The sequence below is a fragment of the Prionailurus viverrinus genome, chromosome B3 (genome assembly GCF_022837055.1).
Source record: "Prionailurus viverrinus isolate Anna chromosome B3, UM_Priviv_1.0, whole genome shotgun sequence".
Taxonomy (NCBI): domain Eukaryota; kingdom Metazoa; phylum Chordata; class Mammalia; order Carnivora; family Felidae; genus Prionailurus; species Prionailurus viverrinus.
The window spans coordinates 101,643,695-101,715,783 of record NC_062566.1 but is presented as its reverse complement, the minus strand read 5'-3'; the positions used below and the strand labels follow the sequence as shown (position 1 = coordinate 101,715,783).

Sequence of the window (72,089 nt, the reverse complement as noted above, 5' to 3'; positions counted from 1 at the left end):
GAATAACTTAACCAAGAAGGTGAAAGACCTGTACTCTGAAAACTATAAAACACATGAAAGAAATTGAGGATAACACAAATGGAAAGATAATCCATGCTTATTGACTGGAAGAACAAATATTGTTAAAATCTCTACATTACCTAAAACAATTTACAGATTCAGTGCAATCCCTATCAAAATATTTTTAAAAATTTTTCACAGAGCTAGAAAAAATGATCCTAAAATCTGGTAGAACCAAAAAAATACCCCAAATAGCCAGAGTAATCTTGAAAAGGAAGAACAAACTGGAGGTGTCACAATCCCAGATTTCAAGATATACTATAAAGCTATAGTAATCAAAACGGTATGATACTAGCACAAAAAGAGACACATAGACCAATGGAAGAGAATCAAGAGCCCAGAAATACACCTACAATTATATGGTCAATTAATCTTTGTCAAAGGAGGCAAGAATATGCATGGGAAAAAGACAATCTTTTCAATAAATGGTGCTGGGAAAACTGGATAGCTACAAGCAAAAAATGAAACTGGACCACTTTCATACACCAAACACAGAAATAAAGTCAAAATGGATTAAGGACCAAAACGTGAGACCTGAAGCCATAAAAAGCCTAGAAGAGAGCACAGACAGTAATTTCTCTGACATTGGCTGTAACAACATTTTTCTAGATAGATCTCCTGAAGCAAGAGAAACAAAAGCAAAAATAAACTATCAGAACTACATCAAAATAAAAATCTTCTGCATGGCAAAGGAAATAATCAACAAAACAAAAAGACAACCTACTGAATGGGAGAGATATTTACAAATGACATATCTGATAAAGGGTTAGTATCCAAAATATATAAAGAACTTATAAAACTCAACACTAAATTAGTATCCAAAATATGTAAAACTTCTACAACTCAACACCTCCAAAACAAATAATCCAATAAAAATGGGCATAAGACATGAACAAACATTTCCCCAAATAAGACATTCTGAAGGCCAACAGACACATGAAAAGATGCTCAACAACACTCATCATCAGGGAAAAGCAAATCAAAACCACAATGAGATATCACCTTACACGTGTCAAAATGGCTAAAATCAAAAACATAAGAAACCACAAATGTGGTGAGGATTTGGAGAAAAAGAAACTCTCGTGCACTGTTGGTGGGACCGCAAACTGGTGCATCCACTATGGAAAACAGTATAGAGGTTTCTCAAAACATTAAAAATAGAATTACTATATGATCTAGTAATTCCACTACTGGGAATTTACCCAAAGTTTACAAAAACATGAAGTCAAAGAGATATATGGACCTCTATGTTTATTGCAGCATTGTTTACAGTAGCCAAATTATAGAAGCAGCCCACATGTCAATTGATAGATGAATGGATAAAGAAGAAATGGTGTACATATACAATGAAATATTATTGGGCTATTAAAAAGAATGAAATCTTGCCATTTGCAACAACATGAATAAATCTAGAGAGTATAATGCTGAGTGAAAGAAGAGAGTCAGAGAAAGATAAATACCATATGATCTCAATCATATGTGGAATTTAAGAAACAAAAGCAAAGAAACAGACAAGCTAAAAAACAGACTCTTAACCTGATGGTTACCAGAGGGAGGTGGGTGGGGGGATGGGTGAAATAGGTGAAGGGGATTAAGAGTGCCCTTAGCATGATAAGCACTGAGTAATGTATAGAATTGCAGAATTATTATATTGTCCATCTGAAACTAATATAACCCTGTATATTAACTATACTGGAATTAAAATAAAAAATGAAACAGTAAAAAAATTAATAAAATAAAAATTTAATAATCTTAACATTTATTGAGCATTTAATATGTACCACACTTTGTTCTAAGTTTTATATATATATATATATATATATATTTCCTTATCTGTGAAATTTGGGTCATAATTGGTCCTACTGGCTATTTAGAAGATTATGAGATTTAGAAGATTATAGCCACCAGGACCAATTATGACCCAAATTTCAAGATAAGGAAATTGAGGCACAGTGAAGTTAAATAAGCTGCCCAAGCTCACATAAACAGGATGTGGTTGGTAAGTCAGGGATCTATATGGAGGCACTCTGATCCAGAGGCTAGGTATGCCTTTAACTAGTGGCTACAGTGTAAGGAGATGATCTAATCCTTTCATTCAATGGGTGTGGAAGTTACAGGTGATTCAGATTAGGTGTTATCTTGTTAGTGAGGACCCAAGGTAAGATTAAAAAATTCAGAGCTCAACTTCCAAGATACTTCCTGACTCTAGGTTTAGTTTGGAGGAAGAGGGGACAAGAAGGGAGGGAGGGTGGATGGGAGGAAGAAAGGAAGGAAGGAAGGAAGATTCAGAGATAAGTTTGTTGAGTGGTTGATAAATCAAATGACTGGTCAATAGATGGATAGAAAGATTAATGATAAACAGAAAGAACTGACCAGTCTTGGGTATCTCCAGCACAAAGCAATTCTGGCCTATAGTAGTTAATCAATTATTGCTCTTTAAGCCACGAAAGCATATGAAGACATGCTATTAACACCACCCCTGGGTGTCCTCTAATTTAATGCAATTATAACATGATGCTGTTATGTGCCTGCCAGGAGGCCCACAGCTGAAGGAGAGGCAAGAGGCTTTGAGAGGGTGAACTGCCTTCCCAGCAAACCCCCAGAGATTCCTTTGATAAAGAAGAATTGACTCCATTTTCTCAGTCTAAATTAGCTCACCTATTTTTGTTTTTGTTCCATTCATTGATTAAAAAAAACTTTAAAATTTGAAAATTTGTAAATCCTCACTCTCTTTGGATGACTCATCCAGGAAATTAAATCTCTTTGCTTCAGTTCAGTTTGTATTTTCCTTAGTTTAATTATCTTAGTCATATGCAGTCCTACTCTCACACCAGCCACTGTTGTAGTACTTAATTAACAAGGTCACAGACAAGAAAGGTCCTGGTTGTGCTGTATCATTTTCTGTTAGATTCTAAGCGCCCTAGAGGACACAGATTAGGTTTGAACCCAGCATTTTGGGTTGCTTTCCAACTCTTTTTGACAAATTTTACATTTATTTAGTTATATCTAAAGTGCTTTAGGAAAGCAGAAAGAGGTCTATAGCCACTGGCAGAAATTGCAGAAGCATAATTTACTGAAATATTTACATATTTTTTTCTCCCTGCATTTTCTTCTCTCCCCAGTTTGCTAAGATTACCTGGACACACTGGAAGCCCACCTCAGGAATCTTTGTATTAAGGAAAGCACAAGCACCAGAAGCTTTTAGCTTTCACAAAAGCTCAACCCCATTGTTGATAAGATGATGCTGGCTTTCCAGAGAGAGGGAAGAGAGAGAGAAGTTTCTGGAGAGAGCAAGAGGGGATTACTGGGGATTGGAAAGGGATGGAGGGCTGGGGGTCCTGCACATTCCTCTCTGCTCACCTATGGGATGGAGTTGTGAGAGGATTGGTAACTGACTTCCAAGAAGTGGTACAAAAAAGTGGCCATAAATGAGGGTGGCTGCATTGGATGCTGAGGGATGCAGACCCCAGATGGTGAACCAAAGTTTAAACACCCTCCACAGTCACAACAGGCTTTGGAGAAGGTAAAGAGAAAGGGATCTCCCTGCAGATCTCCTTTTAATGCTAGTGCTGGCTCTTATGCCTGACCTCAGTCCCATCCTATGGAGAGCCTTCCACTTACTGGAATCTTGCTCTGCCTTCATGGCCAGTTCAAGCCCTACCATCTCTGCTAAGTTTGTTCCAACAACTCTGGTCCACTTATTCTGCTCATCCTCAGAACCCCTCCCATGCTTACAGATTGCTCCAGACAGAGAGGCTTTTGATAATTTATTGTCCTAAAGTTTTCTCTCATCCATTCATTCAACAGATACTTATTGAATTCCTGCTGAGTGGGCCAGTCTCTGTTCTTGGTTGGCACTGGGGAGGCTATTGTGTACATGGGGACAAGAATCCTGCCCTCAGGGCATTCATGTTCTAGTAGGGAAGAGACAGAATGATAGCTCCTGTCTTGTCCCAGTCTCATTATATGTCATGAGAAGGGAAATGTCATATAACACTTAGGCTCTTGGACCACTCTCTAAGAAGAAATGGTGTATTGCAAACTCCCCAGCATATACTGGAATATCTGAGCATACTAGCTAATTAAGGAAAGATGGTCCACAGAAGTCAGGTAGGATTCTATAAACCTTTAGTCTCAGGCACAGTGAGATCTCAGATTTTTTCCATCATAGAATTTGTACTTTGTCATTATTATAGTTAAAGACATAACATGGAAATATTGACTTTGGTGTATTTCCTTTGACCTTAGAGCTGAAGAATCCTAGGGTTATAGAATCCTCCTCTCGTTTAGTAAAAAAGCCATTGGTGATTTCTGAGATGTTTATGGAGCAGATAACCCTTCATGTACAAGGAATGTCTTTCCTGTCCCAGCTTGAATGTGTCCGGTTGGTTAAAGGAACTTTTTTATACTCAGGGGTCATGGGTTGGCAGATCCATTATGGCTAAATATCTTCCCAGGCCTAAATGAGGTGTTGGTTTAAAAATCTGGCTTCCCTGCCAATAGAAAGATAAAACATGGAAGGAAGGCAGATTAAGATTGGGTGGTCTTCTTCTAAATTACCGGCACTGTTAAGAAAAATTTTCCCCACAGCATTGGCGGCCAAAATATGTCTATGGAAAGAAGGATTTTGGATCCACAGGGAGTAGTGAAGATAGAACAATAGATTGATGGTTTCTAAGAAAAGCAATTATCTTACATTTGGTGTTAGAGTCACTTGGTTCAGACCACTACTTATGGAACCATTCTTCCTGTTGAAGATTATCATTTTGTGAGGCAGAGACCTCAGCCATGGAATTAGGAATTGTCTTATTTATTTTTCTTACAATGGTGTGTCAACAGTAAAGAAAAGTCTGGAAGAAGCCGGGTAGTGAGAAAGAGGTAGTTGTCATCATTAACATGGTAAAGAAATAATTATGGATCTCAAAGAAACCCTAGGGTGATACCAGATGTTTCTAGCAATTGGGAGGAAACCTGGCTGGCTATGTGTGTGAAAGAGGATCTATCCTTGCCAATGCCACCCTTCGCGGCTTCAAAGAGGAAAATTAGAGCTTTCAGAACTTCACTTGCAAGTTGGCATGCAGTATTTTGTTTAAAAAAAAAAGGGGGAGAGGGAAGTACTGTATAAAAAGACTTTCTTTTCCTTTGTGCCTGCATTTTACATTATAGGAAGTTTCCTACTCAGGAAATGAAGCTAGGATTGACTTCTCATGAAAAAAAAAGTCAATTGAGGATATGTGCAAAAAAAAAAAAAGAGATTTTTATCTTCTCTTGGAAAGCTGACCCAGGACAGACTACTTCCCTCAGTATGGTCACACACCAGATGAAAGGGGCCTAGAAGAATGACAAGGACAACTATCTTGTGTCAATTCCGTTTCCACTTTATTTAATATATGATGTTTTATGGCCACATTTGGGGGTCCTTGAGCTTCTTTTGGCCAAATGTAGATTAAGGGACACAAATGAAGGGAGGGTGTTTCGGGTTTCCCTTTCAAAGTTTATTTACTTATTTATTTTATTTATTTTGAAAGAGAGATAGAGAGCGAGCAGGGGAGGGGCAGAGAGGGAGACAGAATCCCAAGCAGGCTCCACGCTCTCAGCGCAGAGCCTGGTGCAGGGCTCGAACTCACAAACCATGAGATCATGACCTGAGCGGAAGTCGAGAGTTTGCCGCTTAATCGACTGAGCCCCCCAGGTACCCCCCAGTTGCCCTTTAAGTAGGATGAATGACAGGGCCAACCCTGGATGCAGCAGAGCTCAGCAAATGCTAGCCATCTGGAATGTGCCATTCCTGTCCTGGCATCATAATGCCAGATTTCCCTAGGAAATCTTGTCACTCTACCTGCTGGGTGCATGATGATTTCCTAGTCTTTATAAATTTCCCACAGATGCCGTTCTGTTTCAGCCACAAGCCATTATTTAAGTTTACTATGTTAGTGACTGAAAATTAATTTCTAAAAATTGAACTAGACAATAACAAAAATTAGAACAAGAACAGATGATATTAATTAAAAACAATATGAGTCACAGGAACAAATCCGGTTTTGTGAGTAGTATTTGGAGACCCAAAATGCAAAACAAACAGACTTCAATTGCTTCGGGAAAAAGAGGAGTAAAGAGGGAAATTTTTGCATCACTATAATTATCTGTTAATATGAAACAGATTTCAATCGTCTTGGGATTACTAACATCCCACAAATAAGGCAAGTTCCAAAAAGTCTGGTTAAGAACATAGCTTTCCGTCTCTAAAACACACTACACACTACTTATTTCTATATGCTGCCCAATGCATGTTTGCAGCAGCAAAGGACATAGCTAATAAAATAACCAAATGGGTGAACAATCAAATACTTATGTGTAACATAGTGTTCTAGAAGCCCATTTGTCATTTGAGGCTTGTCCCTACCTGGTACCACTCTCTAACAAGTCTTTCAACCTCTTATTGTACATTTGTGTACCAGGTTTGATTCTTACCTGGTTATTATGCTGGTTATATGCTGAGTCTTACCATAGTGCATCCTCAATTAAGGAATTATATTTCGTTTTCAATTTGTATTTCAAATTAGTATTTGTGACCAATCAGAGAAAATGTGTAATTTTTTTTTTTTTTTAATTTCAAACTGGGTCTTAAAGCAGCTGGTCAACCATCAACCATTTATAAACCATCAAATTCTTCTTCCTCCTTCTACCGTTTATATGCAGCCTCTTTTTTATGAAGTTTGCTTTTATGAACAGACTCCAAAACAAGCACAGAGTAGACTATGTAAACTTGGTTCTGTTCATTATGTAGCGCATTCAGGGCTAAAAGACTTGCTAAAATTAAATAAGTAAAATGATGATCACGCCAACCAGTTGGCCAAGATTAACTTAGGGAACATATCCTACGAGAAGTTTCAGTATCTTCAAAACAAGTCAGAGTGAGATCACTTGTCTGCTTCTTCACTTCCTGTTTACGTTTTTTAGCTTTTATCTTACAAGCCATTTTATTCTGTCTGTATGATCATCCTATAGGACCATATATTTCCAGTGGGCTGGAACTCTCGGCCTGGAGTTGTTTGGTATGTTACTTGCACCTGGGGAACAGGTGTAGTATTCAGAGCAGTTGGCAGCAGTAGGAGAGTATGGCAGGAGCAGAGGCAAGCAGAGAGGTGCAAAGTCATCTTTGAGAAATACAAGGGCAACTGCTCATGCCTGGTGGAATCTTTGCCCAGTGCTGGTGACAGTCTGTGGTAATCTGGGAAGCTGTACCTTTATTGGAGAGCATGCTGCATTGTCTCCTGCTTTGTGTAGCCACATCCATACATTTTTATGCACTGCCATTAAAAACACTTTTGTGCGCTTTAACTGGGTCCGTTGGAATTTTTCTGTTAATCCCCTCTTTATCCAGTTATGGTAACTCTATGGCTGAAGAGGGCATAGATTTGAACTGCATGGACTCAAGGGTTTCTACGTTTTTCAGTTCTTATATAGATGTTAAGGATTTCTAAGAATTAGGAGATGATGACTTCAAAATCCTCTGATGCAATAAAAAGAACATGCAAACTACAAAGTGTCTCTTCCTATGCTAGTACCCAAGGAAAATCCCAGAGCATTACAGATGGTGTGAGATAATCTATTTAGTTGTATATTAGGCTGTGCTGCTATATCTTGTGGTTTGCTCTCAGTTCTGAAGCATAACTGAGTTGGCTTATACCTGTATATTCCATGTTAATAATTACTAGCAACATGCTTTGTTAATAAATGTTAATAAAAAGAAGACCATAATGTACCACAATATGACACCTAAATGTCTGCATGATTAAGATAATATTAATGAATAGGAACTAACAATTCTAGGCCTAGAAGACCTTGCTACATCATCATTTCTTTCCAGAAGTATGGAAGAAGTCATGTGACCCCATAAATTACTGGGCCCTGGATAAACATTGTGTTGCCTTTCAGATTTATTGCTGTCTAAATCCTAGACTACCACAAGTATAAAACAAAGATGTTTACTTTAGTATTCCTTTGTGCTTCAAATAAAGCTACTATAGTCTGACTTGCTCATGCCAGTGGGACGGGACGGAATAATTATCTAACACTTACAACATGTAAGATTGGCTAATTAGCCCTTAGAATTGCTTAGCAAAATGAAGTCTGTGCTGAACTGGATGCAATCACCTGCAAAGTAAATATGCTGTTGGCTTCCTTTTTGACTTCAGTTGCATACATGGAACAAGGGAAGTTTTAAGATCTTTTTTTTAAAAGAAGTTCAATTGCTTGGCAGTGCTTCGGGTATGCATTTGGATACCTTGATGACTGTCCTTTCTTCCTTTTTCAGTGAACCAAATTTGTGTTTGGGATAAGCCCTTGGTTGGTTGGTTTTTTTGCCTCTCCTTTTTAAACTTACAGATTCTCTGAAACGATTTGGGGGGCACTTGCCTTGAGACTAGGGATGAGTAAAGTTTTAGGGGAGAAACCCTGCCTGGTTTCAATCAGAGCAGCTTTGGTTTTTCTCATATGCTGGAGTTTCATGCAAGGTTTTCTGGGGTATGGGGGATTTTTACTACTTAAAAAATATACCTGAAATCAGTTTGTAGAGAGCATTGTGCTAAAGAACCTATGTAGTTAAAGCATTATGAAATGTAGTCTCGAAAAGGGAGTTAATACTTCTTAAGGTACACAGAGATGAGCCAAAGTTAGCAATGTGCACAACCAAAGGACACAAGCTGGGTGGGCCTGAATGACAAAGTCAGCAGCGGTGGTTGGGAAAGCAGTTCCCAGGTGGGGAACCCTTCCCCTGCCATGCCCTGAAAATCAACATGGAAGTCATCATTAAACTCCCAGATCACATCCAAACTGTACATTGCCAGTGATGATCATGCTTGGATGTCATCTCTAAGGAGGTTACTGTAGTGTTCCGCTCAAAATCAGCTATTATGTGATACAGAATCTGAAGCAGTCTTTATGGCTAAGTTCACTGTTAGGTTTATGCCAGAATCTAATTTATTTGATCTGTAGATTACAATTCATTGATTATTGCTCTTTGAAAGAAGTAATCATATGTTATATGTACTATACACACATACACAATGGAATAATTATTATACAGCCAAAAATAAAATAAGATTGTTCCATTTGAGAAAACATGGATAGATCTTCAGAAAACATGGACAGATCCACTAATGCTAAGTGAAATTAAGTCAGACCGAAGAAAACAAATACCATATGATTTCACTCCTATGTGGAATCTAAAAATAAACAAACGAATAAACAAAGAAACAGCAGAATCAGATGTATCAATGCAGGGAACAAACTGGTGGTTGTCAGAGGGGAGAGAGGTGGGAGAATGAGCAAAATGGATGAAGGGCTGTGAGAAATACAGATTTCCAGTTATGGAATGAATAAGGCATGGGAATCAAAGGCACAGCATAGGGAATATAGTCAATGATATTGTATGGTGACAGATGGTAGCTATATTCATGATGAGCATAGCATAATATATAAAGTTGTTGAATCACTATGTTGTACCCCTGAAACTAATGTAACATTGTATGTCAACTATACTCAAAAAAATTTTAATAATAAAAAGGGAAGTATCAATTTGTATGCTTTGTTCTCATCTTTGAAGGGAATAAGCCTGGGGTGGAAAAGGACACTTTAAAAACTAGAGTCCTATCTGCTCATGGATTATTCCAGGGCAAACTTCTAGATCACAAATTAAAAGTAAGAAGTCAAAGGAAAAGCAGCATTATTGCTCATTGATGATAAAATTTTATTCCCCTTTGATCTGTCCTACAAAGGAGAATGTTAAATGTTTTACAGATAGACTTGTCCAGTAAAGTCCTTTACAGGAATACATTCTAAAAAATATTTAGAGATGAAAAAAGATTTATGTACAAGAATGTTTTAGCTTTATTTGTAATAAAGAATAGAAAACCATAATAGAAATCTAGCAAAGGGAATTGAGTTAAATAAATTATGGTACATTCATGTATTGGAATGTTCTGCAGCCCTTTAAAATTACACTTTTGAAGACAAGTAATTTTAGAAAATTCAGATATAAATGTTAAGTGAGTATATAGTAAATATTATTATAAAACTAATTTAGTGCAAATGTTAAGATACTTAGAGTTTTATCACTATATATTAAACACTTAGAATTTATTACTATATATAGAATTTTATCATTATATATATAGTGATATATATAGTATATTATTACATATATAGTATACCCTTATATATACTATATATATAATATTTATATAGGATATCTGTATATATAGTATTTCCTTATTATCTAGAAGACAATAAAGAAATTCATCTAGAATGGATAAAGAAGATGTGGTGTAGATGTATATATGTATACACACACACACACACACACACGTACACACACACACAATGGAATATTACTCAGTGATCAAAAAGAATGAAATCTTGCCATATGCAATAACATGGATGGAATTAGAGTGTATTATGCTAAGCAAAATAAGTCAGTCAGAGAAAGATAAATATCATATGATTTCACTCATGTGGAATTTAAGAAACAAAACAGATGAACACAAGGGAAGGGAAGGAAAAATAAGATAAAAACAGAGAGGAGACTCTTAAATACAGAGAACAGACAGAGGGTTGTTGGAGGGGAGATAGGTGGAGGGGATGGGCTGAATGGGTGATGGGCATTAAGGAGGGCACTTGTTGGGATGAGCACTAGGTGTTATATGTAAGTGATAAATCGCTAAATTCTACTCCCGAAGCCATTATTATAACATATATTAACTAACTTGCATTTAAATAAAAATTTTTAAAAATAAAAAAATAAGGAAATTCATCTAAATATTAATAATGTTTTCTCCATGTGTTGGAAATAATGTAAGTGCTTTTTACTTCTGCATATTCCTTTATTACACACATTCTTTATTAAGAGAAAGCATGATTTTTAGACTCAGAAAAAACTAATTATGTAACAAGGCACTGTCCAGGCAGAAGCTGACATGCTTTTCTCTATGAAGAAATATATGGGTGAAATGAACTTGCGGTCTCTAGGGAGGAGATAAGTAATTTACCTGAGAATTCCCAGAGCACTGGGGAAAGGAGGAGACCCAGATCTCATTCCCTTTTTCCTGATATTCAAAGTAATTGAAACTTTTGGGTGGGCTGGATAGCTCATAGGTCATGTCACCATGACCCAGTGACAAAAAAGGGGGGAATAAAACTCCACACACAATCATCTCAAGGACATAGAGAGGATCCCGCAATGGTTGTCAAAGAGGACTGATGTGTTGGTCATGGTAGGATGAAGACAGAAACCTGCCTTGACCCAGGATATCTTCTAGCTCTGGCCTAATGCTATAAACTAAAAAGAGTATTCCATGGACATATGGTATTGTCATTGAAGCTGTCTCCCTGCTAAGAAGAGACAATTTTTCTAAGGGAAGATGTAGAATCAAACCATTGCGTTGGAACCTTAAAAGGAGATGTGGACTTATTTTGGAACTTCGAGCTGATAAAATGGGACCTAAAAGTTGTTCTTTTTTTTCAAATAAAGGGATAAAATTCGCTATAAAATTTGCTATAAAATGAGATGAGATGGTATAATAAAAGCCAAAATGATTAAGATTAGAAAAAATCTTTGCTAATTGTAAAATAAAACGAGATTAAAAATACAATGATTATATGAATAGCAATAAAAATAATTACCTTAAGGAATATCCTAGACAAATATTGTTAGTATTTTGTCATATGTCCTTTGAAAGTCTCCATAAAAATGTTATAATACCATACATAGTTGTTTGCAGTTTAACTTAAACATTTGCCAGATGTGTTTGTTGTACATCAACAAATATGGATCTACACCATCTCTTTCAGTGTCTGAGAAGGATTCTATTTTATGGTGTGGTGACAATTTTTAATATTCTGATTGTGATGATCTAATTTAAGGTTTGGGATTATGATGGTGAAGAGGATTCTGTCTGCAAGTGGGAACTTTCTTCTACAGATGTTTTTCCTCTTGTATAAATACCGCAACCAGGGCCATACTCGTATTCAGAGCTAAGAGAGAATAGAAATTCTCATGAATTAAAAGATAATTTGGTGAAGGTCAACTGGACCCAGGCAGAAGAATATTCTAATTTATTAGACTTATCTCCTTATGTCAGATAAAACAGTTGATCCAATGTTAGTTTGGTCTTGTCTTTGATCCAATGTTAGTCTGCTCTTGTCTTTCTGAGTCTTAAAGTGAAATATAGACCAAAGAGAAATTACCTCTGCCTCTCCCAACCTAACAGCCCTCAGCTGTGATAACAAGCTATTCTGGTGGACAGAAATCTGGAGAGACACTATACATGCTCTACGCTCTGGACACACTGAAGCTGTTGCAGTCAGTATTACCTTTATTTTGCCTGAATGAAATCCTGCCCAACGTTTTCTTTCTAGATCATTCTATGTTGGAAATCTTGTGGACTTATGTAGATGGTCCATGAGCAGGAGGAGTAAAACACATCTATTCTGAAGTAAGTATATCTGGACCAATGAAAGTCTTTTACTAGGACAAGGGTGAGAGAGTTTGGGGGTGGAGTGAACATGTCACTTATTTTGCTCTTATATCCAAGAATTAGAATTATTTTTATTTTTAAATATCTGGTGGTAAAATAGCTTAAAATAGTTGAACCATTCAGGGGGACTAAAGAAAATTAAAACAGGCTGGATGCATCATGATTCATTTAGCCAGTTCTTTATAGATAGATATTTGGGGGGGGGGGGGTTGGGGATCTTTTTTGTTTGTTTGTTTCTTGGCCTGCAAGCATTCCTGTACATAAATCTTGTCACATTTATTTGATTATACTCTTAAGATAATTGCCTTAAAATGCGACTGCTGAGTAAGAATTTGAAAAACTTTAAAGTTTTTGATCTATATTGTTAAGTTGCCCTCCAAAATATAATAATTTATATCCCACAGAAAGTGTATGAGAATAGTTGCTTTCCGAAAACTGTCACCAACATCATGTGTTACCATTATATTAAATACAATTTTTTCAAAACTGTCTAATCCAAAACATGAGAAATGGTACACCATCACTTTGTTCAGTGTCAATGGTATACCTCAGAATAATCATCATGATAATCATTATCACAACATTTATTTAGGATTTAGTATGTGGCCAACTGCTATGATAATCATACATCTTATCTTCTCAAAATAGTGCAGTGACAGGGGTGCCTGGGTGGCTCAGTTTGCTAAGTGTCTGACTTCGGCTCAGGTCATGATATCACAGTTCATGAGTTCGAGCCCCACTGCTGTCAGCACAGAGCTCACTTCGGATCCTCTCTCTCTCTCTCTCTCTCTCTCTCTCTGTACCTCCTCTGCTACTGCTCTTTCTCTCTCTCTCTCTCAAAAATAAACAAACATTAAAAAAAGGATAGTGCAGTGACATAGGTTCCATTAGTTCATTGGCCATTTATAATGTTTTGGGCAAATTTCTGTTCATGTCTTTTGCCTATTTCTCTTTGTGTACAAGTACACTTCAAACATTAAGGCAGTCAACATTTTCCATTTAATGTCCTTTTCTGGGGCTATGTCTTTATTGATATTTCTATTAGTCAAAAGTAGTAGATAAATCACAAAGTAGGAGAAACAGACTCTGACTGAGATAAAGACGGTACAAAACTAAAATGGGGCAAGGATATGAAGAGATAATTGGGATTGGAAGTATTAATATGAACTTATAATTTCATATATATTAGTCTCTCTAAGCAACCTCTGGATTTGTAGACATGCCCCAGCATTAGCAGATTGCACAAACAAGTTCTGCAGTCCCCAGGAAACGTTTACTCTTCAATGCCTTCAAATGTGGCCACAGGGCTGATGGGCAAGGAATCGCCTTCCACAGCCAAGAGTCACAGACAGTAGGGAGTGCCTCTCAGAGCTAAATCAGGAACTTGCTCCCTCACCAGGACAGGGGGTCTTCACTATCTCTGACTAGAAGGATTTGGAAACAGTGACTGTGGTATATTTCCTCTTTTTCCCTTTTTTGTTCTGAATCTATCACTGCTGGTGGGAAAAGATCCTTCCCTTCAACTGTAGGTAATTAGACCAAAAAAGCCACATAATGGAGAGCAGTGCCATTCACCAACAGATCACAGACTTGGAACTTGAGGATATAACCGGACGGGACTTTGGGAACATCTCTTATAGGAAGAGGGATGGTGAGTCATGTGCAGTTGGATGGCAAAAGTTGGGTGGCAAAAGAGGTCTGTGAAAGAAACTGCTTGTTAGCTATCCCCAGTCCCCATTCTCTTCTTCCTCTATAGTAGACATCTTCAATTTTCACCAAGTCCCTACCTCCTTTGCACCTACATGAGACCCTGGGTCCCTGGGTCCCTGAGGGACTTCATGGAGCAGATCTCTTAAACCAGCATGGCACCATTTACTTCCAGTCTGGTGAGTTACAGAAAAATAAACTTCTAACGAACTTAGTCAATACACTACTATTTTGGACCCCTGGAATATACAGCTGAACCTATATTCCAATTTATGTATGTAAAGATTACGTCTTAGTGTATTTTGCCATGCTACAGTTCTCAAATGCATAGGAATTAATTTTTTTGCATAAGTTTTTGTTGAGAAACCAAAGCATAAGTTAAAATACAATTTAATTTATAATAACATCCTAGATGTACTGATTAGGGATTTATCTTGAAACTGAGAAATGTCATATATATTTTTTCATTTTTCATGAAAAAACAGCTGCACGTATTTTTTCAAATACAAGTTTGAAAAACAAACTGTTTTTAATCCTTTTATAAATGGAAGCTTTATATTTCAAATATTTTAACTGGTTGCTTGGAAGGTATCTTTTCCAAACAGAAACTTTTTTTAAGCATAGAGACTTTTGAAGAGCATTTGAAAACCCAAATGGTTTACATTAAACCTACACGTTCAGAGCTCTAAGTTTAGAGTTCTATTAGAAAGCTCAAGAACTTATTTTTAAAAGCAAACAAACAATAATAACATGCACATGTTAAATATAAATCATTTTTAAAAATAGTGTACTAGAACTAATGAAGGCATGTAACTTTTCTCCTTTCATTTTGAAACGTAAAAATCAACCTTGTCTGTCGTATCTTGCACAAACTGACATTCTTTTAATTGTACATTTAAAGCAGCTGTTTGGCATCAGGTTGGGTCAGCTTCACTTCTTTTTTGCCTAAGAACTTTGGCCAATCTCTTAGATTCAACTGAGATTCCCTACAACTACCCAGTTAAGATTTTTTCCCCAAGGGCTTCATTCTTTTTCTCATACAGTAACAGTAAGAAATTCATTGAATTCCAATTAATTTGCTCCCTTGAATCTCAGTTCACCCCTAAAAATGAATAACTGAAATTATCATTGACACCCCACTTTTTATTTTTGAGGATTCAAACTATGCAGGCACAACAGGTAAGCTCAAGTATGGATGGGTACCTGTGATTCTCAAGAGAGTAGAAAAATAGATGATTTAAATGAAACTTGAGGCTTTCTTGGCCGGGGGGGGGGGGGTGCAAGGAAGGTGTGTGTGTCACCAGTTCAAACACAGAAGACAATCAAAATGAGACCTGCCATGTATAGACCAAGTCCTTACCTAAGGTACTATTTCCGGTCTCTTGGTCCACTTGAGAAGGTGAGCCAGGGCTGGCAGACAGGTGCACTGGTCTCAAGAATTCAGAAATTCTTGCATTACTTAATTGTGCAAATGTGATCCGAATTCCTAGCCCTATTTCACAGAGCAGAACCGGCTATATCTCATTTCACATGGTAAGAAACACTCAACATTTTGCATTTACATTTAATTTTAAGCATCATATTTATCTTTTCTAAGACTGTGTCTAGCAGATATGATTATGTTAACATGGGTAGTATGATCCTCACCAGAGTTAGACAGATGACAGGTGGCTTGTTACAGAAAGCTTGCACTAAAGGTTTTTAAAGGACTCTTACTTTAAAGATTGGCACCAGGGGACATAGCCATGAGAATTCTGTCTTGCTGTCACTTTGTTAGAAAGAGTTGCTTTGAGCCAACACCCAAACATACTGATACATTTAAATACAGAAGTCAATATAAAACCAGCAAAAATTTTATACCCTTTCTTTTCTATTTTACATGTCTCTGACTCTTCCTGTGTCTTAAATAGATTGACTATAGTCTTAAAAGTCTGCAGAAGATTCCATTTACTAACTAACACTTTACTGATTAGGCTGCTTCAATTTCTCATTATTATTAACAGTGCTCCTGGTGAGACCACCCCTTCCCAAGCCTTAATTCTTATCAGGATTTGAGAGATGGCTATAGAAAGGGACTCTATACGGATGTAGATGTGGCACAAAGCAATTCCAGGGTTGCTGTTCATGCTGGATTCATGCACAACTTTCCAGGCTGTAGGTGATGGCCCCGTCTACAGAATTTGAAACAATCCCAGGAAGATACGCTGCCTGTCAGCTCCTTAGAGAAGATCTCTACCCCTGCTTCTTCAACATTATTCATGTGATTCTTCCAAGGTTCCTAACAGACTAGTTGCAAAAAGGACACTACAATTAAATTGATTGCCCACCTCCCCTAAAATTAAGAAATACTACGAAGATTATAAAACTAAGAAACCATTAGGATGAATTCCATCATTCTTTGACTTCCTAAATCTTCACACTCCTCCAACTCTGACTCTACAAGATGCTCAACAAGATTCTCCATCACTCTGACCCTTACTTGGTAAAATGCCTTATTAAGACCTGATTATAACACCAGCTAAGGGCAATACCTGGGGGGTTATAGTTGCTGCCCAAATGTTGGGGGCAATGCTGTGAAGTTGAGAGCAAGTAATTTATTCAGAAGATGAACTCAGGAAATGCTGGTAAGGGGTGAGGAAAAGAGATTGAAAAATGAAAGAAAACCATAAAGGATGCGTTTTCGAGCATATTAATATTGTAGGCAATTGAAGCTCAATCCCACTGAGGATATTGAGAGACAGTATTGGACATGTGTCAGAGTCATCCTCTCTGAGGGGCAAGGAAGCTGGAGAAGTTTTTCACCAGCTCGCCAGGTATCTTTGTTTTGTGGCTGCTTTCAGGGCAGGGATTAACCCTTTGGCACTTTTGCCTTGCCCTTTGCAAGGGCTGGGATTGCTCCCAGAGTCAGATACAAACCCTCAGACTTTGACTACAGAGAGGTAGGTCCTCAGGCAAGTACCAATCATGCCTGCTCCAGGGGTCATCCATGACGTCATTTTTCAGATGTGCGAACTGATAAATTGCTTATTTTCGTTTAGGAAAATTTGAGTTGGGTTTATGTTACTTTTAACCAAGTGAATCCTGACTAATCCATATAGGAGACATACATTGCATACCTACATATACTGTAAAATTGTGAGAAATACTAAGAAGAATGTGATACAGGACCCATATCAAACATGATAATTACTATGATGAATAAACTTGGCACTTCTTAATAGTTATAGTTTGAATTTAGTGGCCATCGGCTACACATTGGTCCTTATGCTAGCCGTTTACATGGTACTAAAAATAGTTATATTTTTTTTAGTCCTTGACTTGAGCCAAGATTTTTAATTGTATTATTTTGTTTAATACATATGTTGTTTTATTTGGCAAGGGAGGAATTAAGGTTGCCAATAACCTGACCTTGAGATGGGGGGATTGCTCTGGATTATCGGGGTGAGCATGATATAGTCACAAGGGTTCTTTTAAGTAAAAGACGGAGGCAGAAGTGTCAGAGTCAGGGAACCTTGAAGATGCTGATGTTGAAGATGAAGGAAGAGGTGCAAGCCAAGGAACGCAGACAGCCTCTATAAATTGGAGAAGACAAGGAAATGGATATCTCCCTTTTGCCTCCAGAAAGAATATAGCCCCTTGACACGTTGACTGTAGCTCAGTGAGACCCCTTTTGAATTTATGATCTCTAGAACTATAATCATAAATTTGTGTTCTAAGCCCCTAAGGTTGTGGTAATTTGTTACAGCAGCCATGGGAAACTAATCCACTGCAACTAATCCACTGAAGGGGGTGGGGGTGGGGACCATCTGTAGAACTAGCTATTCCCAAGGTTCCAGAAATAATTGTAGTGTTGATGTGAGATCACTTAGAAGGGTTACATTACCACTCAGATCCTGAAGAAGTATTGCCTCAGGACACCATGAAAAATTATAAGGAAAAACTTACATTTATAGGTAGGACTGCTTAAAGATATTCTATTTGAGTGGAAGCTTAGCCTAGTGAGTTAGGGACTGATCCTGGGCGAAGACTTCCCTGGGGGTTGTTTTCTCCTAATAGTCTAATAAATGTTTCTTGACAAATCACTGGATGCATTTTCCTTTTTCATACTCTTACAGTGAATCTTAGAATGTTTTTCTTTTTTCCTTATTCATAGAGTATAATAAAAATAAAATAGGATCTGATAAATCCTACTTTACTTGGGTCTCTTTTCTTTTTGAAGTCTAATTCCATTTTTTAAACACACACTAGCAAACAATCTATTCATGCCACAAATCTGGAAAAAAAGTTACAATTTTTATTGTTTCAACGTAAGTTGAAATATCTGTATATAGAGAGATTAGATTTATAGCCCTTTGAAGAATATCTATCATTTCTATATTGATGCATTTGTTATTTCAAAGTATCTACTCCAATTGGTATATTGACTTTAATAGGTACCTATTGGAGGAAGTGTTTCTAATTGTCCTGTGACACTTCCAAAATATATTTTTAGTTTGTAAATCAGATAATAACAAAAGTTATTCCACAGTGCCAAGGGCTTGTGATTCACAAGATCTGGTTCACTGGTGGAAGAGAATGGTAGGTTGTGAGGTAGGTTTGATATGATAGGAACAGCTATATAAACACCAAGGCTATCTCCAAAGAATTTCTCTGAGAAATAGGACCATCATTTGGCTGCATTGTCAGGTCTCATATTAGAGTCAGGTTTCATCAACATAATGGTTATTTTCCTCCCCAATAAGTAGTATTTATTCCCTCATGCTGAGCAGCAAGGAAAAGAATAGGAAATGAGGACTAGAAAAAGACCTCAGGGTAGATAATCTATCCAAATTCATCTTGATTGGGCAAACTAACAGTACATATTTTTGAGCCTACAGAAACATTTCCCAAGAATAAACCATATTGGATTCATCTGCCTTTAAATGCCAGCATATAAGTGATTAAACGGTGATATTTGAACAAAGTCCCCTCTCTATTCTTAAGTTGACTAACATTCCTCAGAAACAGATTTTTCCCCCCTAAATTTTCACAGACCAGAATAGTTTATGTCAGGATACAACTGGAGTTCAAATTTCATTTCGCCTTGTGTGAATATTTTGGGATTGTTTACTTCCATATATTGTTTAAATATGAGATCACATTTTTCTGGGAAAGAGATGGGAAAGAGATCTTTCTTGTTGCGTGTTTTGTGTTTTGGGGGAGGAGCCATCTTATGTTAAGGCAATCTGGCCTCCTGTGCCTCTCATTCTACTGGTCTGTACTATGTAATAAAGATGATTGCTTCCCAGTCTATAGGTACATACTGTTGATTGCTTTTGTGGGCTACTACTTGATGGGGGCGAAGATATTTCAAGCTTTGGAGACAGCCATTCAGGAGGAATTGAAAAATTCCTTTTTGGAGGCCAGAGAAGCTTTAATGAGTAACTATGCCAACATCACTCCAGAAGAGCTTGAAATCTTTTTGCAGGTAAGAGATAAAGGGGTTTTGTTTTGAAAGTTATAAATTTGCTAATTATGTGTCTAGCTGTAGATAGGTTTTATAGAATGCCTTCTTGTCTGTTTTACCTAAACTTGCATAAGTAATAGCACTAGTTTTCTGTCATCTGGAGAGGGAAAAAAGGTATAAGCCCTTCTAGGAGACATAAGGAAAACAGTAAGAGAATACAAAGGAGTAAGATAGATACAGGTAAGAGGAAAAATGACAGAGCAGATACAGCAAGGGCACAGGAACTCTAAAAGATATCCTGAGGGTCAGGAAAGAATAACTAGTATTGGACTAACTCTTCCATTGACACTAATTGTAAAGCAAAACAAAACAAATATTACAAAAAGAACTGTCTGAAAACACAGGAGTATAAGCAAAGCAGGTGGGTCCCAAAAAGGCAATGACCATTTAAAGCAAGCACGTGAGCTGAAGTCCACATTTACTTGTCTTTTCCTCTGTGAGTTACTTCCCAGTTACCTTGGTGGTAGGTAATAAGTCCTAGCAGAAAGCAGTAGCCTTACTAGGCCGAACTGACAAGAAGTCAGAATGTGGGGTTCTAACAGTGGCTGAGATTTGAGAAGAAAATCCCAGAAAGCAGGATTCCTCAAAGTGAGAAAGCCCACAAGTTCCAAGTCTGCTATGAATTCCTCTCAAGCTGTTGGCCAACTCCTTAGTTATGCATTTGCAGAGTAAGACCTTAGAGAAACAAATGAAAGCAGCATCTGTGATTCTAAAGAGCTGCGTAGAGACTTTAGCAGCCATCTATTGCTGGGGAGACAGAGATTGGAGTTCAAGGCTCACCAAGTTAGAGGGACTTGGTAACCACCCTGAGTTGTCTGTCTGTTGAGATCCCAGAAACACCACACCCTAGAAGTAAAACTGAAAATACAGCAAGCTCTAACAAATTATATCATTTACTCTCAACAGGAGTAAGGAAATCTGCTGGTATTCCATCTGCCTGCCAAATAAAACTCCAAACCCTCTTTTTTAAGGAAGATAACATCATCCTGAGTCTCTACATATTTTCATATACAATGGCCAGCATCCAATGAAAAATTAGGAGGTATGATTAAAAATGGAAACAACTGACGGGAAACTAACGGAACCACAGGCATTAGAAAGAGACCAATAATTTGATAAAGAGTCATCATCTAAAGACATTAAAATAAGTATGGTTAATAGTTTAAGAAAATCTAGGAAAGGACAGAACATTTTTCTACTGTAAGTACCTGGAATGCTTAAAAAACTGTCTAACCAGTAGAGATGGAAAACAGATTAGTGGTTAACAGAGGCTAGGGATAGGGGTTGTTTTGGTAGATGTGACTATAAAGGGGTAGCATGAGGGATATTTTTGTGTTTTGTTGATACAATAGTTCTAAATCTTGATTTTAGTGGTAATTACAGAAGTCATTACACGCTCTTTAAAAAAAAAGCTTTATAGGGGCACCTGGGTGACTCAGTCGTTTAGGTGTCCGACTTCTGCTCAGGTGATGATCTCACGGCTTGTGGGTTCAAGCCCTGCATCAGGCTCTATGCTGACAGCTCAGGGCCTGGAGCCTACTTCAGATTCTGTGTCTCCCTCTCTCTGCACCTCCCCCACTTGCACTCTGTCTCTCTCTCACTCTAAAATAAATAAACATTAAAAAAATAAAAGATTGAGACACTGTTCACATACAGTACAATTTACTTATTTAAAGTTCACAATTCAATGGTTTTTAGGATATTCAGAGTTGTGCAATCATTTTATGTTGCTGTTGTCTAGTTTTGCCATCAGTCATGCAAGTCTTACAGAGAGCATTGGGAACAAAACCTCCTTACCTTCCTCCCTTCCTACCTTCCTTCCTTTAATAACTATTGTGTATATCTGCCTGCCCCATGTCTCATGAATAATGCTGAACTTGAAGTACCTCTGGGAAATTTATGTCAAAAGCAGTGTTCATACTCATGGCAGATTGTGTCTATTTTTCTTTTGAATTTGGGCTTTTTGTCTCTGTTTCTTTAGTAATCAATTTCATTTCTTTAATGGCTTTTAGCAGTACTTCACAATTCAGATTTAACTATAATTCTTGCTTTTCCATGCCACGTTTTACTATTTTGTTTTGTGTGTTTTGGGAATTATTTTAAGGGAATTTTAGGTAAGTAGGCAAGAAAAAAGAGCCCATCTCACTACTTAAAATTACAGGTAGCCCTAATGTCACCTTTATGCCATTCTTTGTATACTATTTACAAATGATTTTGGTATCCACCATTTCAACCAGCAATCCACACACAGCCCTCCTAGAGAGTCACTCAGAGACATGGCCATAATTAAAATTTGTTTACAGTCTGTCCTTATCTTACATAGCCTATCGGCATCATTTGCCACCAGTGACTCTCTCCTTCTTGACAGACTTTCTTCACGTGGCTTCTGGGAAACCACACTCCTAATTCTGATTTTCCTCCTGTTTTACAGGTGGTTTTTTCTTGGTTGCCTTTGCTGGTTCTATTCTTCTCAATAACGTTGAAGAGCTCTTGGGTGCAGTCCTCAGACCTTTTCTCTTTTCTCTTTATACTTGTTTCCTTTGTGGTTCGTCTCTCTCATGGCTTGTAAATATCACGTATGTGCCAAGAACGCCCCAATTCTTATCTCCAGCTGAAGCCTTTCCCACAAATTCCAGACTGTAAATCCACTTGCCTATTTGAAATTTCCACTTGGATGTCCAACAAAGCACTCAGGCTCATCATTTCCAACAATGAGCACCTACTCTTTTCCTTTCAAAAGGGAAATCTGCCACCCACCCCAACCACCACCTTCCTCATTTCAGTTGGTGGCAACTCCATTCTTTTGGTTGCTCAGGTGAAGAGTCACATCATCCTTGACTGTGCTTAGTTTTAATCACTCAGGAAAACCTACTGGCTGGGCCTTGGAAACATATTAGATTCCCACTGCTTTTCCTCCCTCCCCTCCCCCAACATTGCTGCCACCTGGTCTCACTGGGCCACCATTTGGTCTCTTCTGGAACTTCTGGAGTTCTGCAGTATTCTCCCAACAGGTCTCCTGGTTCTGACTTTGCTCTCTATATTCTCTTCTAAATACAGCGGCCAAAGTGATCTTTCTGGTATCCCTTTGGTAGGTAAGTCACCTGTGCTCAAAACTTTCAGTGACTCCCCCCATTTCCTTCAGGTAAAATTCTTGAGTCTTACATGAACTGGTCTTCCTCCTCTATCTCCTTTTCCATTACTCTGCCCTCAACTTTGCTCTGGTCACTGTGCTTGATGTCTCTAGAATAGTCCAGGCTCTTCCCTTTGATCTCGTTGTTTCCTCTGCTTGGAATGTTCTTTTCTCAAGTATTTGGCTAACTTTTTCACTGCCTCTAAGTCCAGCCCAAGTCTTACCTTCTCAGTGAGGCTTTCTCTGACTATCTCCCTTGTCCCACCTTATTGTGCTCTACTTATCTCTTATCACCTCCTAACATATTATACAATATTTATATTTATTTCCCTAAGCTAGAATCTAAATTCCACAGTGGCATATTTCTTTCCATATTGCTTTAAGGGAAAGTTCATACATTTCACCAAGTTAATGCTTACTTGTTTTGGTTTTACCTTGTGGACACTGCCCTTTTCTGTAAAAAAAATGGAGTAATCCCCTTAAGAAATGAAATTCTTTATTTTAGTTGGAATTTTAAGAATTCTTTTTCATTTGTAGCATCTATATTAAGTACAATAGGTGAGTAAGATGCTTTGTTTTTAGTTTTAGGTTTTTTTTTAATTTAGAATGCCAATGCATGGAACTTTGTCTGCATAAGTCATAACCCCTTCAAACCTACAAATTCAGAACCTGCTTTTATTGTTAAGATGACATGTCATCAATACATGCAATCTCCTCTTTATTTGTATTTTTAGATCATTCGTCACTTCCATAACAAATTTGATGTGTCTTTTCTCTTTAGTGGGTGGTCCTGGCAATGGCATTTCCATCTTGTCTTCCAACATACTAGTGAGATAAGTAGCAAAGCAAGAACCAGTCAGATTTTCCAGGACTGCTGATAGATCTAAGATGTCTAAAAGTTTCTCTGGAATTCAGCTCAAACTTGGCTAGACAATTTTGTAATTTTTAAAACAAAAAGTTACCATAGGTTTCTACTAAACTTTAGACAATTATAGGGTATTTTAATTTCAACTAAGAGTTATTAGGGTTTACAAAAAGAATAAGCATAACTTAAGATAGCCATTGCCAAAGACCGTAAGGAGACTCCTAGGAAATACCAGTTTAGACTGCCAGAGACCTCTGGCACTGCTGTGGAATTTTCCTTCTCATGGGACTAGGACTAGAGAAGGTTAATAATGACTGTTATTTTCAGTATGGCATGCTCAGATATATTTCCTTTACTAAAAATAGGGTGCACATTTACAGTTATGGAGAATGTGATGCCTGCAAATTCCCAGCAAAATAATCACATTTGTTAGAAACTGTTCTTACTTGCTTATTATATTTCAATAAAAGAACTGGGAGAATCTCAGACTTTTAGGGGTCCACATAAGATCAGACTGTTGGGAATGGATGTCACCATGACCCATGGTTTCTGCCCCGAGGATAATAACAACAAGGTCTGAATGACCGCTTCCTTTGGTGTATGGCCTGGTGGTGCGCACAGAAGTCCAACTGATTGGTGGATATAGAGAGCAAGATGGAGTCACTCATGTCAAGCAGGGACATAGGCAGCCAAGGGCATTGGTGCTAAGATGAGATGTTGCTGAAACCAGCACAGGCTGATGACACAGCAGAACCAGAAGAGGCCCATAAAGGCCTAAGACTGGTTAAGCATCTTCAAAAAGAGAGGACTTTTGCAGCAAATGGTCAGACCTCCAGAAGCTGACCCTTCCATATCTGACTGCATCAGAAAGGCAGTTGCTGATGAAAGGTCTGCCTGACTGATCTCTGAACATAACAGAGATTTTCCACTGCTTGAATATAATAAGCAGCGTGTTCGGAGAGCTGACCCAGGCTGAAACGAGTCCTCATCTCACTTGTGCACTCATGCACAGACTCCACATTTGCTTCACTAAGTTCTTACCCCTTGTTGTATCTTCCTTGTGATTTTGTTTTATGCTCTGCTTTGTGTGATACATAAGAAGCTAAGTTAAATGTGTAGTGAAATGTCATCGGGTTTGGAATACTGAACCTGCTTTACAATTATGTTAGCCTTGTGGGGCGACTGGGTGGCTCAGTCGGTTGAGCGTCCGACTTCGGCTCAGGTTATGGTCTCACGGTTTGTGAGTTTGAGCCCCGCGTCGGGCTCTGTGCTGGCAGCTCGGAGCCTGGAGCCCGCTTCAGTTCTGTGTCTCCCTCTCTCTCTGCCCCTTCCCCACTCATGATCTGTCTCTCTCTGTCTCTCAAAAATGAATAAATGTTAAAAAAAATTTAAAAAAACAATTATGTTAGCCTTGCTTTATGATTAAATAAAGCTGACACTGTGGAGAGACACAACTCATCTATGTACTTTTATAGCCTGCTTGCAACAGTGGGCAAATTTTGTCATCTGATCCCTAAGCCATTCCAGTCTGGCCACAGTAGATGAATAATTCTAACTTCAGGCAGTTCAACCGTATTCAATGGTTCTGTTTAACAGGGGGTTAAGAGGGGTGAAACCATTTGACCATTCTCTATCATATGATGTTCTCATATTTTCTTCTTGATGAGACAGAATCAAAGTACCAGCTTGCCTGAAGAATGGACGTAGTCCTTATTTTGTAGTCCTGGAACCAGTCAATAAGCCTACTTTGCCTTTATTCTTGAGACACATTCTTTTAAACAAATGTGAGTTAAGGCGAACTATGAATTTGTAGGAGTTCAGGCATGACTTTAAATGGGCATGAACTCCTCATGTTGTAATGACTTTAACATTGCCAGGCTGTTTAAAATATCACCACAGGCAATGAAGGGAGCTTTTGTGTGAAGTCCATGAAAAATTGTGAAACTTTGGTATGGCATTCTTCTCCAACCTGTGTGTGTGTGTGTTTGTGTGTGTGTGTTGATAGTGTATTCCTATTCTTTTGTAGCATTGAAAATAAAAATTGAGGGTGCCTGGGTGGCTCAGTCGGTTGTGTCTGACTTTGGCTCATGTCATGATCTCATGGTTCTTGGGTTCGAGCCTCGTGTTGGGCTCTGTGCTGACAGCTAATAGCCTGGAGCCCGCTTCAGATTCTGGTTCTCCCTTTCTCTCTGCCCCTCCCTGCTCATGCTCTGTCTCTGTCAAAAATGAATAAACGTTATAAATAAAATAAAATAAAATAAAATAAAATAAAATAAAATAAAATAAAATAAAATAAAATAAAATAAAATAAAATAAAAAAATAAAAATTGAACTTAAGAGCCATGGGCATAGAAGGAATAAAATTGTTTAGTTCATCAACTGCTTTCACAAAAGCAACCAAAATCCACAACTTACAGAAATGAAATTATGTTAAATTTTGTGTTATCTCTAGGCACCAAATACCAACATGTATAGATTAAAATTAGATTCAGCAGCAAGACTGACATATTCAAGTTTAACTATATGCAAAGTAGCAAAATTCTCCATTTTTGTTATCCCATAAATAGGTTTTATAAGTGGTTATAGCAGAATCCACAAAAAAGTCTTTTTTGTGTGCAGCAATACATGATTAATTTCACATATCATTGAATATACTTCCACAATGTAATTCCTAAAGACTGGAAAGTATTTTATTGGGCCATTTTACTCAGCATATGCCTTCTAATGTTAGATACTTATGTTAGTTTCCATTATTTAGTCAAATAATGCTTTAGTGATATTCTTATACACTTTTCTGATCATTTCTCTAGGAGAAATTCCCAGATATAAAATGGCTGGATAATACTTTTAAAAGTTATAAGTCACAACAAAGCATTGACAACAAAACATCAAAAGTGCATGTTCCAAGGAGTAGTAGTATTGAGCAGATAGTAAATGGGAGTTTTTTATCATCCATCAGGTTATGGGTCAATTGCTCCCAGAACTCCTAGGGGTCAGACATTCTGTGTCTTCTATGCTTTATTGGGGATTCCTCTAACTATTACATTACTGAAATTTGTGAGTAATCACAACCATTTTCTGGACTTAGTAAACACCTTCAGACTATGGGAATGAGAGAAGTAATGTTTACTAAATGATTTTTTTTTCTCTTATATATGCTTGGATTCATAGCCTTACATAGAATAAGTACACACACTAAATAAATTCTTGTTAAATGCATGCTAAAATATCTGTGTGTGTGTGCGTGCGTGCGTGTGTGTGTGTGTGTGTGTGTGTATGTGTGTGTATGCAGGTATATATGTGTTTGTATGTGTATTTGTTATGCTTGCCCTGGCTGTATTTTTTATGGAACTCCTAGATCAAGAAAAGGGTATTCAGACCAAAATAACAGCAGCGCTTTATTTTTCTTCTTCAGAAAACATAAGTATTATTTGAAAGAACACTTGTAGAATGTTATATAATGCATCTACATAGATTTACATACATATATTTATAACCATGATTTTATTTGATTCCCTGGACCACCTTATGAGCTAAGTATGGTAAAACCTAACATGTAGATTTTCTACAGGAGTTTATCCTCTTAAATTCAGTTCTTCTGATTCTAGGTTCTGAGCTCCCTTGCCTCCTAATCCATTTCTTGATACTGTTAAGGGCAAGAAATTCTTTAAGGTTATAGGTTACAAAAGTATATCATTGGAAGAGCTATTGGGAAAAGTGCTAGGCAATTTGTCTTAAGTTGGGGCAAAGTGAGAAAGAGAGAGATGATGTGAGAGGATGGCCAATTCCTGATGCTGAAGATATCCCAGAAAGAGGTATGCAGAGAAGATAAAGACAAGCAAATATTTGTTCTTATTGCCAGCAGGATTTGGATCAGGTGTTCCTGCGACCCAGACTGCACCTTAGCAATGACCCCTTAAGCCTAACTAATCCATTTAAAATACACAACTGAGGCAGGATGCTCCCTTCCCTTCCTCTCTGGACTCATATGCATTGGCTTAAGAGTGATACTTGAAAGGCCAGCTTGATGTCTAAACAGGCCTGCTCTAAGCCAGTTGTCCCAGACCTTCTTAGGACAGAGCAGTGCTGAGTAAGAGTACTAGCTGGTGGTGGTTACTTTTCCAGTCTCAAGGAAGTGGAGTCCAGAGAAAGAAACTCCTTGGAGATTATTTGGCCACTTACTGTGCAGTAGCAGTCAATGAATGCTCTTGTACTTTACCCATTCCTACCAGCAATTCTTTCTTGGGGGTGAATAGAGAGGCAAGAGCTTTGAGCATATCTTAGGGACCAAAAATTCTCTGTGAAATAGTTCAACCAGAGAAGTTTCTTGCCCCTTCAAGGAAGGAGATCATATAGCATCTGAAAAGATTCTACCTGTTCCACCCCAACTCCCACCTGGGACCATGTTATCAACAATTGTAATTATGTCTGATATCAAAGACTTGGCCATTTCAGAAACTCAGCATCTCTTGGATGTTGCCTTCCAAAGCCTATCGGAGGCCAAGGCTGTACCTTATTTACATGGTTATAGATATATCTACAGAAACTCATCAGAGAGAGTCACTGAGGTGCACCAGATAACAGAATGACCCAAATACAATTATATCAGTGACCTAGCATACCCTGAGTTTGCCACCATCATACATAGTTAAACAAAAGGAGCTATTAACAGAAGTAACCTTAGAAAATGAAATCCCAAATATTAATCTCTTGTTCCTAAAGTTCCTTAACAGTCCCAAAATATATACTAAAAGTTAGCTGTCTAGTTCTTCTACTTTCCTCTAATTCTGCCCTAATCTTCTATGGGTGGGTTATATAGGCTTGAGCATCTTTAAAGTTGAAAATGAATCTCTGTTTTCAGATTTCTAGGAAAAAAACGACATATAAGAATTTTATTACATCAGCTCCATAGTCCCACAAATGTAAAAAATACTGCAAATCTCACAATGCAATATAATTATTGCAATCAACATATTATATAAACACTAAAATTTAAGGAAATATTGACAAGATGTCCCTTTACAATAATAAATCAAAAGGCATGTAAAGCTGTCAGTAACATCTGTCCTGTATGAGGTATTTATAAGTGAAAGTTTAAAACATGTTATTTCTAATATCAGTTTACTTATCTGTCTCTTCTCTCCTTCCACAAAACTGTAATTTCTGTGTGGAAAAACTGTCTTAGTTCTACTCTGTATCTTGAGTATTTCTCATGGTACTAATAGAAAAAAACCCTCAATAAATGATTATTGAATGAATTTGAATTATATTATAAAAACATTTTATTTTATTTATTTATTTTTTTAATGTTTATTCATTTTTGAGAGACAGAGAGAGACAGAGTGTGGGCGGGGGAGGGGCAGAGAGAGGGAGACACAGAGTCTGAAACAGGCTCCAGGCTCTGAGCTGTCAGCACAGAGCCCAATGTGGGGCTGGAACTCACGAACTGTGAGATCCTGACCTGAGCTGAAGACAGATGCTCAACCAACTGAGCCACCCACGTGCCCCATATTATAAAAACATTTTAATTAATATGACATAGGCTGTAAAGGGAATATCCAATTTTAAGATGGGAAAATTCATTTATTTTTTCTTATAATTTATGCATAAATTATAATCATCTTTCTCTTGTTTTCCTCCTTCACGCTCCCTCCCTCTTTATCCCTCCCCTCATTCCTTCCCTTTGTCCCCTTTTTTCCTTACTGCTGTCTTTTTTTATTTTTAGAGAAAAATTAAAATTCACGCACTCCTCTTTTTTTTGGTGACTGGACTTGTCATTTTCATCTACCACCATTACTTTTCATGCATACAGAGGGCTGGACTTACAAAGAAGGACTATGTTTTGCATTTATCTCCTTAAGTACCATTGGGTTTGGTGACTATGTACTAGGTAAGTCGATTGAATCTTGGAATTGTATTAGCATTCATAGCCACAGAATTAACAAGATTTGAAGTAAAAGTATCGCCAGAAACATAGCATTTAACTATAGGGGTTAGGATAGAGGCCAAAACTATTTTACAAACTCCAATCATCTGACAATCCATGAAAGAATCTAAAACGATTCCTTTCCATCCAACTTCCTTCTTTGTTGAGGCCACAGAGTACACTAATTATTGGAAAATGGAACAGAGGAATTCCTTTTAAAGCATGTCACCATTTGCTCATACAGGTATCCAAAATTCATGTGTAATGAAAATACCAGTACAAAAGAAATCCCATGCAACATGCACTTAGTGTCTTTCCCAATAGATAAATCCACTTTCACCCTTAGATTAAATATACTGCATAAGAAGGAAATAAAGGCCCCCAGACACTAAGTATTTACATACACACCTAAAATTCAACAGTAATATCAAAAAAAGTATTTTGTAAGATTATTTTTATAAAGGCTTTTTGTGTTTATAAATCCTTTAAAGGAACAAAGTAAGTCTCTAGGCTATGTATTTTGGGAAACTACCATTGTTCTTGGCTCATCTCTGCCTCAAAATAAGAGTCATATCAAACATTATTCTTTTTTAAAATTTTTTTTTTTTTTCAACGTTTATTTATTTATTTGGGACAGAGAGAGACAGAGCATGAACGGGGGAGGGGCAGAGAGAGAGGGAGACACAGAATCGGAAACAGGCTCCAGGCTCTGAGCCATCAGCCCAGAGCCTGACGCGGGGCTCGAACTCACGGACCGCGAGATCGTGACCTGGCTGAAGTCGGACGCTTAACCGACTGCGCCACCCAGGCGCCCCATATCAAACATTATTCTTACTATGAACATATTTTTTAAAAGTTAGCCCAAAGAACATAGGTATACCACCCCATTTTGCATGCATGCATATGCCTCACACTTATATAGAAGAATTAGTACTCTACATAATAAGGACAAAGGCAAGAAGCAGAACACTGATGTATGCTCTACCACAATCTCTCTGGGTCAATTTCGACAAGCTACTTGGCCAACAGGATTCAATTTGATCTAATATAAAATAGCTGGGGTGAGAAAAACTTTGAACTAGTTGATTTTTTTCCATGTGAAAATATTAATTATTGTATGCTGAGGAATTAGCCATGACTAAAACTTGGCTCCTGTCTACAAGGAGCACACACTGGAGTAGGGAAGATTTAGATATGTAAATAGACAGTTACAATTCAAGTTCCAATACGCCATAATTGAGTTCAATGTATAGTGCAATGATGTCATCAAGGAAGAAGAAAAGGCTTACCACATGCTTCAGCTATGGCTACAGGTGAGTCTTCAAGGAGAAGCATAATCTAAGCAGTCTGAGAGTGAGAAATAACTGACAGTCCAGGAAGAATACTTATAAAACCCCTTTAGTTCTAATGTTAACCAATTTCTTTCTTTTCTTAATGTTTATTTATTTTTGAGAGAGAGAGAGAGAGACAGAGCATGAGTGGGGCAGGGACAGACAGAAGGGAAGACACAAAATCTGAAGGAGGCTCCAGGCTCTAATTTCCCAGAAGGAACATGTATTGATATCTGGAATTTTGTTTATTGATTACTAGGTCACAGAAGTGGGACGATCTGTTAGTCCCTTATTTAGAAAAGTAACACTGAAAAGACAAACATGGTGTAAATAGTCATATGGAATATAATATTCATTTCAGAAGTATTCTTATTTCCAGTTGATCTTTAATAATCAGCAATTAGATTCTAAATGTGGACAGTTTTATGGGTTTAGACTAATGTAGTATAGCTTATGAGGGAGAAGAAAAGATCAGAAGTAAAAGTCATGTTCCAATGACTTACTTTTTGTGATTTACTTTTTGCCTTTAGGTATAAATCCTTCCCAGAATTACTCAAAAATTTACCCAGCAATAATAATACTTTGGTGTACTTTTGGTCTTGCTTGGATTACTCTTCTGTTTGATTTATTTTCAAAAATATTGGACAAATCTTAAGAAAAAAAGCTTGCTTGCGATATGCTATGTCAAACAGAAGAATGTCATCTATGAAGAAAGTTCATATTTCTGGCCTTCTCTGGATTCACAATCAAAGAGAACATCTCAACTTTCTTTTTGAAATAGTGGGACAAGATGATCCAAAAGAGGATACATGTGGTTTAAAAATTTACCTGCCATATGGGTCACACCCACAGTGAAGTTTTGTAATTCATATTTTATTTTGAGTTATAATAAATAATTAAAAATACGAAATCTCAACCATCCTCACCAAATCTTCCATTTTCAAAATCTCTCATTATGTAATATTTAATATATTTAAAACAATTTATGTAATCACATGTTAAAAAAATATAAATATCCATGAACCCATCATACAACTTGTGATGTAAAACTAATGACAATATAATTGAAGCTACCTGTGTGTACCTTCCCAATCCTAGCCTCCTTGTTACCCAGAGGAAAGAGCTATACCCATCCATGTTGTTATTGCATAGGTAGAAAGTTATCTTTTTAAAGTAGCTACTCAATTTCTGCTTATACTAGAAGTGCATTTGAATTTCCATTATTCCATATTTTCACTTTGGTATTGGCAGATTAAAAATTTTTTTTGCCCATATAATGGGTATAAAATACTATTTAATTATAGTTTTGCTTTGTTTATTTCTGATTACCATAGAGTTGAGCACCTTGTGTTTCTGGTCATTCTTGTTTTTTTTTTTTTTGTTTGTTTGTTTCTTTTTTTGTGAATTGCCACTTCATGAATTTTGCCCATTTTTTTCTACTGGGTTTCTTGTCTTCTACTTAGTAATTTGTAGGAGTATTTTCTTTATGGTACATTCTGAATGCTAACCCATTTTCAGTTATATTTACTGAGGATATCATCTCCAGTTTGTGGCTTATCTTTTCAGTCTATAGAATACCTTTTGATAAACACAAGCTCTTAATGTAGTTCATCTTTTTCTCTTAAAATCACCACTTTTCCAATCTTGTTTTAGAACTTCTTCCATACCTCAAAGTGACAAAGGTATTTTCTGATTAATGTATTTAAACCAAATTAATTAAAGACCTAACTTATGTAAGTGACTACCCTAAGCATTGTGAGGAATATGAAAATATAGTCACTGTCTTAAATGGTAATTAAACATTGACTAATATTGGAAGCAGATGAATGAATGCCAATTGTGTGCCAGTCACTCTGGTAAATGTTTTGAATAACGAAGATGTATTGAGCACTCATATGCTAAATATTTTGCATTCATCATTTTATCTAATATTCATAATAACCTCAGAAGTAGGTAAATAATGCCTTTTTACAGATGAAGCAATAGATCTATGATAATTTGCCCAAGTCACTCAGTAGGTTAGGTGCTGAACATAGTTCACTCAGACACAGTAATGTTTCCAAGTCATCTTTTATATACTGTAAGAAAAACATCAAATAATCCAAATAAATTAGCATTTACATTTAAAGAACTGCTAGGTAAAGAGCACTGATTTATGTCTTTTGGTGTCTACATACCATTTTATAGAAGTAACTGAGTACCATAATTAGGATCAAAGTACTTTGGGATCAAAGAGGGAGATGCCTAGGATATAGTGGAAGAAAATCAGAGTTAGCATCAATAAGAAGGTGGAAATGACCTCTGTTTGGATGGCTGAAAATGACTCTAGTAGGTCTAGCAGGTTGGGAGGTTGAGGGGCAAAGGCACAAGGTTAACAGTGCCTAGAAAATGGAGACTTGAAAAGAGACCAGTAGGGCAGGAGGTGAGGTTGAGAATACAAGATTTGATGACTACAGAAGAGAGCTGCATCATGGATGGAAGTAGGACCCATCTGTGACTAAAGAGTGATGATGGGATAAGATTTAACTGAAAGAGTTTAGGAGAGAATAGAAACTCTGAAGGTTTATGACGCTCAGAGTCTGTTAATCACAAAGACAAAGTTTCTTGGTGTTGGCCACTGTATAGACATGGTAATAATTGGGAGCAGGAACTAGCCAAGGCTTCAGATGGAACTATGAAGTGGAGGGATAAATCATTTAGGCAGGTTCAAAGTGTCCACTCAGATGTAAAAGTCTTAAAAGATGAATGAATCATTGCCCAGTATTGTGCTGGAGAAGAAGCCAAGGACTTCATCTTTTGGTATAAATGCTTGAGTGAGGGATCTAGCCAAACAAGATCTACCATTGTTTTAGGCTTTTTACCCTTGGGTAGGAAGCAGAAGCAGCCTTGGCATGGTGTCACGAATACTTTAGAATATCTTCCTACAGTCTCTGAAGACTGGGAGCAGTGGCTGTTTTGTCTAATGCACAGAAACCAACACAAAAAAATCAAGGAAAATAAAGAAATAAGGAAATATATCCCAAACAAAGTGACCAGATAATCTCCCAAAACGGATTCTAATGAAATGGAGATATAAGATTTACCTGATAGAAAATTTTAAATAACTATTATAAGGATCATCTACAAGATCAGGACAATGCATGGATAAAGTGACAACTTCAACAGACAGGTAATTTTTAAAATTACCAAACAGGAATTATGAAGCTGAAGAATACAATAAGTAAAATGAAGAATTCCCTCGTGAAGCTCAACAACAGATTAAAACAGAAGAAAGTGTCAGAAAACTTGAAGACCAGTCACTGGAAATTATCCTGTCAGAGGAACAAATGGGAAAAATAATGAAAAATACTGAAGAAAGCTTAAGGAACACATGGGACACCATAAAACGTATCAATATATGCATTATAGGAGTTCCAGAAGGTAAAGAGAGAGAAAAAAGGGGCAGAAATCTTGTTCAATGAAATAATGGCTGAAAACTTCCTACATCTGGGGAAGGAAATGGCCATCCAGATCCAGGAAACTTAACAAAATCTTAATATGATGAATTCAAAGTAATCCAAACCTAGACATATTATAATCAAATTGTCAAAAATCAAATAGAGTGTTTTAAAATTTTTGTAAGGCAATTACTTAATAAAGACATTACACTGACATACACCTTAGAAATGTGGGAAAGAAGTTAATGAATGCTATTTGGAAGGATGGGTAAGAGAGAGTGAAGAGCAGGGCTCTACATAAAGAAAAGTGCATTCTAATTTATCTTGTCCCTTTGAATTCAAAAAAGTCATGCTGATTAGGTACATAATTTGTGTGTGTGTGTGTGTGTGTGTGTGTGTGTGTGTGTGTGTGTGATGAGAACACCTAAAATCTACCCTCATGGAGAATTTTGGAAGAAGCAAGAGAAAGCCAACTTGTCACATACCAGGGAACCCCCATGAAACGATCAGCAGATTTCTCAGCAGAAACTTGGCAGGCCAGAAGGGAATGGGATGGTATATCCAAAGTGTTGAAAGAATGCTATACCTGTCAAAACTGTCCCTCAGAAATGAATGAGAGATGAAAATAGTTCCCAAACAAAAGCAAAGGGAGTTCATCACCACCAGAACTGCCTTATAATAAATGCTAAAGGGAGTTCTTCAAGTTGAAATGAAACAATGCTAAACAGTAATAGGAAAGCATATGAACATTCAAAACTTTCTGGTAAAGGTAAGGTAAAGGCTAAAGGTAATATAAGACAAATATAGGATAATGTAAATTATAATGATGGGTAAATCCATTTTAATTCCATCATAAAGTTAAAAGACAAAAGCATTAAGAACTATAAAAATGTGTTAATGGATACACAATATAAAAGGATGTAAATTGTGACATCAATAACAAATGTGTTTGGGGGAAGTAAAAGCGTAGAGTTTTGGTGTCTGATTGAAGTTATCAGCTTAAAATAGACTGTCATAACAACAATAAGTTGTTTTTTTGTAAGCTCCATGGTAATTACAAAGAATATACCTAGAGAAGATGCACAAAAGAAAAAAATCAAGCATATTCATACAATATATCAACAAAAATGCAAAGGAAGACAATGAGGGGAACAGAGAGATGAAGGAACTTCAAGATAGATAGAAAACAGCTAACAAAATGGCAATAGCAAGTTCTTCCCTATCAGTCATTACTTTTTTTTTTTTTCAACGTTTATTTATTTTTGGGACAGAGAGAGACAGAGCATGAATGGGGGAGGGGCAGAGAGAGAGAGGGAGACACAGAATCGGAAACAGGCTCCAGGCTCTGGGCCATCAGCCCAGAGCCCGACGCGGGGCTTGAACTCACGGACCGCGAGATCGTGACCTGGCTGAAGTCAGACGCTCAACTGACTGCGCCACCCAGGCGCCCCAAAAGGCAAATGAATTATACCCCTGAATCAAAAGACACAGAGAGCTGAATGGATTTAAAAACAAAACAAAACAAAACAAAAACAACATTATAAAAAGATTTCACTATATACTATCTATAAGAGACTCATTTTGGATTTAAGGACATAAATGAGCAAAGTGAAAGGATGGGAAAAGATATTATATGTAAATGATAACTAAAAGAGAATAAGGGTGGTTATACTTAGACAAAGTAGATGTTAAAACTGTTACAAGAGATAAAGAAGGTCATTATATGAAGATAAAAGGGCCAATTCATTCAGGAAAACATAACAATTATAGAGCACCTATATATAAAGCAAACATTGACAGAACTGAAGGGAGAAATACATAGCAATACAACAGCAGGAGACTTGATATACCACTTTCAATAATGGATACAACATCCAGACCGAAAATCAATAAGCATACAGTGGGCTTGAACAACACTAACGACCAAATGGACCTAACAGACATAAACAGAACATTCCACTCAATAGCAGCAGACTGTACATTCTTCTCAGGTGGACACGGAACATTCTCCAGGATAGATCACATGTTGGATCGCAAAACAAGTCTTAACAAATTCAGAAAGACTGAAATCATACCATGTATCTTTTCTACAAGGGAATGAAATTAAAAATCAATAGCAGAGAGAAATCTGGGAAATTCATAAATATATGGAAATTAAAGAACACACTCCTGAACAACCAATGCATCTAAGAAGAAATCAAAAAGAACTTAGAAAATAGCCTAAGACAAACGAAAATGAAAACACAACATACCAAAACTTAGGAGATGCTGCACCGCAGTACTAAGAGGGAAGTTTATAGCAATAAATGCCTACATTAAAAAAAATGATTTCAAATAAATAACCCAACTTTACACTTCAAGGAACTAGAAAATATTGAACTAAGCCCACGGTTAGCATAAGGAAATAAATAATAAAAATTAGAGCAAAAATAAATGAAATAGAGAATACAAAAACAAATTAAGGGTTGATTAAAAAAATAAAATTGACAAAACTTTAGCTAAACACACTTGGATAAAAGAGAGGGATCAAATAATTACAGGGATGCTTGGGTGCCTCAGTTGGTTGAGTGTCCAACTCTTGATTTTAGCTCAGGTCATGATCCCATTTTATTTGGCTCATTTCATTCCTCTTACATTGAGCTCTGTGTCAGGATCCACACTGTGTGTGGAGCCTGCTTAAGATTCTCTCTCTCTCCCCCCCCTCCTCTGTCCCTCTCCCCTGCTCTCTCTCTCTCTCAAAATACATACATGCATACATACATAGTCAGTCAGAAATGAAAGCAGAGACGTTACAACGGATGCCACAGAAATAAGTCATAGGTAACTACTATGAACAAATGTATACCAACAAATAGGATAACTTAGAAGAAAAAATTTCCTACAAATATAAAATGTACCAACTCTGAATCATGAATAAATAGAAAATATGAACAAATCTATAGGAGTAAGGAGATTGACTCAGTAATCAAAAGGAGAATGAATGAAAGCCAGAAAAGTTGCAGGAGATAAGAGGAATATATAAAAACCAGTTCTATTTCTATGCACTAGCAAATAAAAATCTCAAAATAAAATTAAGAAATTCCCATTCACAATAGCACCAACAAGAATGAAATACTTAGAAATAAATTTAATGAAGAAAGTTCAAGACTTGTACCCTAAAAACTACAAAATATTCTTGAAATTTTTAAAGAAAACCTAAATAAGTGGAAAGACTTATGTTTATATATTGGAAGACAATATTGTAAGAAGAAGATACTCTTTTTTTTTAAGTTTATTTATTTTGAGACAGAGAGTGTGCACACAAGTGGGGAGGGGCAGAGAGAGAGACAGAGAATATCAAGCAGGCTCAGCACTGTCAGTATAGAGCCCGATGCGGGGCTCAAACTCATGAACTGTGAGATCATGACCTAAGTCGAAATCAAGAGTCAGATGCTAACTAACTGAGTGACTCAGGCGCCCCATGAATATATTCTTTAAAAAAATCTTTTTTAATGTTTTTATTATTTATTTTTTCAGAGAGAGACAGACAGACAAAGTGTGAGCAGGGGAGGGGCAGAGAGAGGGGGAGACAAAGAATCTGAAGAAGGCTCCAGGCTCTGAACAGGGCTCCGAACCCAGGAACCCTGAGATCATGACCTGAGCCACAGTCAGACCTTCAACCGACTGAGCCACCCAGGTGCTACACCCCTTCTTGAAGATACTCTTAAAGTTGATGTACATATTCAATGTATGAGTTTTTCTGTGAAAATTCCAACGGCTTTTTTCTTTTTGCAGAAATTAACAAGCTAATCCTAAAATGCATACGGAAATTCAAAAGAGCAAAAACATCCTTGATAAAGGACAGGTTGAGGACTCTTACTTCCTGGATTAAAAAAATTACAACATTACAGCAATAAAAAAAATGTGTTACTCACATAAGGATAGATACACAGATCAAAGGAATAGGAGTGGAGAAATAAACACATACATCTATGGTCAATTGATTTTTAATTTTTTTTAACGTTTTATTTATTTTTGAGACAGAGAGAGACAGCATGAATGGGGGAGGGGCAGAGAGAGAGGGAGACAGAATCGGAAGCAGGCTCCAGGCTCCGAGCCATCAGCCCAGAGCCCAACGCGGGGCTCGAACTCACGGACCGCGAGATTGTGACCTGAGCCGAAGTCGGACGCTCAACCGACTGAGCCACCCAGGCGCCCTGGTCAATGATTTTTAAATAATTAATAAACCTAATTTTTTAAGAGCAGTTTTAGGTTTACAGGAAAATTGAAGGGAGTAGAGTTTCCAGATACCCCTTACTTCACTTCATAGTTTTCCTTATTATCAATGTCTTGCATTAGTGTGGTACAATTGTTACAACTGATGAATCAATATTGATATTTATTATTCAGTAAAAGTCCATGTTTTACATTAGGTTTTACTCTTTGTGTTGTATATCCTGTCATGGTCAACTGATGTCTGACAAGGATGCTAAGATGATTCAATGGAAAAAGGATAGACTTTTCAACAAATAGTATTGGGTAAAAGAATGAATTTGGACCCCTATCTAAGCTAACATCCCATAGAAAAATTAACTCAAACTGGATCAAAGATCTAAGTATAAGAGCTAAAATTTTAAAACTCTTAGAAGAAAAATTTGAGTGAGTCTTTGTGACCTTTGATCAGACAATAGTTTCTTAGACATGATACCTAAAGCACAAGCAACCAAAGAAAGGTAAATTGAACTTCATTAAAAATTGAAACCTTTTATGAGTCAAAATATACTATCAAGAAAGTGAAAAGATAATCTGCAGAATAGGAGAAAGTATTAAATAATATATCTGATAAAGATCTAGTATCCAAAATATGTAAAAAATTCTTACAACAATAAAAAGACAAATAACCTAATTTAAAAATGTGCAAAAGAGTTGAATAGACATTTCTCCAAAAAGGATACATAAGTGAATAATAAGCATATAAAAAAGATGCTCAACATCATTAATAACTAGACAAATACAAATCAAAACCACAATAAAATACCACATTACACATACTAGGACAGCTATAGTAATAATAATACGATAAGGGTTAGCAAGGACGTGGAGAAATTGGAACCCTCTTATCTTGCTGGTGGGACAAGTAAAGTGGTACAGCCACTATGAAAACCAGTTTGGTAATTCTTCAAAATGCTAAAAAGAGTTACCATATGACCCAGAAGTTGTACTCCTAGGTATATACCCAAAATAAATAAAAAAATTTGCTTTCACAGAAAACTGTATATGAATGTTCATAGCAGGGTTACTCATAATAGCCAAAAAGTGGAAACAACTCAAATACCCGTTAACTAATGAATGAGTAAACTCTATGCAGTATATCCATAAAATGGACATTAATTCCTTATCAAATAGATAAATGCTGTATTTTTATCGTATAATATTTCTGTGCAAGCTATACTAAATATATACCTGTATAAATTATGGTTCATGGTAAAATAGTTCATATGTGTTACTAGCTGCAGGATATTAATCTCACTAAATTAAAGTTATAGAAAACTTCTCACCTCCTGCAATGTTCTTGAATTTTTTCTGATTAATCACAGTTATATAGAACTTTAAATTCCATTATGAATACAAATATATACCTAACACATTCATTTTTATTGATTCACTGGAGAAGTCCTAAATCAGATGTGTGTGTGTGTGTACATACATACATATAGTGGAATATTATTTGGCAATCAAAAAGAATGAAATCTTGCCATTTGCAACTATGGGGATAGACTAGAGGGTATTATGCTAAGCAAAATTAGTCAGAGAAAGACAAAAATCATATGACTTCACTCATATGTGGAATTTAAGAGACAAAACAGATGAACATAAGGGAAGGGAAGCAAAAGTAATATAAAAACAAGGAGGCGGACAAAACATAAGAGACTCTTAAAAACAGAAAAAAACCTGAGGGTTGCTGAAGGGGTTGTGAATGGGTGATGGACAAAATGGGTAAGGGGCATTATGGAAGACACTTGGGATGAGCCCTGGGTGCTATACATAGGGGATGAATCACTGGAATCTACTCCTGAAATAATTATTGCACTATATGCTAACTAATGTGGATGTAAATTTAAAAAATAATAATAAAATAACTTAATTAATTAAGTTAAATAAATCTAGCTTTATGTCATCATTCGGACCCATAGCTATGAAATTTCACCAGCAATTTAAATGTAAAGATATTCATTCATTGAAACTGAAATAACAATGAAGTCCATTAAAAAAAAAGTTTGAAGCACTTGCAAAAAAATTCTCAACAATAAGCAAGTATGAAAGCTAACAGAATAGATATTTGCTAACCAGAACATACTGAAATGGCACAATATTTAGGAAGTTTTAAATGGCATCCTGAAAGAAATGGTATACTGAATTATTTTCAAGAGGCTTACTTAATTTCAGTAATATTCACAGATAAGCAGAGACTTTGAGGGAATGAAAATGCAAACCAGCAGTGTCACTGCCTCAATATATACCATCAACAGAAATAACACTGACAGAGCAAGGTGTCCTGATACGAACTCTTCCAAAACACAGCCAGAAGTGCAATGTTTAATCCTGTTGTTTATAAGTGAATATAATAACATTCCTGGGAGAATATCTCAAGCCAGCTATCTAAATGAACGATGCTTTTGGTAAATGAAACAATATATTTTGAAAACAAAGCTTAGTAATAAAAAAAAATAGATGTATTTTACATAGAAGTGGATTTCTAAGAGATCTAGTACACCAGAGTTGTTGAATAGTATTGGAAATTTCAATAAGGTTATCTCAGCACATGGTGTTCAATTTTAAGGGATTTGACTTATACATTCCAGACATTTTACTTTGTTCTTTTTGTAGTCTAACACCAAAGACCATTTTCAAGTACTTATGATTCAGGACATCAAAATAAAAAATTCCAAAGTGGTGACTTTGAAAAATTATGACTACCAAATTGAGTAAATTTGCAAACAAAAGTGTTTGGCACTTTCCAGTGAATATCACCCTAATACCCTGGCAGCTTCCTTAATTAGTATACAAAAAACAGACCCTTTCAATTGGTTTCATAATTTCTTTGCCTCTTTTAATAAATAGGCAAAAACTAACATTCTACATGTTTTTGGATAAGATCTAATAAATTACAATGCTTAGAAACATTAATTCATTCGGAATTGCTCACTAACTTAGTAACATTTCAGATATGTTACACAAATTAGTGTAGAATCTAGCTTGGTTTCTATGTCAGGATTCTCCAGAAAAAGAAAACAGGCCATATCATTCATATATATATATATATATATATATATATAGAGAGAGAGAGAGAGAGAGAGAGAGAGAGAGAGAGAGAGAGAGAGACTATATCTAGAACCTGTATATATAAAGAGATTTATTATAAGGAATTGGCTCACTTGATAATGGAGGCTGAGAAGTCCCATGGTCTGCTGTTGCAAGCCAGACATCCAGGAGAGCCACTGGTAGAGTTGCAATCTGAGTCCAAAGGTCTGAGAATCTGGAAAGCCAATATTCTGGTTCAAAAACAGTCAGGGAGAGCAAATGCATCTTACCCTGCCTTTTCTTCTTTTCAGGTCTCCAGCAGATTGGATGAGATCCATCCACACTGGGGAGAGCAATCTGCTTTACTCAGTCTACCGATTCAAATGTTAATCTCATGCAGAAACATCCTCATAGACCTTCCCTAGAATATTTAACTAGATAAATGGGTACCCTGTATTCTAATAAAGTTGATACATACAATTAATCATCAGAGTTTCTATCACAAAATTGCCTTTTAAAAAGTCAATTTATGAATATAACCCTTAACATTTCAATGAACTTCTACAGAAGCCTCTGTTAGTCATATGAGAGTGTACTCATATACTTTATGAACTAAATATAATTACTATCCTCATTTTATTGAAGTGGAAATTGAGGGTAAGAAGCCTGCCCAAGGTTACCTAACTAGTAAATGACAGGGTTGTGGTTCAAACTCATCTATTTAACCACCCTTCACCAGATAACTCTAGCATGGAAGGAACATTTGAAGGGTTGTATGCTGGAGGCAGGAAGACTATTACAACCTTGTGACAGCATGGATGGAGATCTTGGAACGATTTTAGTGTTTTTATGAAGAAGAATCAAAAACACTATATATCAGAGATTGAGTGGGTATGTATGAAGGAATGCAAGGAGCCAAGGGTGACTGAAGTTCCATCTTGAATATCTTCTATTCCAACTACTCAAATTATTACATTTGATTCTCATGTAAGTAATAATAATAGGAGATTGCATTTTTTCAGAATAGGAAACATGAATAGTTTTGAAATGAGTCTTTAATTGGTTTACAGAAACCATATATAGTACAATAATTAGAAACAGTCTTAATCCTAACAGATCTTCCTTTCTCTCTGAAACTGGTAGACAGACACTGGCTCTTGCCAGACTGCTATCGTCAACATATTGAGTTGATGAGTTTGTAACAGAGGGAAACATGGAGGGATGAAATGTAAGAAGTAATCCCCTCATTTATGATCTCTGGGCATATGGCTAGGAATAGGAAGAGAGAAAACATTGTGACTACTGACATTTGCCAGTCCTATCATGAATTTTGATAGAAAACTTCATTAGATTTCTTTCTTTTGAGATGTTTATTACTTGTTACCACCTTAATATAACAGAAAACTTTCCTTTTTCTTAAAAAAACCACACACACACACACACACACACACACACACACACACACTCATTATTGGGAGTATGAAATCAGTAAGAGACATCGAAATCAACTAAGTCCCTTTAGCCAAGTACAAGAATCACACTGGCCAAAATGGTCTGAGTAAATTTCATTAATCAGCCATCTTCCCAAAGCACAGTATTTCTTCTAATTTCTTAGACATTATCTTTGACCATGTCTTAGCTTTTGAGGTGTTTTGACTTATCAGTCAAGTCCTGCCAATACCTTAGAGACAGTACTAGAAAAGAAGGCTGAGTTTTAGAAGAGGGGCCTTAAAGCAAAGATTAGCACTTTCCTAGCTAACGGCTCCAAGTGCAGTTGTGGGATTATGGAGCTGCTCAGCAAGGGCATTTAAAAGCTCAGGAGTGATGTGGCCCCCTTCCATCTTTGGAGGCTCTTAGTTTATTAAAAACGTTCTTTAAATGCTAAAGAGTTCTAACACTTGAAGTGTAACATGTCTACACTTAATACTTTTAATGCAGAAATACAGTACAACAGAATTATGCCATTTTAGAAGATAATTACAACATTGGCAAAAGTTACCTATTCATAACACATGATGGGGCTGGGCCATCATTTAATCAGACCCAAGCATGAAATTGTATGATGGAAGTCATCGTCTTGCAATGGGTTCGGTACATCCCATTTGGAGATCCACATTTGAGGCCCTTCACAAATGTGGGCCTTAAATAAATGGCATCTCAGGTGCCCATTAGGGTAGGGCTGGGCCCAATTCATTTGACCCAAGAGAGTAGTTTACAAATAGACCTCAGACTTAGTTGGCAAATGATAATGTTTCTGAGACATTCCTGCCCCTTTCTGTCAACTCTTTTCCTAAGAAAGATTTTGAAAGATTTTTTTTGGCAGGGCCGGGGGCGGGGGGGATATTTTGAATGCTTATGACTTGGGAAGTTCTACAAGTTGGCTCCTTGTGGGAATGGCCCAGAGTGATTTATTCTTCACAGGAATTTCTTTTAACCCCACAACACATTCCTCTCTGCAACAGTGCCAACTGGACTAGATTCTGCCGTCACATAGATTGGGGTTCCACTTCTGCTCTGCCATGACCAGTTAAGTGACCTTGAGGAATTACCAACCACTCTGAGCCTGCATCTCAACTGGAAAATAAGGATAATAATAGTCTTTATTTCATAGGGTGGTCTGAAGATGAAATAAGTTGCTGCAAGCAAAGCATTAGTGTGCTGCCTGACATCTAGCTGGTACTCAAGCAAAGTTAATCATGGTTACCGTTATTCTTTCCCGGAGTTATACCCAAATTCTCCAAGCAACATAGATATTGTAGAATATACAAAATACAAACTTTTTCTCACTACTTTTTGACATTTTTAGTGTTTCAGATGTTTTACTTATTTTTAAAGGGGTTGAAGGCACGAAGAACTCTGAAGTGAAATAGCCCTCATGTAGTACCAAACTTGACCTCCAGATGTCAGTATGAACTCAACTGATTGAGGCAATTACTAACAAATAGGAGGGTTGAGGTTCCTCTACTGCCTTCAATAGAATTACAAATGTACAATAACCATTCTTTGATTTTAGGAAGGTAATAAATAGGTCAGCTTCTCTGACTTCATAAGATATTGTACCATAAAAATAGTACTGAAAAGTTGGACACCTTTAACCACAAATAAAAATATGGATGGAGGGTTATATTTAACACTTGCTCTTAGAAAAAAAAAATTATATGATTGTGATAGATAGCCTATGGGGCTTCAAAAATTATTCAAGAATATCAGAGACCGTATCTAATATTTTTTACATTCTATGGCTGTGCAGTACACAGAGCTATTTCTACTAGAGAGGTAAATCAGATAATTGTTTCATGTCTATGAAAACCATGTCAATCCCTCTATAAAGTAGCTCAGATTTATTGCAGGTGTTGTTACAGAAATCTCAAGAAGTTTGCTCTCAGAGGGCACTGTTATCCATTTTACTCATTTAATAAATATTTACCAAGCACCTACTATGTTTCAAGAAAGTTTTAAGTGTTAAGAATACAGCTGTGAAGAAAACAAACACAATCCCTGCCCTAAAGGGGTTTGAAGCTTAGAAATGAAAGACAATAAGCACAATAAATAAACAACTATAGTGTATTAGAAACTAAAAGTTTCTACAAATCAAAGAAGAGACGGAAACATTTAAAGTGTAGCAGTTAATGTGGGCCACACTGAAAGGTGGCATGTAAGCAAAAATTTGAAGGGACTGAGGGAGCAAGCCAACAAGCCCCGGGGGAAGGGCACTCCAGCCAGAGGCATCTACAAAGGTGAAGGCTCAAGGGAGAGCAAGAAGGCTAGTGGGGCTGGACCAGAGTGGGATACCAGAGTGGGATGAGACTCATGATTTTCGGTAGTTGTGACACGATTTGACTTAGAACATCTTTGGTTCTTCTGCTAATAGACTGTAAGCCTGGAAAGGGCAGGAATCAATTAGGAAGCCTCTGTATTACTCTAAGTTAGAGACTCTGGTGGTTTGGAGGAAGAGGTTTGAATGGAGCATCTAAATATTAGTGTTCCAGTGAGGATCTATCTATGCATGCTTCTGGTAACTGGAAAGGCCTTCTAGGTTAAGGATGAAGCTGTTTTAAATTAAAGTCCACTCTAAAAACCAGCCAATTAACCAACCAACCAACCAACCAACCAACCAACCAATGAGACTTCAAAGTCCTTTTATGCTTATGGATTGCTTTTGGGGAGCAGATTATATTGAAGTGACAAGACAATAAAATTTTTATTTCATAACAGTACAAAAAGAAAAAACAGAAAAAATGTCAGCATTAAATATACATAGAGCAGAGTGATTTTTATGGGAGACAAAAAGTGCAAGGTTTCTTCTGACCCTGGCAAAAATATTGGGATGAGATTTCATTCATAAAGAATTTTCTATTTTCTCTGGAATCCTGGTTTTTCTTAAATATCGCACTTACAACAAAAATGCCAATTCAGTGGTTTTTTTCCTTAATTAATAGACTTTTTTTAAAAAAGCAGTTTAGGTTTATAGAAAAAAATGGAACCTAAAATAGAGAATTCCCGTATACCTCTTCTTCCTCTCTTCTCCAAAGCAGCTTCCTCTGTTACTAACATCTTGCATTAGCATCATGATACATTTGTTATCATTGATGAACCAATATTGGTACATTATTAACTACAGTCCTTAGTTTACATTCAAGTTCACTGTGTTGTGCAGCTCTATGGATTTTGACAATGCATAATCTAATGTATCCACCATTACACTATCATACATATTAGTTTCATTGTTCAAAAAATCCTCTGTGCTCTACCTACTCTTCCCTCCATGCTTTACCCTGAACCTCATCCAACCACTGATTTTTACTGTCTATAGTTTTGCCTTTTCCAGAATTTTGTATAGAATCATACTATATATGTGTGATCTTTTCAGACTGGCTTCTTTCACTTAACATTATGTACCTAAGGTTCCTCTACATTTTTTCATGACTTGATAGCTTATTTAATTTTATTGCTGAATAATATTCCACGTGTGGATACACTAGTTTCTTTATCCATTCACCTATTTGGCAATTATTAAAAAGCTACTATAAACATTCATGCACAGGTTCCTGTGTGGAGATTTTCAACTCATTTGGGTAAATATGAAGGAGCACAAATGCTGGATTGTATGGTAAGACTAAGTTTGCCTTTTAAGAAACTACCAGGCTGTCTTTCAAAGTGATGGTACCATTTTGCATCCCCACCATCAAGAAATGAGTTCCTGTTGCTCCATATCCTCACCAGCATTTGATGTTGTCGGTGTTTTGGGTCATAGCCATCCTAATAGGTATGTAGTTTTATCTAATTATTGTTTTAACTTGCAATTCCCTAATGACATTTAATGTTGAGAATCTTTTCCTAACTTTCTTTGCCATCTGAATATCTTCTCTGATGAGGTGTGTATTCAGATATTTTGCCCATTTTTTTTTAATGTTGAGTTTTAAGAGTTCTTTGTATATTTTGGATACAAGTCCTTTGTTGAAGCTATGTTTTACAAATATTGTCTTCCAATCTGTGGATTGTCTTTTCATTTTGTTAACATTGCCTGCACCAAGGCAGAAGTTCTTAATTTTAATTAAGTCCAATTTAGCAAATATTTTCTTTCATGGATTGTGCATGCAAAAACTCATCATCAAACCCACAGTTACCTAGATTTTCTCCTATAATTTAGAAATTTTCTTCCAGAAATTTGTTGAAACCTCTCATCTGCTGGTGGCCTTCCTTCTCTCTTCTTCATCAATCTGGCTTACCTGAGTAGACTATTGAGAAAGATGAGAGATGGATATTTTTTACAGCTGCCATTATATTTAAAGCCAGTTTTGGTATTAAAATTCATTAAAGTTTATATATTTATTTTTATCCCAACATGGCACTATTATGGTTGATTCCTACTTGATTTAATACTTTAGTTGTTCTTGGTTAATGTAGTTTATTCATTGTTTCCTTATATTGTCTAGGGAACCAATATTTGACATCCTTCTTAGAATTTATTACTTCTTTATCCATTACTTCTTTCTTATTACATTAAATACCTCCAGAATACTGTTTAAGTGGTAATTAAAGGCAACTTAATTTTTTTCCTTACTTAGGACTATCTCTGTTATATACTGGTTATTTCTGAAAGATGCCCTCTATCAAGCAATGGGATTTTCCATGTCTTTCTCAGAAAGACACTGAATTTTAGTAGATAGCATTTGGTAGAATATTATCTTCAAGATGATGAATTTAGAAATTTTTGATGAATTTTTCTTGATATTCTTCTAATTTGCATTTTTAAGCAGTGTTTATTCTGACATTTATTCTCTTTAGTGTGTATTTAATACTGTTAGCTTTTTTATTTTTAATACCCTGAATAACTTTTATTTTTGCCTGATATTTTATATTTTCAAATTCAAGGATAAATTTAAACTATTAAACCACTTTTCTGTTTCTTCAATCAATTCTGTTTCAGTGGTGGCCATTTGTATGTCAGCTTTGCGATTTCTTTTGAGTGCTTAAAATTTTTAATGAAAATTTTTTACCATTTACCATGCATAAAATATATATAATTAAGAAAAAAAAAAGATATACCAAAGGTTCTGATACAAGTGTCCAGTTCTTACTTTCCATAGAACTGGCTATAACTGAACCATTGTGCTTACAAGCAGTTTTTGAACTATAGATTTTGATCATAGGTTTCATAATTTTTCATTTTCTGCCTTATTTATACATGAGTCTAGTTTATGCACTATTGGTAGTGGTATCGACATTGCAAGTATTTATTCATTCAATGATTTAGCATTTTAGTTCCTGTAATGTCCAGATACTGTGCTTCTGCATTTCTGACCTTTCCCATCCCCAGACTGGACCAGAAGTAGATTAAGTGGGAAGAGACAAGTAGGTAAATTTCTGCCTTTGTATAGTGGGCCATCCTCAACCTTGTGAATGAAGGAAATATTTTAGGAAACGGCAGAGCGACAATTTCTTGATTGGTCATAAAAAACTTCTTATACTTTGCAAACACTTACTTATGTTCCAGGTCTTCCTCCCTTTCCTCCTTCCTTCCTTCCTTCCTTCCTTCCTTCCTTCCTTCCTCCTTCCCTCCCTCCCTTCCTTCCTTTTCCTGTTTATTTATTTTGAGAGAGAGAGAGAGAGAGAGAGAGAGAGAGAGAGAGAATGAACACATGGGAGAGGGGCAGAGAGAGAGGGGGAAGAATCCCAAGCAGGTTCTGCACTGTCAGTGTGAAGCCGCACAAGGGGATCAAAATTATAAACCATGAGATCATGACCTGATCTGAAATCAAGAGTCGGAGGCTTAACTGACTGAGCCACCCAGATCCCCCTGTGCCAGCTCCTTCAGTCTCACTGGCTTGCACAAAATTTAAGGAGCTCCAAAAATCTCATTAATCAAGATCCATCATATGTGAGTATAATATTTTTTAAATAAAAAATTATACAAAAAATCTATGATAAACACAATACTAAAATTTTAAATAAAGAGGATCTACCGATTTTTCCTATTGCTTCAGACTTCAATATGGCTTACAATGACACTGTTACTAACCCTGTCTTTATTTAAAAATCTTGATACTTCTGGGCACCTGGGTGGCTCAGTCAGTTAAGCATCTAACTCTTGGTTTCAGCTCTGGTCATGATCTCACAGTTCGTGAGATCAAGCCCCTACGTCGGGCTCCACTAACAGCATAGAGCTTGCTTGGGATTCTCTCTCTCTGTCTCTCTCTATCCCTCTCCACGTATGCTGTCTCTTTCTCAAAATAAATAAACTTATAAATTTTGATACTTCTAATAATTTTGACTCAATTGGTGCATGTCCCCTTAAATTTTGTACCCAAGGCAATGAATAAGTGCCTCACTCATATCATCCTAGTCCCAGCCCTCCAGTATGTACAGCACACTGATTTGCAGAGTCGTGTACTCTAACTTGACCCAGATTCATAGATCAGATTTTCCCAGGCATTCAACTTACCAAGTTCACCTTTCTTTAAGGCAATACTCTATTCAGGTAAACCAGACTGATGAAGAAAAGGGGAGGGAGGCCATCAGTAGACAAGAGAGTTCAACAAATTTTAATGTTCTTTTTTTTTCAATGTTATTTTTGAAAGAGAACACATGAGTGGGGAGGAGGCAGAGAGAGAGGGAGAGAGAGGATCCCAAGCAGCCCACTGTGGGGCTATATCTCACGAACCACGAGATCATGACCTGAGCTGAAATCAAGAGTCAGACGCTTAACTGACTGAGGCACCCAGGCACCCAACCTTCTGTCAATGTTCTGATCAAACTGCTGGAGTCCCTGTCTTGATAGTGGTTAAAATGGCTTTTGTTCCTCCCGGGTTCCTCCTTCTGTAGGTAATCCCCAGAAGTCTTTGTGAAGCATTTCCTGTCCAAAGGACTAACATTGGTTCCTCCTGCTTTGCCCCAGGATCTAGAACTCAGATACATCTCCTTAAGGCTATAGAACATCACACCCACTGTGGGAAATCAAATAGCTATATCCTGGGTTGGGAGATTACAGGGAATGCACTGCAAAGCAGAACACTGCTTTCTGGACTTGCTGAAAACAGCGGGCCATACTTCAATTATCTAGTTAACATATATCTAGAGGTTGGGTCCTGCCTATGCTTACAAATTCCTTAGACCATGTTGTCACATAGAATATTTTATCCTGTCTTAATTTGTTGTCCTGCACATTTTCAATACGTTCTTACTGGCACGTAGCCCACCAATTTATTGCACATTGTTTCCCTGAATGTATGTTTAATAAGTACGGGAGCTTGAGATCAGCTTGGGGAGACTTCCCATAGCCTCTTGCTCACCTCTCTTGACTTGCATGGAGCCTTGACTAGTCCTTTGCCATCCTCAGCTCTGCTGGACAAAGCCAAAAGCTGAACCCACAACCCACTACTCGAAGCTGGTTCTTTGAAATTATATCAAAGCTACACTCAGAGAGGCTGAGCAGGCAGCCTCTCTGGCCACAGCGGAAGCACTCGTCCCCCGTTGTGTCCAAAGTGACACCTCCATTGAGCTCCTGCTCTGTTCACTGCCATAGTCCCCTGTGTGAATTCCTGAGTTGCAGTGGCCCTTCAAAGCTTGATGGTGAATGAACCGCATGCCCTCTACCTCCATACACTCAGGACTATGAGGTAGTCCAGGGTGAATCTGGCCTGGGCTCTACTCTCCCTCTACTCTCTTCATGTTCACTTATCCAGATTATCTTCTCAGGAAGATGGCATCAGGACAAGATCCTCTGTCTATTGCACATAGTAGAAAAAGACAAAAGAGGGAATAGTCTGGGTGGTATTTGGCCACACCCACCATGAAGAACTTTGCAAATATGTAATAAAGAGCTCTGAACTTGAAGTAAAATTAGAATAGCCTCATTTACTTTCCATGATAAAGAGGAAACTGTTCAACGAAAAAAAAATCTGACTAAAAAAACAAAAAACAAAAAACCCCAAACATTGGTTAGGACAGAAATAGCCATATACATTTTTTTTTTACAAAATCAGAGAGATCCATTTTAGGTCAACCACACTGACTAACCCTGGACAGAGAGTCTTGATATTACCAATCACGGAAGGGATTAAAGCAAAGTAGAAAGTCCTGGAGGTCAAACAGAAGCATGTTTTGGGTTAGCCGTAGGCTCAAAAACTTTGGGTATGAAGACTGAACACACAGCTTAGCAGGGACTAAGAAATAGAAAGGATCACACAACAATTACTTAAAAGATGCTAGTTGATTCTTTTCTCTCCTTTTCCAGTGTGGTTCCCTTGATTCTGTTGATTCTAATAATGTCCAGTACTGTTCATAGGTGATAGTATAATTTTACTTTCTTCAAGACCATTTCGTCTTAAGGAACAAGGCAACTTCTAGCTACCTAGGATCACCAGGACAAGTTTTTGCCTTCCATGGAAGATACTAACTACAGACTTAAATTATTAACAACACTCAGATCACGTACTCAGTCTTTGAGTAAAGTCTGGGCCGTATGGGGTTATATTCAGCAATGTAAAGGATCAAATTATTACATATACACGGCAGTGGGGGAAGTAATATTTGTTATGTACAATCCCCAAACTAGCTTCTAGGTGAAGTATGTGTACCTACTGTCTAAAAGATTCCTAGAGAATCTCTATCAGTAGGAGTATAAATAGACTTTTCCATTAAGGAGGCAAATAGCTTAGTGAGGATTCATAGGTAATTGAGTGAAGGAGACCTCAAAGAAATTCTTTTTATCCTCTCTGAAGTCTAGGGCAATACACTTGCATGATACATTTGTACATTTTAGGGAGGTTGGCTTGGCACCTTAAACCTTTTGTGAGAAGTACGACGAAGCAGAAAGAGATCGCCCAAACACTCAGCCTAAAGCTTAGTAATGTATTAATGACACAGATCTTTCTTTAAGGTTCAGCCATTAAAAGTTTGGGGAGCTCTGATAACCCTTGTTTGTTCTCAGCTGAGTTGTCTTCATTTCTTTCCACACTTCTTACTGGTTAGGCATGAGGCTGACTTTACTAGAAACAAACACGAGTGTTTAGGTGCCAGGCATTCTGGCTTCAGATGCAGCCCTTTAGGGAGTTGCCTGGGAAACACGGCTGCCCAGCACCTGGAGATGTTGGGACCTGTGGGAAGTTGTAGCCCCTTCTGGGGATGGTGTCAGGGCCAGGGGAGGGAAGCTCTGGCACAAGGGTAGATACCCCTAGTTCCTGCCACCTTAATCTCCATGCTACCTGGAATGAATTCCCAGGGTCATTACTGGACAGATTTGCTTGTTGCAACATAGTTGCCTTCTTGTCATGATGAGGCAGCCAGGGGAATAACAGGGCTTCATTAAACATTCTTGAAACCAGAAGATAGAAGTTACTTGTTGCATCTGATCCCTCTATATCATACCTGTAAATACATCCCGAAGTGGAAAGAAAAAAGAAGGCTGCAGTGTTCTTCTTTGTCTCCTCTCTCCCCTTGATCTTGGGGTCTGCTTGGGCGAACAGGCCATTCAGGTCAGATTTGACCCATGTGTCTCAGTCTGTTCAAGCAGCTGTAACAAAATACCATAGATTAGGTGGCTTATAAGCAACAGAAATTTATTTCTTATAGTTCTGGAGCCTGGAAGATCTGAGATCAGAGTGCCAGCATGGCGGAGTGAGGGCTCTCTTCCTGATTTGTAGCCTTCTCACTATGTTCTCACATGGTGGAAGGGGGGCTGGGGATCTCTGTGGGATCTCTCCAACAAGAGAGCTAATCCCAAACTAACCAGCTCCCAGTCAGCCACGCAATCACAAGGACATACACCCAATATGCTGACAACCATTCTGTGCTCATACAACCATTCTGTTTTTTGCTTTCAGCACAGTACTCAATACATTACGTGAGATACTCATCCTTCCATTATAAATAGGCTTTGTGTTAGATGACTTTGGCCAAAGTAGGCTAATGCAAGTGTTCGGAGCATATTTAAGGTAGGCTAGGCTAAGCTATGATGCTTGTTAGGTATACTTAATGTATTTTCATCTTATGGTATTTTCAGCATATGATGGGTTTATCCAGACACAACCTCATTGTAAGTCAAGGAAGGTCTATACTGTTAAAAGATAAACTGAGACATATTAAATATTTTAGGAGTTTATGTGAGCAAAAATAAATGTGAGTTTATGTGAGCAAAAATAAATGTGAGCAAAAATAAATGTCAGTGCCAAAACAGAAGTGCTTAGGAGCACTCTGCCAACAGGAGCTGGGTACAAGAGCTATAGGATAAAGAGCTCACCAAACTCCACACCTGAAAAACAAATAACCCAGCGAAGAAATGGGCAGAAAGCATGCATAGACGCTTCTCTAAAGAAGACATCCAGATGGCCAACAAGCACATGAAAAGATGCTCAACGTCACCCCTCATCAGGGAAATACAAATCAAAACCACACTCAGATATCACCTCACGCCAGTCAGAGTGGCCAAAATGAACAAATCAGGAGACTAGAGATGCTGGAGAGGATGTGGAGAAACGGGAACCCTCTTGCACTGTTGGTGGGAATGCAAACTGGTACAGCCGCTCTGGAAAACAGTGTGGAGGTTCCTCAAAAAATTAAAAATAGACCTACCCTCTGTCCCAGCAATAGCACTGCTAGGAATTTACCCAAGGGATACAGGAGTACGGATGCATAGGGGCACTTGTACCCCAATGTTCATAGCAGCACTCTCAACAATAGCCAAATTATGGAAAGAGCCTATATGTCCATCAACTGATGAATGGATAAAGAAGATGTGGTTTATATACACAATGGAATACTACTTGATAATGAGAAAGAATGAAATACGGCCTTTTGTAGCAACGTGGATGGAACCGGAGAGTGTGATGCTAAGTGAAATAAGCCATACAGAGAAAGACAGATACCATATGGTTTCACTCTTATGTGGATCCTGAGAAACTTTAACAGAAACCCATGGGGGAGGGGAAGGAAAAAAAAAAAGAGGTTAGAGTGGGAGAGAGCCAAAGCATAAGAGACTGTTAAAAACTGAGAACAAACTGAGGGTGGATGGGGGGTGGAAGGGAGGGGAGGGTGGGTGATGGGTATTGAGGAGGGCACCTTTTGGGATGAGCACTGGGTATTGTATGGAAACCAATTTGACAATAAATTTCATATATTGAAAAAAAAATAAATTTTCAGTGATATCTTAAAAAAATAAAAAATAAAAAAAAATAAAATGCATAGAAGTAAAAAAAAAAAAAAGAGCTATAGGAAAGACCCAGAAGCAAAGCAAGGAAATTAATTGATTGGCTATAGCTCAGGCAAGTCTTACTTGGGAAAGTCTAATTGGCTGTTTGTAATTGGTTGTCCTCAGGTTTTTTGATTTCTTAACCTTGAGGCACTGGCAGGCTTAGATTGGGTTTGCTTCCTTAGGCTGCCAAGGCATTAGAAATCACCCCAGTCTAATGGCCTCCCTGTTTACTTTAACAATATATATGTGTATATACGTATATATACATACATATGCATATGCATATATATAAACAAAAGATTGGTTTTGCTTCTCTGGAAAACCCAGACTAATACAGGGTCAAATGCTGTCAAGAGCCTATGATTCTTGAATGACCAGTTTTACATTCTGTACACCTTGGTCACATACACTCCACATCCAGTCCCAAGTACAGGCCAATGATTCTTGCAATTCTTTGGTTTTACAATATCTATTCTTCCTTCACAGACCACCATGTCCCCTGGAAGTTTATGCAGGGATTTAACTCTAGTTGTTGGCCTGGCAGACAGGAAAGGCAGTGGAGGTTACTTCTGAGGGGGACATTTAGTAGCTTGTCTGAGAGAGACCCCCCCTGAAGCATTTTCTAGCAGAACAGCTTCTCTTAACAGGGAAAAATGTGAATCAATTCTGCAGGCGCAGGGGGTCCAGGCCTGAAGGATGTAGAGTCAAGATCCTCAGGAGTATCCATCCCAATTTCCCTGTCCCAAGTTTCAGGATGCAACTAGGGCCCTAGCTTTTGCATAATATACCTGCTTTGACTGAGCATTCAAAGGTTTCTAGAGTGCTGTGACTCTAAGAACTAGGTTTTCAGGCTGTTGTTCAGCTATGACCTTCCACTGTAGGAGATAATGGGCTTTTTGTAAGCTACAGAAAGGCTCTAAACTGTAGACACAAACACACCTTTGCCTATGTCCATACCCACACCTATGTCTACATAGAGAGAAGTCACACTTTGGTCTTTTAAAAGGAACACGGTATGGGGCACCTGGGTGTCTCAGTCAGTTAAGCATCTGACTTCAGCTCAGGTCATGATCTCCCAGTTCCTGCGTTCAAGCCCCATGTCGCGCCCTGTGCTGACAGCTCAGAGCCTGGAGTCTTCTTCAGATTCTGTGTCTCTGCCTCTCTGCCCCTCTCCTGCTTGTATGCTCTCTCTCGCTCTCTCTCTCTCTCCCCCTCTCTCAAAGAATAAACATTAAAAAAAAATTTTTTTTAAAAGGAACACGGTGAGCAATATTTTATAGTGTTAAAGACTAAATTTCCTCACTTTCCCAAAAAGGGTAATGCTATAATTTATGGATCATACCTTCTGAAATAAATCTCTCATGCCCTAACTTTAGGGTTAACATACTTTTTGTTTAATGCACAAAATTTTAAGAGGCAATGGATTGATAATTAGAAATAATATGTGAAGAAACAGATCTCAATGAAAAGAGCCTTATACAGTTTTGTACGTGTGTATTTCTACCTTTACTGAAATACATGAGGGGACAAAAACAATGCAAACCCGGCTTTCAGAATGAGCTTCTATTGTATACAAATGCCAGTGTGAGTCCAAGTGTGGGGTAAGGCAGATATGGGGAAAGTTGACAAGGAGAGCTGAGATTTGCATTATATTTTTAAGGTATTTTTCTTAATGACAACACAAAATTAAAATAAATAAATGTTTTTGTGCAAATATAATGTGCACAAGAGGTTTATGGAGAAACACTTGGTTGTTTTACTATTCCTTCTTCCTGTTCTGACACTTTTAGATGTGTTCCATATAAACCCTTTGCAGTTTGGGTGGAGGAAACCCCCTAAATATTGATATCTAGCACCTGACTTCTTTTTCCTTCCCCACCTTCTATCTCAGATGTGTCTTTATGTAGCTTTGATTCCATTTCTTGAAAAAAAATTGGTTATTAAGTTAAACAGAAGAGCAATCAAGGCAAGACCTTGGAGATTCCAAATTAATAATAAGATTGAATAAATGATGTTCCTATTCTCTTTCACAGGATTTGAAACTAAAGACAGGATGGAAATAACATGCAAATACTCAGATGGTGACTTTTCTCCATATTTTCTTTCTATTCATTAGTACCTAGAAAAATGCCTCCTTTTAGAATCTGATTCTGAGGACAAATTAGTTAAAATAAGGCATATCTAGGGGCATATGGGGCATAGGCGTATATCTGGGTGCCTCAGTCGGTTAAGCATCTGACTTCAGCTCAGGTCATGATCTCATGTTTCATAGGTTCGAGCCCCGCATCTGGCTCTGTGTTGACAGCTCAGAGCCTGGAGCCTGCTTTGGATTCTGTGTCTCCCTCTCTCTTTGCCCCTCCTCTGTTTGTGTGCATGCACCCACTCTCAAAAATAAATAAACATCAGGGGCGCCTGGGTGGCTCAGTCGGTTAAGCGGCCGACTTCGGCTCAGGTCATGATCTCGTGGTCCGTGAGTTCGAGCCCTGCGTCGGGCTCTGTGCTGACAGCTCAGAGCCTGGAGCCTGTTTCAGATTCTGTGTCTTCCTCTCTCTGACCCTCCCCCGTTCATGCTTTGTCTCTCTCTGTCTCAAAAATAAATAAACGTTAAAAAAAAATAAAAAAAATAAACATTAAAAATAAAATAAAATAAGGTATATCTAAAATTATCATTGCTTTCAAGGAAAGACTATAAATTACACATATTCAGACTCTTGCTTTTTAGAGCACATCTAGAGGGTAAAAATTCTCTTTCCCTTTGAAAATTATCCTATTGAATACCATAATAAGTATAATATTTTGCAGTGAGTAATTTATTTACCATTGTTACTGCTAGGAAACCTTTGAAATGAGGGAAGGAAAAGATAAGTATGTAACAAAATCATTTAAAATTGGATTCAGATTTTATTAACAAAATTACGGTTCATTTCACTGTGCCACTTATCTGTACTTCTGAGTTTAAAATTCTAGAAATTCATTGCCTTTGTCATTAGAAATCCTGAGGAACTCTCTGAAGAAGGAAAAGAAAATCACTCATAATTCAATTATCCTAATACTTCAATACTGTAACTTTTACCTTCCCTTTGGGTCTTGTCATTTGTTTTTCATGACTGCAATCTACATGTTTGAAGAGACACGGTGAAAAGAGTGTGAACTTTGAAGGCAAAGAGAAGTAACCAAAAACCAATAACACAATAAACACATTGTGATTTATCACAAGAATGCAATTTAACTGTGCTTATGAGAGCATAAAATAACAGAAAATATTTTAAATTATCAGACATTAAATTATTCAATATTTACCTATAATTTCATAAGTTAATCAGCTAAGATCGGTGAAGTATAATTATCAGAGAGTAAACTGAATAAGGACAACTGGAAGGCTACACTCACTTTTGATTTAAAAGGATATTTGGTTAACTGTCCCTGGTAGCTTCTCCAAAATACCGCCTCCCAAAACATGTGTGCGTGTGTATGTGTGTGCATGCGCACACCCACTAATAAAAGCAAAATATATCTAAGACTGAGAGTCCAATCTATTGACATAATCTGAGTGCATTGTTTACTAGCTAAAAAAGCAAATGTAAGGAATTTCTGCATTAGTATGTGGAAAATCACAAGAGATGATCATCGCCACACTAATTGAGAAAGAAACCAGATAAGCTGCAAGATCAGATTTTATTTAAAAAAAAAATCAGAGAGCTGAGGAGATGGAAAAAAATCCTAAATGAACCAAACGTTAGAAAGTGACAGCCGTTCCTAGGAGAGAAGCTATGCATGGCGACTTGTTTTCCTGTGGAGTGATACCCGCTGTGGGTGTATTCCAAGTACAAGAGAGGTTGTCCGCTGAAGCCTGGAAGCCGGGCAGGAGAACAGAGGGAACCTGCCTGAAGCACACCAGGTTTCACTGAGTGAAGGCAGCAGCCGGGACAGCAGAGAAGCTGGAGAACAACAAGAACAACCCAGGAATGCAAATGGCTGTAACCAGGCTGTGAACTAGAAAAAGATGCAATCCTGTGATTGTCTCACTGGCATTCAGTAACCAAACCTTGCCAAAGGGTATGTTTTCATTTTTGCCTCAAAATATTACAAGCCAGTGGTGGACTAAATCTAGCCAATGCTTCATGCAACAAAGCCCAGGTCCAGACTATCTAAAAATGCAATAGTTTTACCCCTACACCGCCCGCCCATACTAGTAGCCTGGAAAAAGAAAGGGTATGGGTATGCCTTTTTCTGAAGGTAAACATTATTCTCTGCAGTCTCTACTACCAGAGGCTGGCATACAATAAAAACTTCAAGAAGAAATAAAATGTGACACAGGCTCCAGAGAAAATGCAGTCAACAGTCTTAGAGATGGACAAAGTATTAGAACGATCAGATAGACATCTAAAATAATTCCCACAAATATGATAAAGGATATAGTAGAAACAATGGATAACATATAGGGGATAACAGTTGGGGAAATTTCAGCAGAGAGAAAGAAACGAACGAGAAGTAAATGGAAATGCTAGAAATAATTGAACTGTAAAAGTAATAGAAATGCTAGAATAGGAAGTGAAGAAATCATGTGATGGGCTTATCGTAGATACAGCAAAGGAAATCATCAGTGAAACTGAAGACCGTTCAATAGATATTATTCAACATTAAGGACAAAGAGAAAAAAAAAGAACTTAACAAAAAAGAACAGAATCTCCAGGATCTCCGTTTGAAATCTTTGGGACCTGGGACTAGGCAAGATGTTCTTATGATATAAAAAGCATGGTCCATCAGGCAGAAATGGTAAGTGATATTTGATTAACATTAAAAGCTTTTTTTTTTCTTTTGGTATTTATTTATTTATTTATTTATTTATTTATTTATTTATTTATTTATTTCAATATATGAAGTTTATTGTCAAATTGGTTTCCATACAACACCCAGTGCTCATCCCAAAAGTTGCCCTCCTCAATACCCATCACCCACCCTCCCACCCCCCATCAACCCTCAGTTTGTTCTCAGTTAAGATTAAAAGCTTTTGATCTGCAAAAGAGATTGACAAAAGAACTAAAAGACAAATTATAGACTGGAAGTAAATATTGGGTGCTGTATGGAAGCCAACCTGACAATAAATTATATTAAAAAATATTTTCAAATACTATATCTAGCCAAGGACTTGTATCCAGAATATACAAAGAATTCTTAAAACTCAGTAAGAAAACAAAAGGTTTGAACAAATTTCAAAAGAGAAGAATGCAGATTTCAAATAAGCACATGAAAAGACAGTCGATATCATTAGGTACTAAGGACTTGCAAACTGAAACTACAAAGAGATCCCCTACTAATCCATTAAAATGGCTAAAGTTAAAAAAAAGAGCGAGCGAGAGAGAGAGAGAGAGAGAGAGAGAGAGAGAGAAGGCATAATCCAAAGGTTGAACAATAACAAATTCTCCTATATTGCTATTGGGAATTAAAGTTGTTCAGATACTTAGAAAATAATCTGGTAATTTTTTTATACAGATACATTTATCATATGACCCAGAAGTTTCACTCCTGGCTGTTTACTCAACATAAATGGAAACCTAAGTTTGTTACAAAAAACTATATGCAAATATCTATAGCAGTGCTATTCATAATTGCACCAAGCTGGAAACAACACAACTGTCCCTCATCTAGGGACTGAATAAACAGACGGTATATCCCATACCAGGGAAACAACTTAGCATTGAAAAAAAAAAAAAGAATTATTGATATATGCAACAATAAGGATGAATCTCCTATACATTATGCTAAGAAACCAGTCTAACAACTCAACATTCTGTATCATTCCATTTAAATAACATTCTGAGAATAAATAAGTAGTTGCTAAGGGCTAATGAGAAGGAGGGGATTCGATTATAAAAGGTTAGCACAGGAGAAACTTGTATGTGTGCGTGCACATACGTGTTAGGGGTGGGGTATTTGAACCATCTGTATCCTCTTTGTAGTGCTTACATGCACTTCATGCATTTTTCAAAATTCATTGAATTACATATGAAAATGTGAATTTTACTATCTGTAAATTTAAAAGAAGAAATACCTAAGATCAATAAAATAGTTGGAAAAAATTCACACTGCAAGATGTGTGAATGACCAATAAACACATAAAAATGTGCTCAGCCATATTTGTCACCAGGGAAATGCAAACTAACCCACAATGACATATAATTTCATACCCGTTGCAATGGTCAAATTCAGAAAAAACAAACGATACCAAATATTGGTAAGTTTGTAGGACAGTTAGAACTCTCATATATTGCTGATGAAAGTGTAACATGATATAACCCCTTTGAAGAACAATTTTAGCTTTATTTTATAAAGTTAATATACATCAACTTATGATCCGATAAAATTCCACCCTTACCTAATTACTCAGAAAAAATTAAAACATAGATTCACAAAAACTTGTATGAAATGTTCGTAGCAACCTTATTTATAATATCCAAAAATTGGAGACAACCCAAATGTCCATCAACCAGAGACTAGATCTTTTAAATTGTGGTATATTCATGCAATGTAATACTGTACAGCAATACAAAAACAATGAACTAACAATGCAAAAGTGTGAATGAATCTCAAAAACACATCAAGCAAAAGTAGACAAGCACAAAAGCATACTCTATACTACTATTCATTTGAAATTTGAAACATGCAAAATAACTCTGCTGACAGAAATCAGAAAGTGGTTGCTTCTTTGAATGAGAGGGAAGTGTTATAGAAATGAGCCAAAGGAAATTTTTGTATATTACCCTATGTTATTTATTTCTTCACAGAAGGCTGGGCCGCTGGCTCAAAAGCCCACAAGCACTAACTCAAACTATTCTACACCTGACTGTTTTAAAAATAGCCTAACTAAGTCAATCTTTAGTCATTTAGCACCTGCATGCTTTGCACATCCTGTGAAACTGTACCCAGCACCTGGTAACCATAAGATAAACATAGTAGCTATAAAAGCCTCCAAACCACTGCTGCTCTTAGAGCTCTCCGACACAGAGACCCTAACTCCAGGCTGCTGAGCAACACTGCCTAGATCCACAAGACCCCCTGATTCTCCTCTGCTCAGAAGTTCCCTTTCTCTCCTCTCCTGGGCAATGGCCTCCATGTTGTAGCCTCTAGATGCTTTCATGCGGTGAGGGATTTACCCTACCTGCAAACCTGTCAGAGTGCAGCTCAAGTAAAGCTCATGCATGCTACTGCCACCTTAGGGTCATATCCAACCCCTCGATCAGTTCGGGAATCTGAATTCATTGCAGGAATTGATAGTAAAGGATCATAATGATATTTTTGAGGTGATGGAATGTGACAAAATCTGGCTTCATTTTTGGTATTTGCTGACAGTTTCCAAGCCTCATCTCTCCTTCCTTCTGTCTTGGTTCACATCTGGGCAAACTTAAAAGAAAGCCCTCATGTTCCCTCCCTTGCTGATGGTGGGAAGTTCAACCACACTGACATTGGCCCACCCGGGGGGGGGGGGGGGGTGGTTTCATCCCTTCCCCACGCCCTCATCACGGTAAAAGCCAAAGCCAGCCACTCTTTCTTGCTCTCTCGGGCAATTTGTAGACCTGCTTGAGAGTTGTCCTGCTCTACCCAAAAAGCTTCATCATGTGTGATGACTTTATACAACTACGCTAACCCTTGAACAACATGGGTTTGAGCTGCATGGGTCCACTTATACCCAGCTTCTTAAAAAATAAACACAGTACTGGGGCGCCTGGGTGGCGCAGTCGGTTAGGCGTCCGACTTCAGCCAGCTCACGATCTCGCGGTCCGTGAGTTCGAGCCCCGCGTCAGGCTCTGGGCTGATGGCTCAGAGCCTGGAGCCTGTTTCCGATTCTGTGTCTCCCTCTCTCTCTGCCCCTCCCCCGTTCATGCTCTGTCTCTCTCTGTCCCCAAAAAAATAAACGTTGAAAAAAAAATTAAAAAAAAAATAATAAACACAGTACAGTTCTTTTAAATGTGTTTCTCTTCCTTACGATGTTAATAAATGTTCTGTTCTCTAGCTTACTTTATTGTAAGAATATGGTATATAATAGATAGGACATACAAAATATGTGTTAATCAACCGTTGATGTTATTGGTAAGGCCATCAGTCAACAGTAGGCTATTAGTAGTTAAGTTTTGGGGGAGTCCAAAATTGTACATGCATTTTTTGATTGTGCAGGGGTCAGTGCCCCTAGCCCCCGTGTTGTTCGAGGGTCAACTGTATTACACATTACTCTATATACAACCAGTATATAGAGTAGTCTACCACTACTCCCCATATACTCTTGGGGTATGTGTGTGGCATCATCTCAACATCTAAACCAACGTTTGTTACAAGGTCTATTCTGCCTCTCTAGAGCGATCACAACACTGAGATATTCTATATACTGTTTTCTGAGCGGTTACACCGAGGCATATGCTAACCAAATGTCACTGAACTGAATACTTATATCTGTATTTTACCATAGTTAAGTTACATCTCAATTTCAAAAGAAAGCATAAAGAAACTTCCATTTATGGTATTGGTAACCAAGGATATTTAGACCAACTTTCTACACTAAAGACAAATGAAAACATTTGATTACATATTTCAAAATGTTAAAGTCATCAGAAAACATAAAAGTTTAGGGAAATACTGGGCCACATTATGAATACCAAAGTACCTAAGCCATTTTTTCTTTGAAGGTATTTTCCGATTCTAGAACACTAGAGGATTGGTTTTGGCAGCTCCCGGTGGTGTGGTAAAAGCAACATGAAACAAAGTCCATATTTGAATCAGAAATAATCTCACCAGCCATGCAAAGAAGCAGGAAAATATCCTTATCCAGGAGGAAAAAAAATCAATCAATAGAAATAAACTCAGAAATGATAGAAAATGTTGAAATAGCTGACAGGAACTTTAAAATCAGCTGTAAGTGAAATATTAAATTTTATTTAAAATAGAAGGTATTTCCATTTATGAAGAGTTTTTAATGACTTAGGGAAATCCTGATCTACATAAAAGGATACAGAATTATATATACTAATTATGTCAAGTGGGTGAAGATTTTTTTTTAGATGTAGGGAATTCAGGAAACATATTGATAGGAGCTGATAGAATTATTATTATTTAAAAAAATTTTTTAATGTTTATTTATTTTTGAGACAGAGAGAGACAGAGCATGAGCGGGGAAGGGGCAGAGAGAGAGGGAGACAGAATCTGTGGCAAACTCCAGGCTCTGAGCCATCAGCACAGAGTCATCAGCACAGAGCCCGACGCGGGGCTCGAACTCATCAACCGCGAGATCATGACCTGAGCCGAAGTTGGACGCTCAACTGACTGAGCCACCCAGGCGCCCTGAATTATTATTCTTTTTATGATAAGAGAATATGATTAGAAAAATGGGTAGTAAGCTACAAAATATAAGATGAAAAATTCTAGAATAAAATTAGTAGAAAATTTCTATGGGAATGCCTAGAAAGTACCAACTATCTCTGCTCTGGGAAAAATGTAACAGACTTTTCTGAGTGATATTTAAAAATAGTTCTTAGAGGGGTGCCAGGGTGGCTCAGTCAGTTGAGCATCTGAATCTTGATATCGGCTCAGGTCATGATCTCATGGTCATGGGATCAAGCCCCATTTTGGGCTCTGCACCAAGCATGGAATCTGCTTGGGATTTTCTCTCTCTCTCTCTCTCTCTCTCTCTCTCTCTCTCTGCCTCTCCCCTGCTTGTGCATGCTCTCTCTTTCTCAAAATAAATAAATAAACATTTAAAAAATAGTTCTTACAGTTTTAGGTGTAGCCTCAAAATATGTTTATTTTTATAAAGTTATCAACCTAGATGTTATTCATGATTTAATTTTTAGTCCTATTTAGATTAAAAATAAATATTATGGGGACTCTTTCATTTCTGGGTAGAATGGAGTAGCGTGATAGAACAATGCTCCAGATGAGAACTAGAGAAATCAGATAAATTTTAAAAGATTGTATGTTTAAAGGCACTAGAGAGTTGCTAAAGTAATAAATACTAAAAAGATTAAGATACCAGGTAAGGAAAATAAGGCAGAAAATCTGCAACTGTTTTTTCCCTTGGCATTTTTGCTAATTCTGGGCACAGGCAAGAGGTTATGGATCTGGGCTTTATCTTAGAAGAAAGATACGACTGAGGAACAGGGACATCAGCAGAGCTTTTGGTAGTCCTGCATGGCTAGATTGACAAAGTTGCAGATTTGAAGGGTTTGAAATCTACAGTTCATTTTCCTCTCCAATATACTGCCATATTCTGAAGCTGCATGAGGTTGAAGGCTAAAAAGTTAAGCCAAAGACCTTAAAAAGCAAAACAGAATTTCCAGTAGATCCAAGCATCAGGACACAAAAGAATTAGCTTCAAGATCAACCTAAGGGAATGACCCTGTGAACACAACAGGCTTTCATTTGAAGGTCATGAAGAACTATGATTTGGGAATAAGAAGAAAACAAAAGGAGACTAAGCCTTACCAAATTTTCTTTTTTTTTTTTTTAATTTTTTTTTTTTAATGTTTATTTATTTTTGAGACAGAGAGAGACAGAGCATGAAGTGGGGAGGGGCAGAGAGAGAGGGAGACACAGAATCGGAAGCAGGCTCCAGACTCTGAGCCATCAGCCCAGAGCCTGATGCGGGGCTGGAACTCACGGACCGCGAGATCGTGACCTGAGCTGAAGTCGGACGCTTAACCGACTGCGCCACCCAGGCGCCCCAGCCTTACCAAATTTTCAATCTAGTCTCAAATCAGATCATTCCTTGACTGAATTAAAGTGTTCAGTTACCCTCCCACACTCCTGTATCTCTATATGTTTAACAGAGGAAACAGTAGAACCTCTCCACAGGAAGATAACATTACCTGAAGCAACTACAATTTTTAAAATATGCAATGTACAGCCTCCCACCAGAAATTATCAGGCATGCCAAGAGACAGGGCAATATGGCCAAAAATCAGAAGAAAAAAGACTATTAAATAGGCCTACAGGTGTTCCAGATACTGAAATTAGTAGATAAGAACTTGACAATAACCATGATTATATATTCTTAAATATAAGATAATATGGAAAAATAGATGGAAAGATGGAGAATTTCACCGGAGAATTCAAATACACCAAAAGGGTGGGAGAACAAAAGCACAATTTAGAACTAAAAAAAATATATGATACTAAGAACTCAATAAATGGATTTAAAAGCACATTACATATAGAAATTAGAATTAGTAAACTAGAAGGTTAACAAAAAATATCTTAAGAGAAGACAAAAGGAAAACACAGAAAGTACATCAGAACATGTGAAACCCAGTGAGGAGGTCTTACATTCATGTAATTAGTGTCCCAGACAACAAGGAATACTCAATATTTGAACAGATAGTAGCTGAGAATTTTCAAAACAGATGAAAAATATCAATTCCTCAATTCAATAATCTGTGTGATCCCCAAGCAAAATAAATACAAAGTAAACCACACTGAAGTAGATAATAAATTGCTGAAAATCAAAGACAAAGAGAAAAGCTTAAAAGCAGGTATGGTGCTGGGGAAGAATGAGGTGCAAGGGGACGGCTCTGGACCTCAAAGGACCAAAAATAAAACTAACAGTTGACTTATCAGAAATCGATGGAAACCAGAGAATGAAATGGAGTTATTAAAGTACTAGCTTACAAATCTATATCCAAAAGGACTTATGCGCTATTTAATCTTGACTCAGATATTTATGAAAACATTTAGGGTCTGTATGGATCTATCCATTTCCTTTCCCCCCTTTATTTTAGGAAGCAATCTGAAATGCTTTCTGAAAAATTTATATAAGGTACATGCTATAGGGCTAATCACTTAAGCCTGGTGTTTTGATTATATATGTCTTTTGCTTATGTGTGATCAAGCAGAGATACTTAGTTTACAGGAATTACTCTGTATCTTATTCCCATAGTCAGTGATCACTGTGGTGTGCAGAGAGAGGGAGCTGGACAGGGTGAGTTTATTTATACAATGAAGATCATTTATGTAAAAGGGGTTGACCTCTATCTTCTCTCTTAAAGAAATCTGTTAAAATTTCCCTTTGATCATTTATTTTACATCCTGTTTCAATCTGTTTCTATGACAGCTAACCTTATTTCAAAATTATTAAGCCTCACCTACTGTATAGTCTCCAAAACCAATTGCAGTTGTGGTGGTGAATGAATAATAAACTCCTTCAAGTTAAGTCCAATTCTCTAATTACATGAAAACAGATGGTGGTAATACCAGAAAGAAAAGGAATCCAATCATGATGAAAAATACCAAAGGTAAACACTGTTCTAAAATATATTAGAAAAAGAGATAAAATGTTAGCATTTACGTCATAGACCAGCAGCATTATAAAACTGTTTGTTCTACTAACTTAGAGTTCTTATTTACTCCTTCACCTCTGAAAGGCTTGGGGCCCTTACTATAAAGGGATCATGCCTTTGAATAATCCTGCCCCTAGGAGTTTGTCCAGGCTCTACCAGTCTACCTCCTATCATCCTGTGTTCTGTCATCTCTTGTCTTCTCTCCTAGTCTCTCCTTGTTTCCTAGTCTCTGCGTCTACACCATGATTTAAGATTAACTTCCATGTAACACTTTAACTTGACCCTCTTCCTTCTAAGATCGCCCTTGCCTAGGTATCAGGCTACAGTTCTCCATTGTTCTAGGTGCGGCCCACATACCCCCAGGACACCTCATCCAGACTAAGCTCTACACCTTTCTGTGTGCTTGCATTATAAGGTAAATTAAACAAAGTGTCAGCTTCGTAGAAGATCAGGTCACTGACTGGCATCAGTGAATGGATCATTTACTGTTTAGAGAACCCCACAGAAAAAAACCATATTTACATTTTCAAGCAGAATCAAGACATTCATCTTGTAATTTAATTTCTTCCTTCTCACTTTCTTTTTTTTATCATGACTCAAGTGTCTACCCATTTATTATAAAGTCATCATTCATCCAGCATCTTTTGCCCATACTGCCAGCCAGCATTATAAGAAATGCAAAGCAAAAAAAGGGGGAAAAAAAGACATATTTTAGGCCTTCACCAAGCTTTGATAAATCAACATTTGGAAAACTTGTTTTTCATTTACATAAAAAATATCATTTACTTATATTTACATATAATTTACTTCATAACACCGGGGACTGTGAATTCTAAGTACCACAATGACAGGGCTGAGTTTTGAAAACACTATTGCCTAAGGAGATTTAGGTTTTTATAGTAATTAGTTGTAGTGGTCACATTAGATCCTGATGTGTACTGTATTTTCTTTCGTGGGGGCACAATTTAATATTTGTAGATTATTCTGAATGCTAGAAAGGGGGACACATGGGGAAGGGCTTTGGAATCAACCAACATTGGAAGGGCCCCCAACTGGGTAGTACCCCCTCCCCCAAGCCCTCCTGGATGATAGAGAGAAAATTTAGGGAAAAAGGCAGCAGACAGACATTTGGTATAGATTTTGTGGATTTTATTTTCCTGTGGAATCAAGACGTGTTGAAGCATTCATTTCTCTGTGAGCATAATGAGAATGTTCTCATTTTATTACATTAAATCACATTCAGACAGAAGTTGAGCATTTCAAATGTTGGAAATGTCTTATTTGAATTCTGATAATATCTAGTGTAGTTTTTATAAGCTTTCCTGAGTGTGGATGGGCAAGATTGTGGGAGCTTTATTTGAGAGGGGAAATGGAATGGATTGGATTTGGCCCTGTTGTGATATAGCACTGACAGTGATTATGGACTATCTTAACCTGATTTCAAGGCTTCTGAAGACCACACCAGGGAGGGTTTGACCTAAGGATCTGATCGTTTCTGTTACTAGGTGGATTTATAGGAGAGGAGAGAAAGGTTGTTGAAGAGGTCCTTGAAAGCATATACAGATTTCCCTGAGAGGCACAGCAGCAGGCCTGGCTGATCACACCCTATGTCTTTATGTCCACTGGGTTAACAGAAGAAACAAAAAGGCTGAGAAAGCTAGTTTGTAGTGAGGGCTAAGGGATCCCCAATCCACTTCTTCCCTACCATTGTGTCCAGGTAGGGAACACTCCAGGACCAAGGGCTCGGTGTGTATACTCACTGTGTCTACCTCCTGGAAGTTTTTCTATCTTCGGATTCAGTTATAGGATCAACTCTATCATCTCAAATTCATGGGGAAGCCCTAACCCCTACTATCTTAGAATGTGATCATATTTGAAGATAGGGCCTTAAAAAAGGTAATTAAGTTAAAATGAGGTCAGTGGAGTGGGCCCTAGTCTAATCTGAGTGATTTCCTCATAAAAACAGATTAGGAAAGACAGCAGGGGCTGACACCAGGGGCTTCCCAGGACAGCCTTGTGAAGAGGCAATGCGAGGGCAGCCATTTGGAAGCCAAGGAAAGAGGCTTTAGGAGAAATCAAATCTGTCTGCACCTTGATCTTGGACTTCTAGTCTCCAGAATGGGAGTAAATAGGTTTCTGTTGTGGAAGCCACCAAATCTGTAGTATTTTATTATGGTGGTCCTAGCTGACTAATACTCTTTTGTCCCACAGGCCGAAAGATCTGCATCAACTTGGAGGCTACATTGCCTTGAGAAGTCTTAGTCTCCACTCAGTATTGAGGCAAACACTCTTCTTCTGGTGCTTGCACTTTCCTAACAGGCATTTGTCTAAACCTGCCATTCTTTCCCTCTTATCAATTACACATGAATGTGGGCCCAGGGGAAAGGACAGCAAAGAAGCCATTTAAGTTTGACCAAAGTTATCTTTATGATCCATCCTGAGTCGCCACAGGACCACATCCATTTGGTCCAAACACTTCAAAGTTATATAAAGCATCATGGAGTGCTGGTTTTAGCAAAAATGGACAAGATCTTGTAAGCCTGCTTACCTAAGTTTATTATTGAGTATCTTGCCCTAAGCTCAACACAATTCACATAGCACCTTTCATTGTACAGGCCTGAGAAATATTGTTGTATGTGAATGTACGAAACAATCTATTGTACAGAGTAGCGATATGGAGAGAAGCAGAAGAGTTAGATTTTGGCTCTGATGTTAGAAATCTCGACCCTATCAGTTTGTTTCTATTGTTTTAGATAGTAATAGCTTCCCCACCTTCCCCCACCACAAATGGAGTTGTCTTGAGGACCAGATAATAATATTGTAAAACTAAACTACATATTGCAAATCTCTAAACAAATACTTATTCATACATGTGACTTAAAAAAAAAAACTATTCAGATATTACAATATTTCCCCCACCCCCAAAGTTCTGTAATTGTCGGCTAAAGACTAATCACTTGATCCCAAATGTTTAAAATATTTTAGACTTAGTTTTTTGTTCTTAGTGCCTCCCTGTCTCCCCATTTATGAAACAAGATTACATAAATCAGTTTTTATATATTTGACTTTTACAGCGAATAAAGTTGTGTTCTGTAAGCCAGAGAATTATTACAACTGGGGATAAGATAGCAAACAAACTGCATACAACAGTTTCTGGCCCCTCACTCAAAAATAAAACTTCTTGGGGCGCCTGGGTGACTCGGTTGGTTAAGCATCCAACTTTGGCTCAGGTCATGATCTCACGGTCCGTGAGTTCGAGCCCCGCGTCGGGCTCTGTGCTGACAGCTCAGAGCCTGGAGCCTGTTTGCGATTCTGTGTCTCCCTCTCTCTCTGCCCCTCCCCTGTTCATGCTCTGTCTCTCTCTGTCTCAAAAATAAATAAACGTTAAAAAAAAATTTTTTTTTTAATTAAAAAAAATAAAACTTCTTTACACAACAATATGTAACTAGCAATAAGAACAAACTAACTGTTAAATGCTAAAGATGAAAATTCACATGTACCCATAATAATATGAAAGTTTTGCTAGATGCTTAAAAAATGTAAAATGATTAGAAGTTATACAGAATATATATAGTTTTTTTTCTTTTTAGCATGTTTCATTATCATGACAAATCCATTTTAACCACTATTAAAGTTCTGTTTACAAGTTTGTGAATGGGCAAGAGAGATTTAGAAAGTTTGTGAATAGTTTGCTTAAATTAATATAAATATAATTTAACATGATATAATTGTAGATACATTATAATAATAATTTAAACATAAGTAAATTATGAAAAAATGGAATACAATTAAGTCATTAGACTTCATTAAGTAGCTTTTTAAAATACCATCACAGAGAGGCGTCTATAATTTTGAAGCTAAAGAGATAATAAAATTTTAAAAAATACTGTGTAGGGAGTGATATCAGCATCATGGTAGCATAAGATATCCCTTGTTTTTGGCCCTGTTCCCCCAACAACAAAAATTTGGCATCCATCCATGGACAAGAGTGCCTTTGAGGGAGCTGTGGGATCCAGCCCCATATACCAAGCGACCCAAGAGGCATCTAGCCCACCTATATGCCAGGTAATAGGCAGAGAAGCCTTGGTCCCAGCTGTGGACCCTCCAGTGGTCTATGAACCACCTCTAATTCCCCTTGGCTGCTGTGCTTTCTAGAGAACACTGACTAAGACAATCACTCCTAGGTGGGAGAACCTTTGTGGACCTCTAGGTTTCCAGAGGAAAAGTTCCAGCACTCTACTGGAGGAAAAAAAAAAAAAAATCAGACAAACAAAACAAGTTTGGCCACATTTGAATTGATAAGAGGAACAATTTGACTTTGCCTGTATCACCTCTACCCTAAAGTGGCCCAGCTGAGGGCCAAAAAAGATCTTTCTCTGCCTATGTTTTACCCTGTGGGGGAAAGAGAAAGAATGAGAGTGAGCACTCGAGTTTCTCTGTGTAGGATGCTGCCGAAGGGGCTCATTTCTCTCTCACCACATTCAGAGGACTGAATTGTGAGCTATGTGACTGGGGCAGGGGTGTGGGGAGAGGCTGAAGAGTACTCTTGGGGCATTAAAGGAACACAGATCCTAACTGTGTCTCAGATTCCATCGAGAAGCCCAGCTCTGACCACTGGGAATGCCTCACTGGCCCACAGGCCCCCAGGGCTCTGTGTCTCACCCACACACTCTCCTTACCCTATGGCCAGTCCCCTGTGTACATTTCTGACATATGTGAAGTCATGTGTCCAGGCTACTGAACAAGTGCAGAAAGTCAGCCAAATACGTGCGCCAGACAGGGACCACAAATTTGAGCTTTAGTGTCAGCTTTGGAAGAACAAAAGAGAGGCTGTCAGCACTCAGCTGGATGTGTTGAGGCTCCAGAGAAGGCACATTGGCTTAAGCATTCCGCCAAAAGAGCGAGAAAGAACAGGTACACACTTACAAGGTCTGAGATCGCCTCGGAATCTCCAGCAGGGTTGACAGAAAGTATTTCTATCTTGAAGCTAGTAAAACTGGAGGGGGTGTCTGCTATTTCAAATGAGAAGACAGCAACGCAAAACTTCAAAGCCCATGAAAAATCAAAGCAACGTGACACCGCTAAAGGATGACAATAATTTCCTGGTACCCAAACCCAAAGACAGCGTCCTGCAATTTACCAGATAAAGAATTTAAAAAGTAAAAAAGACCAGAGACAACAAATGCTGGCAAGGTTACGGAGAATAAAAAGTTCTTGTGCCTTGCCGGTGGGAATGTAAACAGGTGCGGCCACTCTGGAAAATAGTATGGAGGTTCCTCAAAAAATTAAAAATAGAACT

General features: G+C 37.5%; 1 long non-coding RNA gene across 2 annotated transcripts; it reads left to right on the top strand.

The window, feature by feature from the left end:
- Positions 1-19,626: 19,626 nt before the first annotated feature.
- Positions 19,627-42,227, top strand: LOC125168990 (uncharacterized). Of its 2 annotated transcripts, none has more exons than XR_007153379.1 (4): positions 19,627-19,770; positions 20,716-20,851; positions 29,530-29,694; positions 42,091-42,227. It is a non-coding gene; the product is annotated as an uncharacterized LOC125168990 (long non-coding RNA). The 2 variants fall into 2 exon arrangements; XR_007153380.1 differs by lacking the exon at positions 42,091-42,227 and adding an exon at positions 31,592-31,901.
- The last annotated feature ends 29,862 nt before the right edge of the window (positions 42,228-72,089 follow it).